This window comes from Dryobates pubescens, chromosome 4 (genome assembly GCF_014839835.1).
Source record: "Dryobates pubescens isolate bDryPub1 chromosome 4, bDryPub1.pri, whole genome shotgun sequence".
Lineage (NCBI taxonomy): Eukaryota > Metazoa > Chordata > Aves > Piciformes > Picidae > Dryobates > Dryobates pubescens.
This window is the reverse complement of record NC_071615.1, coordinates 7,521,519-7,592,538: the sequence shown is the minus strand read 5'-3', so window position 1 is coordinate 7,592,538 and position 71,020 is coordinate 7,521,519. Positions and strand designations below refer to the sequence as shown.

General features: G+C 39.6%; 4 protein-coding genes across 5 annotated transcripts in view; 3 read left to right on the top strand and 1 right to left on the bottom strand.

Moving 5' to 3' along the window:
* Positions 1–11,259, top strand: part of LOC104299610 (transmembrane protein 180) — a 13,601-nt gene extending 2,342 nt beyond the window's left edge. The window contains exons 3-7 of the mRNA XM_009899791.2: positions 1–607; positions 3,987–4,141; positions 5,573–5,656; positions 6,560–6,703; positions 10,888–11,259. The exon at positions 1–607 is cut by the window's left edge and continues 128 nt beyond it. Of these exons, the coding sequence (XP_009898093.1) occupies positions 1–607; positions 3,987–4,141; positions 5,573–5,656; positions 6,560–6,703; positions 10,888–11,017 (1,120 nt within the window). The 3' untranslated portion in view covers positions 11,018–11,259. The remainder of the gene's footprint in view (positions 608–3,986; positions 4,142–5,572; positions 5,657–6,559; positions 6,704–10,887) is intronic.
* A 5,320-nt stretch (positions 11,260–16,579) lies between these two features.
* METTL9 (methyltransferase like 9) lies at positions 16,580–34,585 on the top strand. Its single transcript, XM_054180402.1, has 5 exons — positions 16,580–17,090; positions 20,900–21,090; positions 22,876–23,085; positions 24,158–24,342; positions 33,868–34,585. Exons 1-5 carry the CDS (start codon positions 16,917–16,919, stop codon positions 34,071–34,073), a joined length of 966 nt encoding a protein of 321 aa, XP_054036377.1. The 5' UTR covers positions 16,580–16,916; the 3' UTR covers positions 34,074–34,585.
* Positions 27,166–33,384, bottom strand: IGSF6 (immunoglobulin superfamily member 6). Of its 2 annotated transcripts, XM_054180404.1 has the most exons (6): positions 33,185–33,384; positions 31,373–31,726; positions 30,405–30,517; positions 29,283–29,339; positions 28,602–28,685; positions 27,166–27,440 (listed from the first exon to the last, which is right to left on the bottom strand). In XM_054180404.1, the coding sequence occupies exons 1-6, from the start codon at positions 33,249–33,251 to the stop codon at positions 27,402–27,404; spliced, it is 714 nt and encodes a 237-aa protein (XP_054036379.1). In that variant the 5' UTR covers positions 33,252–33,384; the 3' UTR covers positions 27,166–27,401. The 2 variants fall into 2 exon arrangements, with proteins under 2 accessions (XP_054036379.1, XP_054036378.1); XM_054180403.1 differs by lacking the exon at positions 28,602–28,685.
* Positions 34,586–39,597: 5,012 nt separating the features above from the next.
* OTOA (otoancorin) lies at positions 39,598–70,628 on the top strand. The gene is given in 28 exon segments (XM_009899814.2): positions 39,598–39,676; positions 40,002–40,030; positions 40,122–40,152; positions 40,246–40,273; positions 41,180–41,267; positions 42,698–42,829; positions 44,133–44,368; positions 44,585–44,688; positions 47,463–47,569; positions 47,976–48,115; positions 50,564–50,687; positions 51,059–51,274; positions 51,810–51,977; positions 52,285–52,425; positions 52,992–53,047; positions 53,402–53,519; positions 53,818–53,891; positions 55,326–55,461; positions 56,273–56,463; positions 57,253–57,346; positions 58,488–58,617; positions 62,017–62,204; positions 65,220–65,375; positions 66,804–66,946; positions 67,324–67,460; positions 68,412–68,509; positions 70,334–70,531; positions 70,533–70,628. Coding segments are annotated over 28 exon segments (3,438 nt in total).
* Positions 70,629–71,020: the final 392 nt, after the last annotated feature.

Genomic DNA, 71,020 nt, shown 5'->3' with positions numbered 1-71,020 from the left:
CTTTTTGCTGCCTTGGTTTCCTTGGAAACATTACGAAGAAGGTGAGTGGCTAAGTGGCCTTCACCTCATTGTTGCCTTATGTGCTTTTGATGGTTTGCTTACGTTTGTGCTCCTGGCTCAGTGCGCGCTCTTCGCAGAAATCTCAACAAGGCATGACAGTAGACTTCAGCTTATTAGATATAACCAAGTAGCAACGTTAATTGGATCCACAAGCATTCTCTTTTGTGGTCTGATATCAGATAACATGGAAAACTTTGCCCGCTTTCAGGCTTTTGCTCTGTTGGTCGCAGCACTAGCAACAGCCTGTATGTGTTACACGGGCAAATACAGTACAAGTCAATATGAGCAGAGAGAAATTTGTACAGAGAAGAGTCAGCTGGAAAACGGTGCTGGAGCTCTTTCCTGGTCCTCAGTAATTTCATTAACCAAACAGATTATGACAGAGAAAAACTTCTTGTTTTTTGTAACGATGAACTTCTTCCAAGTCTTCCACCTAGCCTTCTGCAACAATTTCATGATGATCTTTGCGGATAATCTTATTCCTAAGGATGTCCTTTCTTCCTCAATAAGAAGTATCATGTATGGAGCAAGCTTTATTTGTCCTCAGGTAGGCAGTTACACTTTTTTATTTCAAAGCATGACAGCATGGGTTTCACTAGTTTTCATTAGTCGAAGGTGTCTATTTACATCATTTGGTGAAAGACTGCTGAATCCAGCATAAGCCATTGGCCATCCTGAGGAAGAAATGTGGCTCACCGTTGCCCTGAAAGAAGAAAGTACCTGGCTAACAAAATGAAAGGGTAGAGAGAACAGACAAGTAGGCAGGCTGTCAGAGTATCTGTTCACAAAAAAGGTGAGATGTGAGTCTGCAAGGAGTGAATGGGTTGTATCCTACAGGGTTTATAATACCTAACTATAAAGGAATGAAAAACATGGTCAAGATAAAAAGGTTTTAAATGTGAAATCTACAGAATTCTGAATTACTTTCTCTATGCTTTTGTTTTGTAATATGTGATTAAAGAATAATCTCTTCTTCAGGAAGTTTCTGAGATAAACTGCACAAAAAAACCCAGAAAAATCAGTAGCTATTAAAAGTGTTGTCAAAATATGTGGTATTTCAGTCATGGGAACCAAACAAAACTCTCAGTATCTGCTTTTAGAGAATAATACATTCCCATTTATTTTGTTGTTTGCTGTCTTGGTCAACCACATTTACTGGAGCAGGGAAGTCATTGTGCCCCTGTACTCTGCATTGGTTAGGCCACACCTTGAGTACTGTGTCCAGTTCTGGGCCCCTCAGTTTAAGAAGGACATCGAGACACTTGAACGTGTACAGACAAGGGCAGCGAGGCTGGTGAGAGGCCTTGAGCACAGCCCTATGAGGAGAGGCTGAGGGAGCTGGGACTGTTTAGCCTGGAGAAGAGGAGGCTCAGGGGTGACCTCATTGCCCTCTACAACTACCTGAAAGGTGGTTGTAGCCTGGAAGTGGTTGGTCTCTTCTCTCTAGCAACCAGCACCAGAACAAGAGGACACAGTCTCAAGCTGCACCAGGGGAGGTTTAGACTCGAGGTGAGGAGAAAGTTCTTCACCGAGCGAGTCGTTCGTCATTGGAATGGGCTGCCCAGGGAGGTGGTGGAGTCACCATCCCTGGAGGTGTGCAAGAGGAGATTGGATGTGGCACTTGGTGCCATGGTCTAGTCATGAGGTCTGTGGTGACAGGTTGGACTCAATGATCCTTGAGGTCTCTTCCAGCCTTAGTGATACTGTGATACTGGGTAGAGAGATAGACACTTTCAAGATCCCAGTCAGGAATGGGGGAGAAGTAATGAACTGAAAAAGAAGAGATCCCAAATGAGTAATGGGGGCTGGGGGGTGGGGAAGTGTCCCACAGAATATCAGTACAATTATTTACATGGAATAAAAATGTATCCTGTTCATTCCCTTTTAAGACTTTCTCTGCATTTACTTGTTGGATGATAAAATTCAGGATATTCTTAGTATTCTGACTTGCATCACAGGTGCTGATAGTGTTCAGAATTTCTGAAAATCAGGCTGTTACACTCATCAAGTTGTAATGGTTTTCAATAAGTAATATGTAAAACAAGATAAATGAAAGTGCAACTGGAATTCACAGCTCAATTTCAGTTCCGTTTTGGCCTTTGCATATATAATACACAAATCCCAAACATACCTTCTATGTCCCATAACTCCTAAATAGCTCTTATTTCAACTTTTATCCTTACCACAGGCTATATTTTTTCCCTGTAACTCAGTTAGCTGGTGAACTTGGGAAATAAATCCAGACACTAGAAAAGTTAGGAAAGCTTAAATAATTTTACACTCAACATATAGCAATCACTTGTGTTGATTCAAATCAGCGTGACAGTGTGAGATGAACAGTCTTTCAGAGACGCATCTTGCTCTGCTCCCCAGAGACTCTTTGTCTGGAAGGTCACTGAACCGTAGAGAGTTTGCTGTGACCTTATTTTTCTCAGGTTTTGTCCCTCTGAGCTCAAGATATAATAAGAGAATTCTCTGGTGGCAATGTCCTGAACTTCACTAACTGGGAAGGCACCCTACTCGTGTAAAATAAAGCCCCTTCTTACGAGCTGTGCTTGAGTAGCCTGTGCTAAACTAGATTCAGCTGCTGCCTTACATTCCTTTTAGTAGTGGGTATGAGGAATAAAAGCTGCTTACAAGGAAAATCTTGTTGCTGATACATAAGCAAACAAGCTTACATTCACTTCATTTATTTATTTATTTATTTAAATTAGAAATCAGTTTGAGAAACATGCAGGTAATAAGGAATTTTTGAAGTCATAACTACTCCTGAGACAGAGTTATTTCTCAATTATAGGGAGACAAGGTCATGTTTTTTTTACAATGGCAGACATTACATAATGCCTTGCCATTCCTAGTGGAAGCACTTAGCTCCAAAAGACCTGAAAATAGCCAAGGGAGGAGAATACTTACAATCAGATTTTTTCCTCTATCAACTTTCCACATTTGTTTTACTTCCCTGATCATTGGTTTAAGTAGAAAACTTGAGTTTGTTTAAAGGAGCAAGTCTTTGATGGTAGCATCCCAGTTTTACTTGTTATGTTAAAACATTTAAATGTGGGAACAAATGTACAAAGAGACTTCTTCATCTGAATATTACACTGCTCATCTCTGTAACGCACAAGAAAGGAGCAAATGTGTACGCAGAGTTTGTGAGTATTTTTTGAAGCCCACATACATGTAAATGGTGACTCAGGATCATGTAACAAAAAGAACATAATGCATTACAAAATGTCCTGTTGAAAGTGAAGTGAGGAACTATATAGAAGAGTTTACACCTTGCTTACACTAGAATCAGCACTTAATACCATTTTCATGAGTTTGCTTCTTGCATGGACTGCTGCTTGTTGAGATTGGTGGAATTAAAGTGCAGCCATACACATTGCCCACTGGCATCTGCCTTTCTCTACTTGCTGGTAATGTCTCTTCATTTGCTTAGATCAGCAGCCTTGGTGAGCTTGCTTTATCAGCTTAATAGTCATGCTTAATTTCTGTAAATGTCAGTGAAAAGAGTAATATTAATGAAAAACCAATTATTGAAAATATCTTTGATCAGCAGTTAAAATTCTAATGGCAAGACAGTTAAAATACTGCATAGTTAATTCTCTAAGGGATGTCAAACCTAAGATTGTGAACATGAAATAGTAGTCAGGCAATGTGGGAAAGTGTTCTCCTCAGGATGTAGTAGTTCTGAGCTGGCTGGGTTTGAGTGAAAGGATATAGTTCTTACCTGATAGGGGTTGTATGGAATGAGACAATAGATAGCTCTCTCTGTGCAAAGTCTGTGATTTTATTTGGGTTGAACTTTTTAGAAAGCATTAGTTGTTGTTTTTTTCTTTAATGGCTAGTTTGTCTGCTCTGTGCTTTATAGCTTTCCTAAGGTACTACATCTTTTCAATATATATGTGTGTTTGTTACCTTCCCAGTGCCTTGTTCTTCTCAGTCACTCTTCGTTGAAGAAGTTTGGTTATTACAGAATCATCTTGTTTTCATTTTACTTGGAAGGAGTAGCTGCTGCTGTCATGTTTGTTCTAGGGCCAGAACACTATTATCTGTTGGCATTTTATCTCACAACAAACATGTAAGTAAATACACTTCCCTATTCATAATTCTAACAGAATGGACACTTGTTTTTAATAGCATAAAGATTTTGCTACTACTTTTGTAGTTTTTTTTTCTTCTGATTGATTTGTTAGAGAAGTTGAAACTCAAGTTAACAGCTTCTTTCAGATTTGGTTTTATTCTCTTCAGTTTTTAATTTGTTTAAAAAACCAAACAAAACAACCCAAACATGCCAAAAGCCCCAAACCAGTAATTAAGGTTTGCAGCCACTTGCCCCCTGCTTTAACATGAGTTTCAAAAGAAGCAGAATCTCTTCTCATCCACACGAGATCTCAGTAGAGCAGCTCTTCAGAGACTGTTTGCTGGGAAAGCTCAGGCCTCATTTTGCGTTGCATGAACACTTGTGTGCTGGACTGCAAAACAAAATATCCCTAAGTCAGGATAACCAATACTGAATCACATTCTCAGGGGTCCTGGGTAAATAGGATGCCAAGAAGTAGTGTTTTTACAGAAGTAGTATATTAAGATACATGAAAAACCTCAATTTAAAATAAAGACCTGTTTGTATCAGAATATTCATACAGCAGTTCATTTTTATTTCTTCATTCTCTGTTTCATTGTTTCCTTTCTACATGTTCTTTACTACTGTTCTTTTCTTCATCTTCTTCTTTCTTCCCTATTTTCATTCTTATTTTCAGTATTTCAGTCATGGGCTACTGTAACACTGAATTGTGTGAACAATAAATTGAATTTCATTACCTGCATATATTAAATGATGAAGCTACATTTTGATTTCCCCAGGAAAAAATTCTAAGGTACCTAAAGACTGTGTGTTTAATGTGATAGCCTCTTGTAAGTAAAAGCTAATCATTCCCAAAACTTAATAGAACATAGAAATCATAATACTTACCATTTCACTTAGCAGTTCGTGAAGAGTCAGCTTTATGTGTGTCTATTTAAATGCATATATATGTATATATATAAAGTAAATACATATATAGGAATGCATATAAAGTCTTTTAGTATTCTAATTCTCCCATTTTGAAGACAGTCTTCTGTGTAGTCTTACCAGTACTGCTCATGTCCTTTTCAGATTCCAAGAGGAAATGTTCAGTTTCTTTTTCTTCTGAGGTGTTTCTTTTCTCCATGTCATTGTAAATGATATTTTCTGACAATCTCAAGCAAATATTTATGACCTTTTGCACCAGTGTCCAGGAAAAAAACCCACACCCATCTTTTAGGTTTGCATATCAATTTGTAATTATCAAATACGAACAGATCTGAAAATGCTGTTCAAACAGATACATCACCATCTTTAAAGAACATCTTAGCTTTGTGTGTTTGCAGACATATCACTGTTGGGATGTATTTATTAGAATGTCAGTTACCATTTCATTATGAAAGTGTATATAGGAACTATGAGCATCTAAAATATATTGTCTTTCTTTAGGGTAATTGTCCAAGCTTCATTTAGTTTGTTCAATTTGCCTTTGGCAGATATTGTTGATGCAGATTTGACAAAGCACAAGCGGAGGTACGTCAGTAACTTTTTCTTTAAAGATGCTGTTTGCCATGCTACTCTTTTGTGAGTTAGATTATGCCAAAGGAAAGACAATAAATGATCTTGGATCCTTGACACACAGTGCTTTTTTGTAAGAGCAATTCAGCATAAAATAAGAACTTGAATGAAGTTTTCCCCTCTTATGTCACTACAGTAATTAAAACAGATTATTAAGTAGTTTTAATTATGCTATAGTGGAAACCAAGGCCTTCAGTTTTCTGTAGTTTTATTTTTGTTAGCTTGAAATGAGTTTATTTTGTAGCCATATACATCCATCGTTATTTAGAGCATTTTCTGAATGTGGTCTTTGTAACACAGAAAAGGCAAAGAAAGGGTAGAAAGTTTTGCCTATGCTACTCAGAGTGCAAATTTCAAAGTCTAACCAGTTGCTTTTATCTCTCTGAAATAAAAATTGATAAAACCTGCTGTGACACAACATATTGGGGTTTTATCAAGGTGCAGATAAATTCCTTTCAGTTCTGTTGGTGTTTATGAAGTACAGATTGAGCCATTGCTTTCATGAAGAAAAAAAAATTACCTCCCTTTCTGGCCATATGCATGTAAAGTCTTAAGTTGTAATTAATTCTCCTTGCACTGTTCAGTGTAAATTCCCTTCAGTAGTTACTCAACGTGCACAAAGTTGAACTTGAATACAAGTTATTTCAGAGTTGGAGCCAAGCTGTGTGTCTACCCCAAAGATTTATTACCTTTTTTTTGCCCCCCAAGATATTTGAATGTCATTATGATAACTGTTACAATGTGTGAACTATAGAAAGCTATTGCATACTAACAGAATCTTTAACATCACTATTGCAATAATTTACTTACTAGTTTCTGGTTTGCATTCATTTTTATATCCCCCCCTAAATGTTTTAGATCACCCCTTTCCTCTATGGTTTTTGGTACCAATGCCTTATTTACCAAGCCTGCCCAGTCTTTGGCTCCAATGCTTGTGGTTACAATACTAAATCAATTTGGATATGAGAACTTGAAGAATAAAGTTGCTCAACCTGATCTGAGGTGAGTTCAAAAGGGGTACTTCAAATCATAGAAATAAACATGAAATAAATCCTGACACATAAAAGGCAAAATAATCTACAATTACTTTGCATCAACTGCATTTCCAAAATGAGGGCTTTAAGACTGTTTTCCAGTTGTTTTTTTATCTGTGTAGAAATATTTTAGAATAACAAGTTGCTTATTAAACAAAACACATAAGGATATCTACCCACTTACTGAAAACTAAGGATGCATTTCAGTAGCTGACCATCTCCTGTTCTACTGGGGAAAAAGTAAGTTTGAAGCTGCCTAATGCCACATATTAAGAGAAATTTTATCCTGGCATCTGTTTTATCTCATAAATGTACTTCCTTAAATATATAATTCTAACATGGTTGGATTTAAGATACAGTTTTGTTTGAGACAAAGCAGTATAATCACTGGAGGGAGGAAATTTGCATCAGGTAGGTGTCATTTTGCCTTCAAAACTGCTTACCATTCTGATGCCGATGATTTCATTGCAGGCCCTGGAGACCTTAGTACACAATGTGAAGTTGTGGTTGCTAGTTAGCACATGGGAAACATGTGGACTTACATAAAACCCAATTAACAGGGAGTCAGTGCACTGATAGGCCACTTATTTATAACCAACAGGAGGAAGTGGCAACATAAGGAATAACTGAAGTCAAGACTAAAAGACTAAATCCTGATTAGGATTTGAGAGAACATCAATATCCTGAGAATTACACAGATCACCTAAGTTTTGAGTAGAAACCTTACAAAATGCATAGAAGACAATAGTGTGTGAACTTTTGAGGTCTGTTGATGTGTCACCTAAGGCTAGGAGAATGTTTTGTGTTTGAGGAATTTCCTAAAATAAATGCATGAGGAAAAGAATGACATAAAAGGACAGTAGGTGCTCTTCAGAAGACCATCCTAGCACAAAGAAAGAAGGCTTAGTTTTGAAGCTGTGTGTGTTGACAGTTAATTTTACTGTAATGCATTCTGTAGATAGCCAGCCACTGAGAATGATGTGAAGAGGACATAAACATCATCATTCTGTCAAATAAGATGAGTGTGTTTTAGCAAAAGAGTGGTAGGTTGAATTGGATGTGGATATGAGAGGGCTGAATAGATTTATCTTGATGATTCAGAGAAATTCATATTTGAAACAAAAACTGCAGTTCTGATCCCTTTCAATCAGAGAAATGATCCCTTTGGGGATGGACTTTAAATCACAGTAGTTTTAAAATTCCACACCCCCCGTAGTAAGTAGCCTCTGGTCTATATCAATAAAAAATGTATTGTATACTGAACTGAAATACTTTGAATGCTCAATCTCTAAACCCTCTATTTCCACTTGAGTCATGAGGAAATTTGATTTGTTTTGCTAGGGCAAGGAACAGCACAAAGGTACAAAGCTGAGATCAGTTCATCAAAGAACATTTGCAATATACTATATATTTCTCTTGCCTATCCCTTCAAATACTTACTTCTGTCTCACTGTGATTTCTTTAGTCACAGTGATTGGTTCCTTAGGAGCAATCCACTGTCTCTTGCTTTTGCCTGTGGCATCATAACTCTGAAGCTTGACTTCTGCTATGAACAGGGTATCTCTCTTCCTGGAGTTGTCTTGCTTTTTGGGGTGACCTATTTCCCGTATGAGGTTAGCCTATGCACTGTACACAATTCCATATGTGTTACACATGACTATGTATACATTAGTAAACACATTATACCACATTGTTTGGGAATGTGGTCACTACAGATCAGTTAGGCATTTCATAGTGGAAGTTAGCTTAAGTATTTTTAAATACCCTTAAAATTTGAGCAATAGCTAGCAGAAAGGCTTGGTCCTGTTTTGTTGTTGGTTGGTTTTTTTTTCCCCCCCTCTTTTAGTCCATCATCTCAGCAAAGCATTACCTGTCTCATATAGCTCGGCTTGGGGTTTTGTGTGTGTGTGTGAGTCTGTGTTTTGGGCTGGTTTGGTTTTTGTTGGTTTTAGTTTGTTGGTGGCGGGTTGGGTTTTTTTTTTGCCATGATAAAGATACCCAGCTCAAAGCCTCCCTCTTCTGGAGAGCCACCGCAACTACAGCTGACTGACTTTGGAACGGCTTTTCAAGTTCGTTCTTCAGAATGAAGTTATTTGACAGCAACCCTTCATTATTTATTGAAGGCACTTTAATCAGTTAATGCTTTCGCTTTCATACTGAATTACTGCACTACATCAAATTCTATTCAGGACTCTGTTGGGGCTGTTCAGTGAAAGACTGCATGTTTTATTCCTGTGTGTGCAAAAAATGCAGGCATGGAAATTTCTGAAGTTCAGCTGTTATAATGATGACATCTGAGCTCTGCTCTTGATTTATCCCAGTCCCTTAATGAAACCTTTTGCCATTCCTTGTTCTGTGTACTGTAGGTATTTTTCATAATTCCTGCAGTAGCTCAAAGTTTTACAGCACACCAGGTAATACTGTTGTCTTAAACCAATATTGTTCCAGTGAAGCCAAATGAGGATTGTACCAGCATGAGTGATTTGTCATACATTCTTTCTTTTGTTGTCCTTCCTGAAGCCTATGTACAGACAAAATAATTTCAGCCCTGAAAACTGTGATACTCTTCAGTGTGCAGGACAGGCCAAGTACAAGCCCCAACATCCTGTTAACTGTATCTTAGTCTTGTTTTCATCCTTTGATAAGTAAGCAATTTGTCCGTGGCTTCCCTGCTGACACTGTTCATACAGTTAACTCTTGGCAGTTCTGATGGTGTGCATGATGTAGACCCTTGTTTACTTGTAGGTGAAGTGGAATTGAATACAGGCCAGTAAACAACATACCAATGGTAAAACATTGTTGCTGTCAATAAACATCAGCTGTGGTCCAGTGACCTGCTAGTGAACACTTCCCCTCTTAAGTGCAATTGCCCAAGTGATGAAGTAATTCACTTGGAAACCTGTGCTTTTTTATTTTCTGGTGCAGCATTAGCATGTACATGACTTGAGATAAACTGTGGTCATTGTGTGAGTCTGTGTACCTAATAAGGAATACATCTGGGCTATATTGGAGGTTGCAGGTATTTTTTCTGTTAAATGCAGTGAGACATGAGTTGATTCTCTTTTGATTCAGATAAAATCTTAGGTTTTATTCTAAAGCCTGCTCAAGTTAATGAGAGGGTTTTTTTCCCACAGATTCAGGGGGTTTGAATCATATCCATAGCTGTTTTGTGACTCTCCTATCTCATCCTTGAGTGCTAAAGGAAAAAATACAGAAAATAACATAAACTGCCTCATGGAGAGAAAGTTCAGCTTGAGTTGACTTTCCTGATATTTAGGTAATTAGAATCCAATAATTAACAGAATGCCAGTAGATAATGATTCCAGCTACTAGAGGAATGCATAAACGTATGCTTTGAGCTGTCAGAAACCATACTGTTCATAAAATGGAACTCATTTAACTCCTCTGTTTTCTTTTTTGAGTCATACTTGTTGATGCTTTTCTCTCTTACTCCTCGGGGAAGATTTAGATGAGGAAATACCACGCACCATTGTGATCGATGAGAATGAGCATTAATTTCACATGCATTCTTTTTATGGTTTATATTATCTTGTAATAATTTCTTTTCAACCAATATGAAATGAGGGCTTGATATATCACACAGCCCTTTGCACCATATCTGAATTTTGTGCAATAATGATGACTTCCATCTAGCACCCAGCAACTCCCAACAGCACACTAGTGGATAGCTAGTAGCAGATTTTTAGATTGATCAAAATAATTTCTCATGAGAATGTTTGCTTGTAGTTTCTGCTTTTGTTCCTCTTCCAGATTTTTCAGGCCTACTAAACCTTTTCAGATGCTCTGTTCTATAATTGAATTGTATTGCTTAAATTGATTTCTGCATTACATAATGCAGATGTGTACTAAAGTAGTGAACAGGATTTCTTAGATTGACTACAGTGTATTAACTTTGTAATTGGCTAATTTCCTCCCAGCTATTACAAAAGGAAAATACATATTTGTATGTGGAATTGGACAACAAAAATGAAGTACATTTGCTAGATGAGATATTTATATTTTTCTTTAGAATTGCTTGTGCACAGTAACATGTACATGTGTATATGAGTGCTTTTAAAAGATTGGTTGTGAGTTGACCATGAAAGTTAACCACCTTCATCATGAAAGCTGTGTTTTTATCTTCTTCACCAGTTTGTTTGTAGGTCTTCATGATGCCATGTTCTATTTGATCTGCCTGGTTCCACTTTGCATTGCAGTCATACAGATCCTGGCATGGACTCCCTTTTCAATCCAGAACAGTCATCTGACAGCTGTGCACTAAATATGTAACAGCTGGTGAGCAAACCTGCTGAACTGTACCACAGAACAGTTCCTATGTTTTAAAGTGAAAAAGCAGAACTGGACTGTTAGACCAAGCACAGTCTGAGCCATTTCAACGAAGCTGCGTTCTTCAGTCTCTGTAGACTATGACACAGATCACACTCAGCCTTAATGCTGAGCCTACACAGACTTCAGTTGTTTGCCTTGAACAGGCTTTATTCTTCATTACTAAATAAAATAATTTCTGGTATATACTGATTACTGCTATCTTCTTTGAAGAATGGATATGGGGGAATTCCAACCCAGCACCTGGCATTCAAAGGAACGGTGTTTTCTTCAGCTTACTGAAAGATGGTGGATTACTTTTGCCATTCTGATAAAACGGCAGATCTCTGAAGTTCATCTGGAAGAGCCTGCTGGACATCCCTCATGGATGGCAGGGAGATGAAGTGAAAAATTTAGTTGGTGTTTAGCTGAACAATATCAAGACATATCTGACAGCTACCACAGGAAGAGCCAGGAGTAATTAACTACCCTCTAAAAGTCTCTGTAAGGCTAAAGAAGAAAAATGTTTCAAAGCTGTTCAAAATAAAGTGTTGCTGGATATGGACAAAAGCTGCATGTGTCCTCACTGGCTTTCCAATGTCTCTAGTTGGTGGTAGGTAGATACAGTTTTCTGGCATTAAAAGGAAAAATTAGTTAGTACTTCATTGTGGTAAGACAAGTGTTTAGTTAGTTGGACAAATCTAAGCACACACTATTGAATCAAACTCTACCTTGCTTAGTAGGGTTGCATTGGTGAAGTCATTTGGTGTGCTGAGAGCTGAAGTTAGTTCCTGATTAATTCTTAGCAAAATCTTTTCACTCAAGCTTTTAAATGGATCCTATATTATTTTTTTTCCTGACAAAATAGCAGAAATATTAAATCTTTTATTTACATGCAACAAGTTGCAGTGATAAGCTATGTTAGCATGTTTACAGTACTCCCCTTTAACAAATACTCTTTTCCTCCAGTATATCCAGCATGTCATTATGTAATGATAGATCGCTGATGTGTAATATAATCACTGCATTTTTGTTCTTATAATCTTAGAAGCACCTTTCTTTCAGAGTGCCAGTCACTTGATAGTACAAGAAGATGGATCATAAGTATCTCCATTTTAACGTGGTGAGCAAGCTCATTTCTAAGGCTCTACATGTATGGGTAACCTGGGAAAGAAAGGAGTGTAAGAAGTTGCCCTGCATTTCGGTGGGCCCTAGCATAATTTAATGAAGAGGTCTGAGATTTGAAATACCAATGTTGAAAAAAATAGTCTTTTTGCCTCTGTCTTTTAAGTTAGCAGAGAAAAAATAACATTGTTCCTTTGCCTTTTTTGAAGGACAAAACGCTCTCAAAAGTGATGAGTGAAAGTGTTGGATAGAGTTGTTAAACGTCTAGAAATCCAAATGAACCCTTTGAGAGGAATATGAAGACTTATGTCAAAAGGTAAGAAGCCAGAAGTGTGATGAAGTTTTAAGTTGTGTTATCTGCTTTTTTATCTCTGTTTTGTCAGAGAGATCATTATTCATTTGCATTGTACATGCTAATAGCATTAAGTACACATAATAGTGTCACTTGTATTTACACATTTCTAAAGAGTATTTACACAAATAGCAGTGTGTTTAGATTCTGAATTTTAAAAGATTTACTGCATTGTGTGTATGAATTGTGTGCCTGAAAAGCAGAAGAGCAAAAGCTAAAGGGCAAAAAATCTAAAGGAATTTAAGTTAACATAATCTTTAATTCATTGCATGAAAGTTTTCTCCCTGACAGTTTCTTTTAAATGGTTACAAATAGCTTAAAATAGTTTTATTTTTTTCTTTACTGTGGCTGTATTTCCTAAATTTCATGTGTTCATCCTGTCCTCATAGATTAAATGAAAATGTTAGTACTTCACAAATCGGGTTTCTTATATGACTGAGTTTGTTACTTAATAATCTAATATTAGAACAGCTGGAAGATTACTGTGCTGGACAACAGGAAACCTAGTAGGTAGTTTTAAGAGTTAAAATTCTTTGAAATTATCAGAATTTTTTTTTTCTTCTGGAAAATGTTCAGTAAAAATACCATTTTATTTGCAAAATGAGAAGGCAGTAAGGAGTGATATGACTGCAGGCACAGTTTGAACAGCCTCTAGAAATGCTGCATCTTTAGAATTCAGAAAGGAAAAGTAAACAGTCAAAAGATGTCTAAGCAAGACAGCCTCAAGATATGAGAGGTTAACTGTGGAGAATAAATTAGTTTGGAAAACAAATCTGTGACATAAAATACAAAGCATTTAATATGTAAAATATTAATAGTGCTGCACATTTATTATTTATTATTTTCCCATTTGTCTGTTCCATTTCTCGTGCATAAGGGTGGGGGGAAAAGAGTCTCTCATCACACCAATAGTCAAAGCAAAAAGAGAGCTGGAAAACTGCTGTAAATTCAGGTGGTAATCTTAGTACAAGAATATTGTTGGCAGTCTGTGATGATTGACATTGCTTATTCTCCGTTTCTCTGTCACCTACTAAACTTTGTTATCCTCTGCTAAACCTACATGATTGGTTTTGGCCATGAATCGAGTAAAGGATGATCAAAGGCAAAAGTTCAGTGTCTTGCAACAGCTGGTTTGGCTGCTTTCTCTCCTTGTTAGCTAACAGTATCTGAGCCTGGAGTCCTGCTGCTGGAAAAATGCCCTCATTTAATCTTGATAATTTAAGAGTGGCTAAAATGGTCTCCTGACTGATAAAGAGGGTTTAAGTGTATATAATATAAAATATGAAATTATGTGATAACTTCAGAGTACAAGAAACCTGATGCTTGAATCCCATTCTTGGTCTCTATACATTCTGTGAATTTAGATCTTAATACACTGAATGAATTGTATTTATAGAAAATCAATAGGTAAAAAGTGTCTGCTAGATTTGAAAGGATGCTATCCAATAGACACTGAAGAATGTTAGTCTAATATAGCAGTAATATAATACAGGGTTAGTAATAGAGAGAAAGCATTGAATAAATGACAGCAAAGCATTTTAAGTAGAAAAACCGATTTACATCTTGCAGAGCTTACAGGCCTGCCTCTGTTCTCATCTTGTACAAAATTACCTCCCCAGTCTCCTGCTGTGCTGACTTTGGAACTGCTTAGTAATTTATGAAGGTACTATGTTGACGTGGCTAGTAGGATGTTTACATTTGAATACAGTTGTACAGCTTAATGGGTGCTGTCAGGAAAGGCAATCGGGAACGGGAAGAAACAGTTAAGATAAGTCACAAATACTTCTGAGCTCTTTCTTACCGAATTAAACCAGCTGAGGAAAAGGCTTGGTAGTACAGTAGTACGTACAGTCAAAAGAGAATTCTAGCTGGGTTTGTAAAGGAACATACAGCGGATACTGGAGGAGTTGTCTTAGAGAGCTGGACCAGCCCACAGCTGGGCTTCCTGGGTTACCTTTAGGGGAAAGGATTTTAGCTAGGTATCTATATTAATCTTAAAGACTTCTTTCTGGTAATCACCTTTTTACTACTGTTTAAATAATAAAAATGAAAGTTGTTTTATTGCTGTACTCGACTGGGGAAAGTCAGAATATGTGAGCCCTGCTCCAGAACCCCAGGCTGCTTGTGATCACCACAAAGCAAATATAGGCTGTTAAAATCCTCAGGTATGTTTTGGACCTTTTGGCCTCTAGATTTTCAATTGATTATAGAAATTTTCCATAAAGAGAAAGAAGAAATACTATCTAAATAGTTGAGGAGAAAGCAGGGGGAAAAGAGTTATATCCTCTTCCAGCACACAAATTCCTGAGAACAACGTATGCATACACTTACACAACAAATAGTTTTCTGAGATTGTCCAGAAATTGGTTACAATCCCACCAGCCTATATGCAAATTACAATACATCAAAATGACTACCTACATCTGCATGGATAGTGTGTTCTTTACAGCCTGTCAAGAGAAAAATCTGCTTAGTATACGACGACTACAGCAGAATATTAATGACAAATGCAATACTGGGCAGGAACTCTGAAAAACCTCATTAAAATGTCTCCAGGTTGTATACTAACAATGCAAAGACAAAAGCTGGCCTATTCATTATTTTATTTGGCATGCAATTCATTAGCTGTGTCTTACATGTGAGGAAAGCAAGACCTGTTTCCCTGTGAACAATGTGTAACTAACCTGAAGCAATTGGCTTACACGTTGTGAGCAGGTGTCTGTTTTAAAAGCAGCAAATTCACCTTTTGTCATTTTGGATTTTGATTATAATGTTGGTTTAGTCCTGGAGGGAGGAGGGTAGGGGGAAAGGGTAATGTATCTTTGCAAACCAGAACATGCATAGAAAGAAGAGTCCTAATCCCAAACCAAATAAAAATAGACTAAAAAGGCATCTTAGCCCATCTGAAAAAATCTTCATGTGGAAAACTGTCTAAAGCTCTTATGTCAAAAACTTTCCTCAAGGAGGTTAAACATCAGTGAGTATTAACTGAACAGAAAATTCCTCTGGCAATATTCTGTTGTTCCTCTGGTTTTGCTGATTTCCTAAGATAAGCAAGGTTGGATGTGATAAATGTATGATCAGAAGATCTTCCAGGTAGAAGCCAGGATCCTGTGGTGGTCTGACTTCTAGTGTCATCATTACTGAGAAATTAAGGGGTTAGACTCCAGCCTTTCAAATCTGATCAAAAGGAAAGGTTTTAGTTATTGGGGGGGTGGGGGGTGGGGTTGGGTTAGGTAATAGCACCACCTCCATGCTTACTGACCCCAGATGTCTGTGTACTTGAAAAACATAGCTAACTGGAACAGCACACAGCAGCTAAGCGCTACTTCCACCTTACAGCATTCAAGAGGAGGCTCAGAAGAGACCTTATTGCTGTCTACAACTACCTGAAGGGAAGTTGTAGCCAGGTGGGGGTTGGTCTCTTCTCCCAGGCAACCAGCATCAGAACAAGAGGACACAGTCTCAAGCTGTGCCAGGGGAGGTTTAGGCTGGATGTTAGGAAGAAGTTACTCTCAGAAGGAGTGATTCACCATTGGAATGGGCTGCCCAGGGAGGTGGTGGAGTCACCATCACTGTGTTTGAGACTGGATGAGGCACTTGATGCCATGGTTTAGTTGATTAGGTGGTGTTGGATGATGGGTTGGACTTGATGATCTTGAAGATCTTTTCCAGCCTGGTTAATTCTAATCTATTCATTCACAGTGCTAGCAGCCAAGAAAATAGTGAACTGGCGAACTCCTCACAACGTTTTGAACCATAACGACAGGTACAAATTCCTGGGAGGTTCTCTGAACTGATATTCATCTGAACCGCCAAGGCAGCGTACGAGGCATGGCACGAAGGACTACTGGCGCACAGAGGTGCGGTAGCCTTTCAGCCCCGCGGCCCCGAGTGTCTCCCGCCCAAAGCAGCCTGCGCACGCGCAGCCGGGGTGACAGGGCGGCGCCAAGCACGTGCGCGCCTGAGGGAGCCGGCGCGAGCCCCTGTGAGGGGGTCGCTGCCTGCCCGCCCGCTGCGGCCGCCGGTGACTGGAGCTGGAAGAACGGAGGGGTACGGAAGACCCGACGCGGCCAGCCTTTTCCGCTCAGATTTGAAAGCAGCGCCCGGCGGGGAGGCCCGTGCCGCGCCATGGCCCCGCCTGCCCTGTGATTGGCGAGAGAAAGGGAGGGAGCGGGTGCGCTCTAGGCCCCAGCGTGTCTCAGCGAAGCCGTCCGTCCGGCCCCTACTGCCGCGGCGCCGCGCGTTCCGCCCTGAGCGTGTGTGCGGGCCCCGGAGGGGAGCGGAGCCGAGCTGGGCGAGTTGCGTGCTGCCGGCGCCGCTGCTGCCATGGAGAGAAGAGGCAGCGGGAGGGGGTAACTCCGCGCCCCTTCCCCCGATGAGACTGTGGCTGTGCTGGCTGGGCTGCTACACCCTGTTCCTGTGGGTGCTAAGGAGGAGGATGTGGTCTGGCCCTGCCAGGTACCTGAGGAGCCCTTTATCCAGGTCCCTCTACGCGAATATGATGGGCAGCCACAGCCAGCCAGCCCCGGGCGCCAGAGAGAACCACCAGGTACAGCCCCAGAACCAGCCGCCCTTCCCGCCCCTCCCCCACCCCGCCTTCCTTCCCTGTGCCCGGCGGGGCCGGGCGGGGGGCTCCCCGGCGCCGGCAGGCACAGGGGCCCCCTCCTCCCCGGGAACAGTGGGTGGGTGGGTGTGTGTGGTGTGCTGTCCTCGTCCGCCGAGACGCACTGAGGTTACCGGGCGCCGCGGAGGAGAGGGGAGCGGAGATCCGTGGTTCGGGCTGAGGGGGGCACCGGGCCGGGCAGCGCCAGACAAAGAGAGGGAGCAGCTTGGTCCTCCCGGTGAGAAAGTTGACGTGTGCCCTCCGTGTGAAATACGCCCGGGAGCCTGCTGGGGACGTAAGGTGAGGTACAGGAGCTGAAGAGCTGCAGGGGAAATGTAGTCAGGACTGGATGCCGGCGAAGCGTGCTGTGGGCTTGGGTGCTCGCCGCGGGAGGGTCATTGGAGCGAGTCCCGCGGTAAGGGCGAGTTGGGGAGCCAGCGCGGTGTCCCGAGATGGGTGAGGCATCCGATTAGGTGTCGGAGCTTCTGAGAGATGGAGACCTTCGGATTGCGTTTTGCCTGGTGAGCTCTGTGAATACACTTAAGTTTGCAGGTGGTGTTGAATGGGGCAGGTCTGTAATCACAGAGGCGTTTTAAAGTAAGGTTGGTATGTGTAGCGGAAAATAAGAAAAAGTGAGCAACTGGGAAACTGAAGCTCACAGGCCTTGGAGCAGCAGTAGACGGAAAACTGGAAATGAGTTTGCAATGTGATATGACTGCAATAAAAGGTTAGTACTGTATTTGGGCAGTATAGGCACGTGGATGCCACTTTGTGGAGAAGTTAGGGATTATACCCATGCGATGCAATAGTTGTGTGATGTGTTTGCATTTGGAATTCGTTTAAGTCTGCTTTTTACCAAAATCTGACAGGGTTTCAGAAGGGTTAATAACAACTCTTACTGCTGGAGGAAGATACTCTACATAAAATACAGAGATCCAAGTTAATGAAGATGTAACATAAATACTTGAGTACTGCTGTACCAAAGAACGTAATTATCCATCATAATTTTTTCCCCTGATCCATTACTGGAGCTGTTTTAGTCCTCGGGGTGGACAGTGACACTGAGAATCTTGCTACTGAATGAATATGTTACTGGAGTGTAATGAATATCGTGGGCTCTTTGGATCATTCAGTACATAAGTACAAAGAGAAGCAGACTTTACGTTTACAAAAAGAAGTTCTGGGGAACAAAGGAAATCTGAAAGTCTCCTGTGTTGTTAAAAACTGTACTAGAAAAACAAGCTGACCAAGGAAGTGTGTTATGGAGATGATTATGCCATTCACAGGTAGATGGTCTGCAGTGAATGCTCTCCATTTCTAGTTCCTTTGATCTAGATTTTTAACCTTAAAGAATGGATGATTTATTAAGATTTATGTTTACTGAGTTTGTGGAGTTACTCTTAAATAAGGATTGTATATTGAGGCCCCTGGCACTTTCACTCTGCAGTTTTATTGTCTTCATTAGTTTTACACAAATTAAAAGAACATTTTCTTCCTTTCACTAGTATTAAACAAGAGTTATCAGTAATTATTTTTTTTACTAAAACAAAGGTATTTTCAGATTTTTGTGCTATAGTTATTTTCTGCTGTTGTGCTGTAAGAGATTGATATACTCTGTCATGAAAGTGAAAAGGGCACTTCACATATTGTATATGGAGGAAAACTACTTGCTCTGTTGTGAGCAAGTAGTTCTAGAATTAAGCTGATTTTTACCAGTTTTATCATTTTAAATACAGATTGGGGTTTTTTCCCTCTGTTGCTTGTTTGTTGTTTTGATGGGGTTTTTGTTTGGTTTGGTTTGTGTGGTTTGTTTTGCTTGTGTGGGTGATTCTTGTTTGGTGTTTTTTTTTTTTTGTTGGGGTGTTTAGGTGGTGGTGGGTGTGTGGTGTTTTTTGTTTTGGTTTGGTTTTTTATGTAGTTTGCTAGTGTGTCTGTTATTCACTAGTGTTGTATAGGTTGTTGCCAGTAGTCTTCCTGGAAGCAAGCTTCTCACAGTTGTCACCATCATTCTGCTAGTGTTTATGCCAATATTTGAAAGTCTTAAAGGCAAGACTTGTAGGACTGTTGGTTTCCATGGTCAAATCCTGAAACGATAGGTGACAGTTCAGTGCAGAACAAAGATATATACACCCAGGTACAGCATATGTGTGTAGTCATATTGCTTGTGGAACAAAACCTGTGCTTCCCAAAGCTTTGATGATGTATATATTTTCTTCTGTCAGATAATCTAAGCTATTCCAAACCTGTCCAGTGTAGTGAGGCAGCAGCCTCATGAATGAATTTGTCACTTATCCCAGCCTGTCCTGTCCTGTTACTATTTGTGTTACAGCAGTGACTGGAAGTCCCATTGTGCTGAATAGTGTGTAAACATCCATCCAGTGACTGTGATGAATGGGAAAGGATCAGGGTATGAGTACACATTTTGCTTAGTATGGCTATAGACTAAATCTTAGGTGTTAAACTGCTGGGGAGTTACCTCAGCTGACCATTTATTGTCCTTCTATGTGCATTTTTACAAGATTCTGTTAAAAACTCTCAGTTTTTTCTTTTAAGATACTTACAACTCCCCATGGAGCCAGATTAAGGAACATTATTGCAAGATTTAAGGGGGAGATAGGGAATGTTAGCTGTAGGAAATAATTCTTGATATTAGAAAACAGATACAATGGCATTAGGAGATTTAAAGGGCTGACATAAGTGTAAGAGTAAAAAATAATAACAATGATCTTAATTAAAATGACATCTGAAAGGTTTTTTTTAAGTTCTGTATATTGAGTGGCAGTTTTAGCTTGGCTCTACAACCCAGCAATGAGCAGCCTTTTGAATTTTAATGTCAGTGTTGACATTCCAGAATGCTGCAGCATTAGTGTGTTTAAAAAGGAGCTTAGATATGTCTTACATATGGATAATAAAGTATTAGGATATTGTATGGTTTGTTACTTTTCCTGGCTAGATTTGATATCAGAAAGTAGCTTTCATTTTCTTCATGATCAGTTGAAGAGTAGCTTTCATATCAGAGTTAGTTTAGTTTGTATAAGAGTGCTTGTTACCAGGGAACACAAGGTGGAAGGAGTCATTCACCTATTTTAGCTCAGGTGTTGGATTTTACAAATATAAAAGTGCAGAACTGCCTTTCTGCTGATACTGATGACTTTTAGATGTGAGAACCTGCTCCATTGTTTACTAAGAGATGCTGGGAGGCAGCTTCATAGGCATAACTGTTGCAGCAGACTTGTGGACCTGCTTGTTGGTATTGTTAAGTGGAGAAATATAGTCCAGCATTGCTGTGAAACAGACACTGTGGTCTAACGTATCAACTGGAATTTTTTGTTTCCTTTCCTGGAAAAATACTGCAAATGCACTTGCTGATTTTGAGTATGCCTTGGGAAACATTGAGAGTGAGTTGGAAAGTAGAAAACAGTGCTATCTCACGTCATACTATTTTATCAGTGTGATGCTGTTCCATAAAGGACCTGTGTTTGCTGTCCAGGGAATTTACTTTGTGGAATTCTGCAAAGTACAGGGTAGTGATGAAGAAAAAAAATTAAAAGCACTATTTCTTGGCAAGTAATTTGTCCTCACTTGGTTACAATTCAACTCTAAGTTAAATTAATCCTGAAGTTTGTGGAAAAGTCTGAGGAAAAACTGAGTGTTTGTATTTACAGAAACTGATAATAGCTCTCCATGTACTCAGTTTAACTACTGCTGATTTTATTTTCCTGAACTTTTTAATCATTCTTTATCTCTTTCTCTAGTGGTATTTCTGCAACACAGAACAGCTGTCTGAATCCCTTCAGCCTATTTTTGTCCAGAGTTACCTTGACCAAGGAACACAGATCTTCTTAAACAACAGTATTGAGAAATCAGGCTGGCTGTTTATCCAGCTCTATCACTCTTTTGTGTCCTCTATTTTCAGCCTTTTTATGTCTAGAACATCTATCAATGGGTAAGTGAAAAGTCAACCTAAATACAGTTTGGATTTAAAGTTTTCAAATGTTCAGCCCTACCTTTTCATTGTGAGCTTTTCGTAAATTTGTAGCTTTCCCTTTGGCAGTCTTAACAGATCTGAAATGCCCTACTGTGCTCCTCATAGTCAGCCTTCTTAATTGAAGAACACCATTTCCAGTGTGGGGGGGGACAGGTAATTGCACTTAATAAGAGACAGTTGGTGGACTCTAATTGTATTTTATAACCATTACTTGAATTAAATTCCCTCTAAATAAGAGAGTGTTCTCTTTGTGTTAGACAATGTATCCCTCTACCCTCTGCTTTCTTCCCCTGCCCTTGCATCTTGTTACATCTTCCCTGATTTGTTCACCACCCTCACCTCCACACATACTGTATACTTCTGCAGATTCTGATGTGAGGATAATAGCTGCCTAGTAAAGCTAGAAAAATAATTTTTTTCCCCCTTAGTTTCTAACCAGATGACTTTATGTGCTTCCCTGTGGTGTTCTTAGTTACTTTTAGCTTTATATAAAGGTCCCTTTGGTCTCCTCTTCTTCCTTTCTCTTCCATTTTTTTTCAAAGGCTCTCCAGTGCTTTGAATAACACCTCACAGTGCTGTTAGGAATAATGGATATGAGCCAATTATACAGTGTGGGCTGACACAAGTGTGCTGCAAGGGGGCTTTACTTAAATTGACTGTATTCTGTTTGCTTTTATACATTTAATATCCTGCTTTAGTGGGATTTTTTTTTCATCACTTATACTCTATCCTCCTTGTTTGTTTGGGTGGTTTTTAGTACAGTCAGTCCTTCCTAGACTGCTTTCTTCTCACGTTATTTTATTCTTTCCTTCTTTTTATCTTTGTTTACCCTTTTTTTGCCCTTGAACATAAAAGATTTCTGTTCATTGTCTTTCAATTTAACTTACTATCCAGCATCATTTTAAAGAACGGTATTTATCTGTCTTCAGTCTATTACTGACCAGTTCTTCTTCCTCTGCTTTTTCTCCTAATTCTTTCATCTTTGGAATTCTGCAATGACAGCTGAAATCTGTCACTATGTAGTCTTCAAACAGTTATGGGCGGGTATGTCACTGACTTGAGCCATGAGGAATCCAACTGTCACCTCTACCCAATTCCTTAATGAGTTGCCTATTTTCTATTCCACAGCTCTTCATGTTGAATGCAGGATAGCAACAAAAGCCATTGTAACATACAATTTAAAAAAAAAAAAAAAGAAGTCTTGTTTGCCACTCCAGCAGTGTTACCCTCATCCTTCCTTTTTTTTTTTTTTTTCAATCTGTTCCCTGGCTTCCCTCCTACTTCCACATCCTATTCCTCATTCATTGTGCAGATTTCTGTGTTTGCAGCCATTTTATTTCCTTTGATAATTCATCTTTTTTTTTTTATTAAGGTAGGTATCAGAGGTAAAAATCTGCAAATATGACAAAAAAGATTTGGCCTTTATCTTCCCCTCTTTCTCTCCTCCCCTGCTCCCTTTTTTTTTCTTTAATGCAGTCATTTTCTTGAGCTGCACCCCATGAGCTCTTCCTTACCTAATCAAATTCCTCCTGAAGTCCTAACCACTGTAACTGCATGTGGCTATGTGTTTTTGATCTCTGACAAGTGCAGGGCAAGTTGAACTGGATTTAAAATTTATCTGAGCAGTGACCTTGTTTGCTATTGTGTGTGACTGGTTGCTGCCAAAGCACATTCTAAATGACTTCATTTGCCTTCCTGTTAAAGTTTGTATAAAACTGATAATGTCTCCTTTTTACATTTCAGACTGCTGGGAAGGGGCTCAATGTTTGTGTTTTCCCCAGAACAATTTCAAAGACTGCTTAAAATTAATCCAGAATGGAAATCCCACAGACTTCTTGATTTAGGGGCTGGGGATGGAGAAGTCACTAAAGTCATGAGTCCTCACTTTGAAGAAATCTATGCCACTGAATTGTCTGAAACTATGATATGGCAGCTTCAGAAGAAGAAATACAGGTATTGTACTGAATACTTCCTACATCCTTTATATCAGACATTATAGCAAAGTAATCTGTGTGTAATATGTAATGAAACTGCAGTGTATTCAGTCAATTCCTCTGTTTTTTGGTCATTATGGAAAAAAGCAGGAAAACAAACACCTCTGATGATGTCTCTTACCAGTGCTATGCCCTGTTGTTACCAGTTAAGACAAGATAGGCAACAGCCTATTTGTCCAAGAAGTCTCAACAAAAGAAGTGTTTTTCTTCATAGTTTGCAGAAATTGCTTTGATGAAGGGAGTCAGGAAGATGAAATTCAGATGAGCGGTCTAACTGAACATTCCAAAATTGCATGAGGAAGACACAAGTACTGCAGAGAAAGCAAACTGAATCCTGGTAGCAGGGATACCACAACAGTCTGTGTCTATCTAATTCCACAGTATAGATGACTCTGTAAGGATTCTTCTGCTCTTGCTAGGCTTTGCTCCTGCTGTTAAGATCGAATAATATTCAATAACAAAATCCTCAGCACTTTCAGAACTTTGTTCTTGCTGTCACAATAGCTCCTGCATATTCTTAAAGGCAGCAGATCCAGTCTTGTTAAGTAATAGTGTTTTAGGCACTAGAGTTCAACCCAAAGGATGAAGTAACTGTGGATTTATTTTCTTCACCTGTCCTTGAGTGGAAACGTAACAGGTACTTTGCAATCTAGGCATGTATGCTGATAAATCAGAGTGGATAGAGTGCAGCAAGCCATTAATCATATTTCAGCTTTGTTCTTCCTTAAGAAGTATCTTCACTTTTGTTCTAGGATGACATGTTTCTTATAATACCTGGGGGTTTGTTTTTTGTCTCCTTCATATGGGGATTATAAGGCAGTGTAAGGGTTTGTATGGCTGGAAATACAGGCACAGCCATTGCTGATTTATTTTGCTTTTCTGAAAGACCAGAAGGACCATGTTTGTCTCTTCTCCTTGCATAGGTGGCTGACCTTACCCGTACTATCAACACATCCAGAGAGTTTTTGTCTTCAGTGGTTCTCTCTCAACTCAGCTTATGTTTAACAAACTGCATCTCTTTCCCTTTGTAGAGTGCTTGGAATAAATGAATGGCAAAACATAGGATTTCAGTATGATGTTATCAGCTGTTTGAATTTGCTGGATCGCTGTGATCAACCACTGACTGTATTAAAAGATATTAGAAGTGTACTGGAACCAACTAGAGGCAGAGTCATTCTAGCACTAGTTCTGCCATTTCATCCATATGTGGAAAATGGTAAGTACACAGATTAATAGCTATTTAGGCAGGTAAAAAATCATTTGTGGGTTATAGTATCCCAAATTAAATGCTTAATAAATTATTGGCATGCTTGTGTTTGATTTTTACAAATAACTTGCACAGTGTGTGTTCAGAAGTATAAAATCCTGGGTAAAGAGGCTATGTGATGTAAGCTGGTGTTCATCAGTCGTCGTTGGGACACTAGCTTTCCTTCAGTATCAGGACTTCTCTGTGGAAAGGCACGCGTTCCCAGAAAATGCACTAATAACCTCACTGTTCAGGCAATCACAAATCCATCAAATAGGATCGATTTTCCTCTGTATGCCAATGGTGTTTTGGTGGGAGAAGAGGCTGGGGAGGGGAAGTTTTAAGTATAAAAAATAGTGCCATCAGAAGAATTGCTTTAAAATACAGTGTAACTTTTAGAACTTTCCTGAAGAGTAGTGTGATGTAAATGGGACTTACATATCTGTAGAATATTTCAAACCTGTTTGGTTACAACTTACTGTTCCAATAACATGGAACACTCTGACTTCCTCTGACTTCTGTAACATTCCAAGTAACAGCAGTGTCTTTCTGAGTCTTTCATTGGCATATTAGAAGCAGAAATTGAGAAATCCTTTGTGTGGCTTTTTTGTTTGTGTACCTATGTCACTGAGTTTTGCAATAGGATAGCACCCACCATCTACTTTTCTCCATGTTGTTGGGTAACCACATCACAGATCACATGCACCTTTCTGGCTCAACAGGAGGTAGATAAATTAAGGAAGAAACTGCTCCACTTGTATCCTTTGTCATTAATCTACAGTATGCTGGGGGGAGAAGAGATTGTTACGTTTATGAATCTGGAGGGACTCAACCTGTTCTGTGATTGTTGAGCTCAGTCATTCCTACTTGTTGAAATTTGGTATCTGTTGCAAGATGACTTGTAAACCAAACATTTTGATTATGGTGGTGAGATGCAGATAAGTCACTTTGCTTAGGGCAGTTTTGTTTTCTTAATATGTTCTGAAACTTAATACATACTCAGTTTGTCTGTTTACTACTATCATGGATATGGGCCCAAAAGAAGAAAGCTATCCATCATGCCACTGAAACTTTGCCACTTAGGATCTGTTTAACTGTAGTCTAAAGAAATAGACTGTGAACTGCCAGGCTGTCCCTGTAATGTACAAGTGATGTTAGAATTTCAGTGTTTTCATTCAGCCGCTTACAAGCTGATGCACTTTCTGAAGTGTTAGATATGTACATATGCTTTATGTTTAACAAAAAATACATACTTGGAACATTCAAAGAGGAAAACATTTCATGACTCGGTTAACTCCTTGCAGTAGCTGATTAAAAATAGTTTTGACCTGCCTAGAGAAATTTTCAAGTTTTAGAGGGAAGAACAAATGGAAAAGAGGATAAGGGCAGGTAGGGTATTTGATCAGTGTACAGATCAGCTCCCAGAAATGGAGAAATTTTAATCAAAATGAGATACTCTGATGATTACACTAATGTAACAGGAGGGTAATTGTGGAAACTATGTCAACAACATTAAACTGGCTGTAAAGAGAGCAAACAAAGCTAGGTGGAGGAGAAGGTAAAATCCATTTATGTGCTTGCTGTTTCTGGTGCTACAGTGACACCCAGAGTCCAAAAAAGGTTAATCAGAAAATCATTCTAGGACTTCTCAGTTTTATCAACACACAGAACAAGTAATGCACTTACTGTACATGTCTAGATTTGGCAGGTAAGCCAGATGAATCATAGGTATTAGACTAGTCACATAAGGACATGTATTGTTACAACTTTGTGTTTACTAGATATCCCATAGGGTCATATAAAGATCTTTTGTATTTCCTAATGCAGACATCATATTTATGTAAAGACATCATTGGATAATACATGAATAGACTAACTGAAGTGTCTCTAAAATAAAAATGTCAGACACAGAAGTAGTAAACACTAGCAGCCTGGGATGGTGGCATTTTCTTGTTGCACTCATTAACGTTCCTGTGATTGATTGACAGAGATAAGAAGGCAAAGGTGTTTCCATCTTCCTGGAGTACTTGGTACTATGTTTAGCTGGAAACAGTAATGTGCTAGATGAGCCCTTGCTTTGTCTCAGTTGTCAATTCTCATCTTGCTGAAGTGAGAAATGCAGTTTCATTCTTTAAACAAAGCCCTGCTTTATTTAAATTATAATGAAAGATGCAACTGTTCTTTCAATATCTCTCAGTATCAATTGTACCTTTCAAAAACCCCTCAAACATGTCTATTAGCTCAACTACATAGTATACTTATGTATTCATGCTTGTATCTGTGTTGGCCAGGCACTTGAAGACAAAACTTGATGTTCCAGGTTGTCCTAACTTTGGGTGGTAGAACTGGAAGATGTGGGTTGTTTGTCATAGTGACAAAGTCACTCCTGCAGTATGACCACTGTCCTCTCCTGAATAGGCTAGGAAGACGCTCCCAGCCCAAATAGGCTTTGACATGATAGTTGTTGAATTACGTTGTCTGCTTTTCCTGTGTGCCTGTCTACAGAATACATGGGGTTTCCTTTCTTTAAGCTGTTGTTAAGGCTCACTAACTGTTGATCAGTGTATCTCTTACATTGGTACCTATCATGTTAACATGAGCAAAGCCAGAACTGCACCTATGAAACAGGTTTATTTTTAGTTGCTGTTAATTATCATACATCTTTCACAAATGCTCAGTTCATGTAAAAGCAATACCTGCAAATTTATGTTAAAAAAAGGCATAGAATTATCTAAAGTTGACTGGAAAAAAGAAAAACTCTGTGAAGCATTAGCAGTTATCTTACGAAAGATGGAGTCTTTCACCACAGTTCTTACTCCATTTTCCATTCTGCAATAATATATAACATAGATGTAATGTACATTGTGCTTGGGTTTGGTGATTTGTTCAGAAAATATTCTTGATGAACACTGTCTTGCAAGGTTTTTCCCTCACTTTTTAAGTCAAGAAAGTCTGTGAAGAAGCTTGACTTCTTCGTGTGCCCTTTGCTTGCATGAGAAATGTTGAACAAATCTGAACTATGCACACGCTCATCTGTTCTGGTAAACAGTGTCATCTTCCACTTCATCCTAGGAGAAAAGTGTAGAAGTATCTCATTACTGTGAGTTTTCATTTTCCTTTTTTTTTGAGGCAGAATTTCTCTTCTGAGGCAAACTCCATCTCTTTACTGTTTCGGTAAACTCCTTTCTCAGTAGTTACCCAGTTGCCTTTGTCCATGTGGACATTTACAGAATTCGAAACCTATTTCTTTTCCTCTTGGCTTTTCCTAATCTCCAGGGAGCACAGAGGCAGTAAAACATACCCCTCATTTTCATTGTGTTCATATCTGATGCTCAAACCATGGACCAGGTCATGTCAGCAGGGACTTTAAGTCTTCAAAGGGATAATTACAGAGGAAAACTATAGGGGCTGTATGGAAATAAAAGAAATAAAAATGTATAGAGGAGAAGTGTTTGACTTTGTTCTATGTTTCTTTGGGTTTCTCCTTTCATCTCTGAAGTGGTGCTGTCCGTGCTCAGAATAGGAAAGAATTTTTACTGCTCCTTAAGAAAATCAGCATTTTGGAAGCAGAATATTGAAGCCCTTTGCTTTGCTTGCAAATAGAAGTGACTTTTAAAAGTGGGATGGGTTTTTTGGGGGGGTGGAGTTTCTTTTGTTTCAGTTTGTTGTTTTTGTTGTAACTTATACAGCATATGCAAAATTAGTGTGCTGTGGTCATACAAGATATTGGCATGAATCTGGAATGGTGACATCAATTTCAGTCATGTTGAATATTTTGCTTCGATTCTAAGTTGAAGGAGGGAGAAGAATCAGAAAGAATGTCATAGAGCTCTTGCAGCAGTTTTGTTGTGCTCCTGTCACAAAGCTATCCTGGGCTAAGGGAGCATGAGGAACTATAATAGAAATGTTCTTTTAAAATGAACTGCTAATGGCTCTATGCATTTACTAACCAGTTCAGAACCACTTGTTGAGACCTAGACCTCTTCTTGGCAAAATACACATTTGTGCCTTATTTTTAAATGTACACACATACATTCTATAAGGTATGAACTCCCATATATATATATTAAAAATTGTGTATGTATGATCATTTAGAACACTTCGTAGTGTTAGAATGCTTTCTTTAGACCTTTAGCAACTTTTAAAAAGTATTTCCAGATTAAATATTCTTAGAAACTGTCAGATCCTCTTTTACCCATAAATTTCAGTACTAGTAGACAGATACTTACAGGCTGTTGCCAATGCTCAGCATACCTCTGCTTTTGAAGTTCTTGGGCAATTGCTTGAAAAATTTGTCGTCCACTCCTGATTTTCTGTCAATTATTTACAATGTTTGAAGTCAGTGCTACATACAAAGTTGGGGAAAGCATCTTTTCTACCTCTTACAATTCTATAGATTATTTTGCTTTTTTTCCCCTTGTTATATGTGTTTGGGAATGCTGCACAACAACACTTAACCCCTTCTGCCTGCCAAAACATATGTTCTTTTAAATTACATTAATTTTACATCTCTTAACATAAATACCTTACTTAATGTATATTTAAATGTATTGCTTCTGATTTTTATTCAAGGATACAAGATGACAGAGGTTCTTAACAGACTTATCTTAAACACATCAGATCTTACCTGAATGCACCATTTAAACAAACAAAAAATAATAGTAAAAGTTGTTCTTTTCAGAAGTTCCAGTGAAATTTACTTTAAAGCAAGCTGTACCATAGACAGGGTGTTTATTCTGTATCAAACTTGTTAAAAATAAAGTAACTTCAATAATTAATGAGTTTTGTACAAATGAAGCCTTCCTTAACAGCTCTGAATGTCTCTTTAACTGAATCATCAATTAGTCATAAAATCAATGCCCAAAATACTTAATGATGGGGGGAAAAAGGCAAGCAAAGTGATAACATACACAGTCCTCTGTTCTTGAATCTTCATTCCTGCTTTTCTTTAGCAGCTTTGGTTTTAACTGGAGGGAAGAATAATGAAATAAAAACATTATTAAAACAGGATTAGCAGCTAACTGCTGAGATTGCAAAAGGAAAACATTTTCAACTATTCTGCTATGTACAATAGTTTGTAGACAGAAGTCTTCCATTGAATCAGCTTATACCATTAGGCAAAACAGATTTGTAAGCATGTAAAGCCTTTTACAGCTTCTTGTAATTTATGTTGCAAGTATTTTTTTGCTTTGAGTACAGTGGGGCCTGCCTGAAGCGCTACCCAATGGCATCACAGAGAGAAGGTTTTCACCTGAAGAAGGCTTGATTAGTTTTTCCCACTATACTTGTTCACCCAGTTTAAAAAAAGGAAAAAAAATGTCCTGTGTTTATGCTTAGACAGTGATCACTACAGAGGAGAACTGTTTTACCATACCACTTAGGACAGTGAAGTCCTCGTTCTCATGTCAGTCTCATTACTATGTAAGGATTCCACTTCCAGCATTGGGTGTTTGGTTTTGACTAACCATGATTTTTTAATCTATATTTTTAAAACCCTAGTAGTTAGGTAATTTTCATCCAGGTGCATTCTGATGTGTGTGTTTCCTATAAGCCTAAAACTTCTGAAGCATTCTTCTGTACATGTACCATATATGAACAGAATTTCATTACACAAGTCAAGCCAGCCTGCAGTAACTTTACTGCAGCTCACAAATACTTTGACACTAAATTTAAATTACTTCCACTGGGAACTAATCCAAAAAGTTGATGTCTTACAATGGTAACTTCTGGTTTTGCTTTTTGAGTGTGCCTTCATAGATAATCTCCAACTTACTGATTAATGTCATTAGGATAATTTTAAGTTCAGAACATCTTTTCTGTTAGACACTTCACTGAAAAAAGGAAACTGCTTGCTATTGAGAGTACAGGTATGTGCCACGTGTGAGGTTGCAGGTGTGTGTCAGCCACCTCTTAAAACCTTAATCATAAAAGTTATGGAATTGAAGAATGTGGGTTTGTTCTCCTTATGGAGATAGTAAAAACTGCTTAGATGTACAACATGAACAAAATCAGAAAAATCACTTTGAGCCTACCTTGTAGACTACAAAGAATGTGAATACAGTAGTGCTGTATAGAAACAGTAAGGAGGAGATGATGATCATGAAGATGAAGACGAGTTTTCCATTGCTCTGCTGCTTCTCTGCTCCTTTATTGAAAGTGAGTGTTCATTAGAATATAGGACAGTTCTTCCAATTCATATCATTGCCTTAAGATTCTGAATTTCAGCTCCCTTCCTCTGGGGAATTAAGACTTGGCACCCATCAATATTTTCTGGTTCACTTTCAGCCTAAATTCCAGTTTTCTTGTTTCTCTGAACATTTTCAAGGGCAATGAAGATTTGTTATTTGTGACTGTGAACCCTTCCCTTAGGGGTAGACACAAAATAGGGTCCAGTTTTCTGCTCTTGGAAAGGAATATCTGAACAAAGCTTACAAGGAAGGAAGGAATATGGGGAAAGTAATAATCCAGCTAGGTTATGGGTTTTTTTGCTGGTTTAGGCATGTAAATCCAAAATGTAGCTAATGAAGTAGCATTGCTTTCTTAACTAGAAAGCAAATGTCAGAACAAAAACTTTAGTCACAAGTTGGCACACTGAATCCCCAGCTCTGAGGCCTGTACTCTGTTGCATGTATTTCCACTAAATGTCAGTCTCTCTACTCATTTTTCTGTTGATACTTCCTTTCTGATAGCCACTGAAGTCTTTATGTTAGAGGATGTAGAATATGGTTAGCTAACATGAGTACAAAAACTACTTCTTTTGTAGAATTCTAGAGTCATTTGCATCATAAGACAGACCACTCTAATTAGCAAACAAGATTAAGAAGCTTATTTGTAGAATCCTTCTGTTTTCACTATTAACATTTTAGTATAGTCATATTACTCTAATGGTTTTGTTGGTCTTTCCATCTTAAATGTCATTCTTGAAACTGTAAATAAAGGCAATAATTAGGAAATGTAATTTCTTTTAAGATGCCTTATTAAGAAGGAATGATGAACTGACCTGTTTTTGTTAGTACTGTTCCACTTCCTGTTTGTTTAGAATGGGGTGAACTTGAATCTGAATATGCTACTCCGCAGATATAAACACCGTTGTCATCTGCAGTCAGATCATTGATCTGAAGTGAAATGTTGTTTTGTGATGAAACATGTACTTTGTACTTCTGATGATCTGTGCACCCAGGAGTACACAAATCCTCATGTTTATTAGTCAGAAAGCGAAACCATAGAATTTGGGGTGAGGATGAGGGGCACCCAGAGGAGGAGAAAGCACATGTTAGGAACACTGTGTGCGTGGAGGAGTCAGCTTCCTGAGACCTGGGCTGTGTTACAGTGACTTGGCAGGTATCTGCAACACCTGTTGAGAATAAAGAATTGGTGATGTGAGGGACAGTTAAAAAGCAAGGCACTATCTAAAAAGAAAATAAGCTACTTCTGGTTTGTTTGAGAAAAGGTGGGCGGAAAGAAGGAAAACAATTCTTTCAGGCCTGAAATTTTTGTTTCCAGCAAACTTTTCTTTTAGATAATTTCTACAGCTTGCACAGGAGTTCATGTTTTACCTATGTGGTAATGTGCTTAGATGTCTGTTTTTCAAAAATTATAAAGGTTCACATATCTAAAATAATGTGAGTGTCTCCTAGACACTGGAGAAGTGTCTGATGGCAGGCAGTGGAAATGTCATAAATTGAGACATTTCTAAGTTAGCAATTTCATAACATTGATTAGAATGCATAATAGTTCCTAGACATTCTTCTGTCATTACACATATCGAATCTGGATTTCTAAGGGTAATAATATTCCTTGTTAGTTCTGACATTTAGAAATGTGTGCAGAGAAAACAGGAAGGTTAATCAGAGAAGAGAATTCTAATTAAGGAACTGAAATGTAAGATTCAGTATGACTGTACTGAGAGGGTCTTAAGTCCTTATTGAGATACATCATTTAAATACTGTTTTAGTGTATTTAGAATTATAGAATAATTAAGGTAGGAAAAGGCCTCCAAGACTGAGTCCAAACATTTAATTTTATTCAAATAAATTGCTCAATGATTTAAACAATGGAATTGAGACTATGGTAGTTTAAACAAAGGTGGTAGCTTAACAGTATCCTTTTCTACTTTCTACAAAATAACAGATGAAAAATAAACTGAGATCTCTTCACCTACTGCTGATACACAGTTTATATGCCTGTCCATGGAGGGCAGTTGGTGTTGTCCCTTCATCATTTTTCTCTGTTCTATGGAGTAAATCCAAGCAGATAGATACCCTACCTGCTCCTTCTACAGAAATAAAAGGCACTTCTGCTTCTGTGTCAGATTGACACCAGAACTGTTCCATAGCAGCTACAGCAGTCTGAAGGCTGTAGTAATACTGCTGTACATGCACCCTATGTGGTGGAAGACAGTAGCTTTTTTTTCTGCAGCTGATCTCCATCCTTTTCCATCTTACTCCAGGGCTCTGGGTGGCCCTGTAGAGCTGAGCAAGAGCTCCATGGCTTCAATTCATGTAGATACTGTCTGCTGAAATTCCTCTCAAACAAGCACAGCTGTGCTGAAACCGTGTTGCTGCTGTCAGAACATTCTTTGCAGTAGGATTTGACCCAGAAATCATTGATTACAGGAGTATTTCAGACTTTTGGAAGAAAAAGCATTTGCTAACATTTGTTTAATTTGGAAGTTGTATGAAGACAGCAGAAATTAGCTCAGCAAAACATTTTACTGCTCTTACTTTGTAACTGTCACAAATCATAACCACAACATTTTGTCTTAGCTGCTATTACATGAGAAAATGTAAGGAGCTTTAAAAAAAAGTCTTACCAGCACTGTACAGAATCCAGTCAAATGCCAGCATTAGAACGTTTTTTAAGTTGTTGAAAGCTGCCATTTCTTGTCTCTCTCTGGAAATGATTCTGCTCAAAGGAAGAGGAACTTAGGAAATCTCTGAAATTGCAGAATGCTCTGAGTCACAAGATTTAGAACTTCCTGTTTAGAGTGGTGTTTAATGTTGCATTTAGATTCTTTCATTGGATATAACAAACCACAACACATTTCCCACTCTACAAATGTTCAGCTTCTTAATTTTGTATGACCTTAAGCTGTCTTTTTACCATATCAGCCAGTGGGTGACTCCTGGAGGAACAAACATTCTGTAGCCACCCGGGTGGCGCTCTGCTGATGGAAGCTTCACATTGCTAACTTTCTGATTCTATTTACTTTACTACTTGAAGCCAGCTTTTGTCAGAGAGTTTTACAACGCTAGAAAAGCATTTTATAAAGCTAGAAAAGAGCTTCATGTCTGTTGAACACCAGCCTCACTAGTAGAAGTTACTTTTCAACTAGTCTTGGGACTGCTAGTTAAAAATTTAACAGAAGGTAACCTTAAGATGGAGCTGCTTCTGAACAGGAGTGGAACATGATCTGTGTAACATGCTTTCTGCAAGAAAATGCACCTCAATATACATTTTCTGTATAGTCTAAACAAAACTGTTTTGTTTTCTCAGTAGGTGGCAAGTGGGAAAAGCCCTCAGAAGTTTTGGAAATCAAAGGGCACACTTGGGAAGAACAGGTGAATAGCCTGCCAGAAGTTTTCAGTAAAGCTGGTTTTGCCATAGAGGCTTTCACCAGACTGCCATACCTATGTGAAGGTGATATGTATAATGACTACTATGTACTAGATGATGCTGTCTTCGTCCTCAAGCCAGTGTAAGTGTGTATGAAGTACATCTCCAGAATCTAACCCAAGAAGCAGCCTCTGAAAGAGGAGTTTGATTTATGGTTACTTAAAGGGAGGGAATTTGGGAGTTGCCGTGCTTACGTAAATACCAAGTAAGAAGTTTAAAGGCCAAAACACTAATGTATTTCTTTGTAGTGTGATTAGGGAAAAAAGGTTGTTTTTTAAATGGATTCTTCAGTTGAGAATTTCTTTTTTACCAGCTCTTAAACCAACAACAGATTCTCCAGTCCAGCAGTAATGGGGGATGGTTTTTTATGCTTACCTGCAACAGGGATCAGATGCAAACAAAAGCAATAGTCCTAATAATGATGAAACTGATACAGTGTGAACTGTTAAAGAAATCAAATGAAATCTGGCAATAAAGTTATCCATTCAGTTCAAGCCTGTTGAATATAAGCTGTTGAAATGGATATTCTTCCGTGCTAAATTACTTTCTTACTGTCATTCTTCACATGTTTTTAATCATGCTAATAAACTTTTTTTGAGATGACTTTTTGCATTAACTTTTGTGTTCATTTTTGTAACCATAGCCATGCTTGTCTGCAGCAGCAGCGCTCTTTGTATTGTAAATCAAACTCTTGGTAGCAGCCAACCTTGTATTTATTTAAGCAGCATTTAAGTATTGCTTAAAGTCCACAAAAATGTATTGCTTTTGGTTGGGTTTCCTTCACGTTTCTCTCAAAGCCTCATAAATCCTTACTGCTTTTGCATATGCCATTTTGCAGCTAAAGGAGTTGCAGCAGAGCTTGCCAAAACTGCACTTTAACTCATGGGTTTGATAACAAACTTTCTTAAGCATGCTGTTCCCAGAAGTTTTCTACTTAAAACACTTGGAGGCAGTTTCTTGCAAATGTTGGTGAGTCAAACTGCACCTGAGCATCAGGCTGTAGGGATCTGATTTTGAAGGGATATTTTGGGATAGCTTGGGATATTTTATTTTCTGCAGGAACACTAAATAAATGTTGTTTCTTTTAAGATGCTTTGTTTCAAAAACTGTGTAGTATCGATTGGCAGTTGGGATGTAGCCTCCCTTTAAAACAACAAATGGCATCTCAAGTACAGACCTGGCAGGTGTACGTCTTGCTGGTCAGCTGGTGTATCAGCCCCCATGTCATATCTCTTGCTTGATGGCCTGAGGTAGCATGGACCCACCAAGCTAGAAATAATTCACCTTTATATTGCCAGTCCAGACCTACCTGAGCCACTTTAATCTTTTTAGCTTGGTCTACCTGCTGGTTGTTATGATGTTCTTCAGTGACTCAACTCTTACATACACGGGCATCCACATGGCATACTCTGGCCACCAAGTTCTCTGCCCAAGAACCAAAAGCTTGCCCCAGTTCAGCTGCCCAGATGGGTTTACCTCTGTGCTGCCAGTTGTTTTCCTTCCATTACTATAGCCACACACAGAAAGCATTTGAACCATCCAGGAGTCTGTACAGAGACAGAGTATTGGCCATTTTTCTAGCTCAGCAATATCTAAAGAGAGTTGGATGTTTTCACCTCTGCAAGCTGACTCAATTTACCTTCTTCCTCAGCAGCATCTTCAACCTGTCATGTGGGACTTCACACAGTGGCCTTCCTCCTGCTCTTTGCCACAATGCAGCAGGACCCCTCAGTGAACACGGCAGATGTACTTTTCAGTATCTGGCAGTTTGTTGTATGGGGGAGCCTCCTCAACACATGTCACCTCTGCTTCCTCTGGTGCCATCCCCAAATCTCTGTCTTCTGGCCAGTTTGTGATGACTTGCAAGATTCCTGGGTGGTTGGGGCTCCCTTTTTGAGCCCATTGCATTATCTTTGTGATTCATTTCCTCCACCTGGCAGCAGCTGCATGATGGGTGAAGGAGCCTCTTACTTTGAACATCCAGCCCAGCACTGGGGGTGCAAGGAGGACCTGTGTTTTGGTACCAATCACCTCCAAGGTGTTCCACTAAACAGTCTTTGACTATAGGTCGTTATTGGAGCTCCCTCTCCAATCCCAAATTAACACTTGCCCTAAACCTAACATTAATGTACCCATAACAGCCCTATCCTAATGGCCCTAACCCAAATGCTAACCCTAACCACCCTAAATGAAACCCTAAGCCTAACCATACCCTCTGACTCTAAGCCTTAACCCCAAAACCTAACCCTAACCATAAGCCTAACCCTAATCCTTAAACTTAAACCTAACCGTTACCTAAACCCTAACCCCTAGCCCTAACCCATACGAGTGCATTTGTATGTAGTTAGTGTCTACTCGCACAGACCATGCAAAGAAACTTGAGTCCAGTAGTTGATTAAATGGCTTGAAATACTATTAAGATGTCATCCCAGGAGACAAGTGCAAGTTCAATGTCTAAGTTCATTAGTGTAGGGCTTGGGGAACCTGCCTTGTCCCTCTGCTGTCCCTGTTCTGTGGATGACACTGTGCAAGTTGCACCTTGGTGTTATTGATGTGCAGTACTTTGCCATGGAGAGTAATTAAACTATCTGTTCTGTCAAGGTGGCACTGGATGTATTGCATCACAGGAAAGAGAGATGCTGTTACAAGGGGATGATTTAGTTGGAAACTTTTCAACTCAAAGTTGGAGCAACATCTCACAGAAACCACAGCTCCATTTGCTGGGTATTGCAGGTACAGTCAGTTCCTATTCTGCTCCGAGGAGTCCAGGGCCACCTGACTGTGCTTGGGTGGGGAGATGGGGGAAGCAGGGTGCTGTGCAGCACCAGCCTGGTCCTCTGTGTTTCCCCAAGCAACTTGTTGAGCTGTCTTCACCTCTGGAGGAGAAGCATTCGATTCTGCCTGCTGTGGGCGTCCTTCACCTTCTGGGCCCCTCAGCAGAGGAGCCTTCCCTCCCCTCTGGCTGAAGGCTGGGTTTTGCTGGGCAGACACCTGAGGCTGTGAGGCGGTGCTGGCCTCAGTCCCTGCCCCTGCTCTGGGGTCCGTGGCTGGAGCCGCCCAGTGTATTGCACTGCAAGCACGGGGACGGAGGCACACACAGCAGAGGCAGGTAAAATGCTGTGGGATCCTGGCTGTTCCCAGGAACCCACCATCTCTTCTCTTCTGCCCACCCCTTACTTCCCTCTCTTTTTTTTTCAGCCTGAACACTCAGCCTGAGGGTTCCCTCACTGCATGTAGGGCTTTTGTTGAGAGGTGCTGAAAGCCCAGCTGCAAGGGGGAGGATAGGCACTAGCAGTGCAAGGGCTTATCAGCAAGACTTCTGATTATGGGGTTAGCTTTCTGGTTATCAAGCTTCAGATAAGGCAGCTGCTGTGTCAGGGTGAATGATAATTGTCTAGGATTTCTGTACATGGAAGAGTGGCTCTTTAGGGAGCAAGAGGAGAAGGCAATCTAGGAGTTCCTCATATCCAGCAAGTTCTGCAAAGGTGGCATATCAGAGATCTGATCACAACTATTCTGGTGCAAAGGACCAGGGATATGCTGGATGGGATCTGCAAGAAATCTCTGCAGGGCGATTTGGGATTGTCAAGCAGTCTAGCTCCACTTGCAAAACTAGCTAGTTCATCCTGCAGATTGCTTTATCAAGCAGGGCTGTTTCATGCAAGACTTTTTCTGCACCTGCTAATTGTCTACTGGAGATGGTCAGGGTGAAGCATTTAATCTCCTTATATATTAATTTAGAGTGCTGTAATTAAAATACACTCCTGATCAAAGTGAATGAGTTGGAATAAATAAATTAGGATTGACATTGGTAGCATGATTTAAACTATGCAGAGTAATCAAATCTTGCTGCAAAATTAAGGCTTCAAAAGGCAGAAACAAACACAAGAAAGCTCATTGTCTAGGAAATCAGATACATTTGAATGAGAGACTCCCAAAAGAGTAGCTGAAAAAGGTTTCAGTGTGTGCAAGAACAGGACAGAGGAGATAGATTCTTAAAGTCTAATGTTTAAATTTTTCATCATCTGTCAGTTTGAGTTACTTGTAGTACAAGACTGAAGTTAAGTGTTTGCAATAGACTCAAGTACTGCTAGGGGCTGTTGAAAGATGTTTTCATAAAAGAGTACCTTGCTGATCCATGAGATTAAACAATCTGAAAAAGGCATTTGCATTTATCAAATGTTCAGATCTGGAACTCAAGCCATGGCAGGGGACTTTAAAAAAAAAAGGCCAAACCAAAAAAGAGAATGTGGGTCCTAATTCAACAAGAGAGGAAAAAAACTAACTAGGTCAGCTCAGTGTCAGAGTGAGGTTGGCCAACAGGGCCCTCGGTGTCATTTCTTAAAATCAGGACTAATGCTAGTGTAAGAAGCTGTAATCTGTAGAGCAGGGCATCATCTAGTATCTCAGAGTAATGAATTGTTTCACCTGTGGGAATGGTGACTGTCACAGCTGGACTGAGGGCCAGACTGATAGCAGAGGAAGGAAATCTTCTCTGCAGTAAACTTGATGCAATGTCAGTGGAGGTAGCTTATGGTTGTCAGCACCGTGGGGACATGGCTGCAGAAACACCTCCCTGAGTAAGACCTGCTCAGTCTCTGCTTCCTTTCCATCCCATTGCACTATTGCAATGTGTATCCTTGTCCTTCAGGAACTAGACTGAAAGCGCCACATTGATTTCATGTAGGACAACTGTGAGAGTGTCAGTCTTTTCTGATGAGACGCAGTGACACCCTGGTGACAAGCTCCAAATACCCTGTTGCTGCCCTTCCTGCTCATTTGTCTTTCCGAGATCTTTATGCCACATAGCGCATGGCAGCCCAGGCAGCAAGAGCTGCTAACACATATTTCTATAGAAACTATGTCCTTGCTGGTGATACATTTCCCATGAGTACAAAGGCTAAAGCTTTGATCTGTCTAAATGAAGTGGCATGATCTTGCACTCTGTATCACAAATGTGTAACTTTCCTTCTGCTTCCAAAGGACACAAAGGCACTTTCCCCTTTTTTGCAGAGTGACAGCAGCAAGGGAGGGGAGCACAACTTTACCCTGCACTGCCAGAGAGCAAGCAAAAGGCCCAGGCCCTCTGACATTTTGAGTTCAGAGATGTGCAAATGGAAGGTCCCAAACCTATTCTGTGTTAATCCTGCAGGCAGTTTAATGAGCTAGAAAAAGCTTAGAGTTTATTTGAGTATCTTTACTGTTTCCTTTTTGACTTTTCTGGTTTAGCTGAGTTTAAAAGGATTTGTCTGTGTGCTTGCTTTTACAGAACTACACTTAAGTCATATTGAGGTGGAATGTGGCTTAGTAAATAACCAGTGTTCATAGGAAGAAAACCAAAAGAGCTACTTGGTAAAATGGAAATAAATCTGGCTGCATATGCACACTTGGCAGACTTGTATTTGTATTGTATATGTATCTCCTGGAAAAATATCTGAAAACTTGGGAGAAAGTGCTTCTAGATCATTCTGATCTCTATCTGTACTCTACAGCTTAGGTTGTTTCAGATTTATAGCTACAAAGTTTTGGGAGAATATTGCCTTTTGATTCTGTTCTTTTTATTCTCCTTTTCAATCTAATATCTGCTGGTCCTAGTGGACACTAGAAGAAATGTCCAGACTTTTGAAGATCTGTTTCTTATTGGTATCAGTGAATCATGCTCAGATTACACACAGTCAGAACTCTGAAGGTAAGACCAGAGCTTCTGTCTGTGGGATGTCTTTTGTGTGAATGGAAAAAGCTGCACTTAGTAAAATAGGTGTGGTACTGTTTAGTAACTAGGACCATACTCGCTGCTCTCTTAATATTATGGAGCTATGCCAGCCAATAATTTAGCCAGGATTGCTTGTTATTTAATAACCTTTTATTTTCATTGTTTTTCCATAAATACATTTAATCAAAACTGCATCAAATGTGTATATAGTTTTGGTCACTGCATACAGTACATATTTGTGCATAACACAGTTGAATGGTGAAAGTTAAATCACTTTTAGTAATGGGATAATCTCTTACAGATTTGCCTCCGTTATTGCACAAAGCTGTGGTCAGTATTTTTATTTGATCTCTCTACTAACATTTTATATTATGATCTAATAATAATAATTGATTACATACATGTGTACTTTTTTCTTTAGGAGGAAGTAATAACTGGGAAATATCTCAATGGTAATGTACAAAATTGTTCTCACTTGTGCTTCTAAAAGGAACTTAAACTCACTACCACACCATAACTTTTTATGTTCCATTTTTCATGTGCAGCACTGCTTGATATACTTCATTTTCAAAGGTAATGTGTTACTCTCACCATCTTGATTTTTCAGCAGTATCTTGCACTTCAGGTATTATCTGCTTCACTTCCACAGAAATGGGTTCATTATGGATAGAATGAAATTGGCACACATGATTACTTTGATTTAGATCTCCTGTGAGGACTATTTCCTCTTAACAGGGAAAAAGCAAAAGCATGCACAGAATGAGGCTCAGAATAAATAACCTGATGCAGTTTAATTTTATTTTTTTGTTTATAATTAGCTTTGTTCCTATGTTTCAGAATGGTTTTTTTAAGGAAACTAGGTGCAGTTCCAGCTTTCTGTCCATCTCCCTCTTTCAGTCATGCTCTATCCTACCTCTGTACTGGTTGCTCCAGCTTCTGGCAACTTTTAAACCATTTACTAATTTTGTTTAAATTTGACAGAGCAGTTATAAGCCTCAAAGATAATTCCACTCCTACATATTTTGAGAAAATCAATGACTGTGTAAAGAAGACACACTGAGGTTAATGGCTCTGCTGAGGGAAAGGCAGCAGACATTAGTCACTGTGCTTTCTTTCTACAAGCAGATCAGAACAGGCATAATGGGATGCCAGGAGGCACACCTATGGCTCTGGACTATCCACAGCACAGCTTGTCTCTTGCCTGCAGATGGTACTAATGGCAATACATTGGAAAAGTGAGATTATTTTGGGTAGTTGTGGAGTTTGATGAAAAAAGCACCCCACACATGACCAATTCAATCCATTCCTCACTGAAGCGTGTATTTTCAGTGCATTAAATAGGTCAGCTATTCATCTGCCTAGGCCAGAAAGCTGAATACTTGTGTCATGGTGTTAACAGCAGTATTTGTTTCTCTTATGCTTGTTATTTTACCTGTTATATTATTTTACTGGCAGTTTTGGTCCTGTTTTCTCTTACAGTTCTAATGTCTGGACAGCAGATATGCTTACAAAAGTCATGGCCTATTTTCATGCTCAGGAAGGTACAGTTACTCTTAGCAGCCTGCAGGTTTGTGCCATTTAAAATGCATGAAAATGTTTATTTTTGAAGGCATTAAAAAGCAACCTAACTCTGCAGCCAAACTACATTGTCAATAATAGAGATGACTAATAGATCTACAGTGTAGCAGGGAAGTAGGAATAGGTCTGTGGTTGTCTTTTTCCTCTAAGATTGCAGGAGTATACAAGGCAGAAATAATAATAAAGAAGACCTTTCTGCTTTTCCTCTTATAGAAAGCAGGAATTAGAGTTTTCAGTGATAGTTTTTGAACTGAGTGTATACATGTGCTGTCATGCCATGTCTCCAGAAAATGGCAGGATTCTCCCATATTTTGATTGTGGTTGTAGTTTGCACTGCTCCTGAGCATCCTACAAAACATATCCAATATATCCAGTCTCTATACTCTGTTTTAGTAAATTATCAATGTGAAAGTGATACTCAAAGAAGTTGTTGTTCTTTATGCCTGGTCATTGTGATTAGTTATGGGTTGGTTTAAGTGGAGATGTAGCCTGCTAATGAAAACCTGGCCCCTCTCCCTCCTCCCTACCCACACACACACACACACATTGAAAAAGGAAAGTGTCAATCTCAGCCCCAGGCATTCCCAAAAGCCCATGGTCATGTACCTCCACAGCACTTGAACATTTCCCAATCTCCATTTCACTGTCACAGCACATCCCAGCCCATAGGACACTGACTCTGCCTCATGCCATTTGGTTAGATTCATTAACAGGCCTAGGCCTGGGCTGCAGACAAGGACCCATGTTAACATTTGTTGATGTCAATTCAAGCAAAGCAAAGGCAACAAAGAACAGTTTCAATTTAGACTCCAAACCAATTCTGAAACAATTCTGTCAGGAATTAAACAGGATTTTACTCCAGTCTGGTGCTAATGAGCTTTGTAGTGCTTTCTGTTCCGCTGGTGTAATTCCCTTTTGGTTTTCAAAGCAGGCACGATGAGATTGTTAACTGGTAATGCAGTCTGGTGGGAGAGAGAATATTTTTGCCATACAACCTGATACAAAATTTTCCTCCCATCTAATTGCACATTTCCTTCCCTTTTAAAAGTAATGATATGCACATGATACCTGTTTTTTGCGCTCTTTCAAAGTTCAATTTTCACAGCTGTGCTGTGTGAAGCAGAAAAATGTTATTGCTCTTGTTTTATGAATTGAGAAACTGAGGCACTGGATGATTCACCGAAGAGGACCTACTCATGAAGCCAAGAACAGGATCTAAAAATTTCTGTCTTTCAGAATTACATTAAGATTACTTTTGTTTACAGTTTGTGCTGAGTGTAGTTATTCTAGTCATCAAAACAGACAGTACAGGAGCTAGGCTCTTCTCTCTCCATCAGCAGAGATTTTCAGGGAGTGAAAGATGCCTCTGGTACAACAGTACAAGTTTTTTGTACATTATACATATTTTTCTGTACTTAGATGTCCATAAAAAGTTACCTGAAGAACCTTTTGTACCAGCCTAGGCAGCTGTTAACTGAATTTCAACAGCTTGATCAGCAGCAGTTCCAAACTGCAATGAAGTATCTCTTCAACAGCAGAAAGGATCATCTTGTAAGTAACTTTGCACTTGTGAAAAAGAAAAGTTGCTGTCAATGATTTAGATGAATGGGAAAGGTCTCTCTGTAGTCTGCAATGAAGTATCTCTTCAACAACAGAAAGGATCATCTTGTAAGTAACTTTACAGTTGTGAAAAAGTTGCTATCAATGGTTTAGATAAATGGGAAAGGTCTCTCTGTAATCAGTGAGAGAAATGCATCTCCAGAGAATGATTCAACTTCCTATGCAAGCATCTAAGGTAGGTAGGACCGGTTGTTCTCAGGGAGTATCTGCTTCTCTTCAGTGGCTAGAAGAGAGCCAAGATGGCTAAACAAGGTGAAATTAGTCGGCCTGTGGTATGTTCCCTATGTGACCCATCATAAAAGTCTTGCTCAAAGTCAATGAGTCTCACTTGGAGAGGACTACCTGATCCTGCAGAGAGGATCTCCACTGCAGGGGTGGGATCATAGTCTGATGTATGAGCCCACTTGCCATCTTTCCTGTTGAGAGGGCCTCCAGCATGGGTATTGCTGAGTGGGTGGAGATTAATCTGGGAGAAAGAGAGAGTGTTTCCCCAGAGACATGAGGTGACTGCCCAGAACAAACAGTGTATAATCCACTGTTCAAACAATGGAGGTGCAGCTCCTGCTGCCAAAGCACACAGGATAGGTGTGCAGCATGCAGGGGGAGCCAGAGCAGGAGAGCATAAGGCCTTTCAATAAACTCTAGATTCCATCTTCTCCAACAGCATACCCAGTTCTTGTAGGGCTGCATGAACAAATTACCAAACCTGGGACTACCAGCTCAGAACAGCCTGCCCTAGACATGTTGGCTTGTGAGACAGAGCAACCTAATAATCCTTCCCCAACTAGGGCGACTTTATTCCCTGGGGTTGGCTCTTTCATTTTGACCCATCCTCTGAAGGGGATTTTGTAGTAATGACTGCAAGAAATACTGCATGGGGAAATGTCTATTCTAGAGATATCTACTTATTAAAATAGATATGAAATAATACCCCTTCAGTTCTGAGATAATTTAATTTTCCAAGTAATTAATTCTTTTGTGAGAGCACACGCTATAACTTCAGCTATTTGGATTACTTTTCTGGTTTTTGCTTTGATACTTGTCAAAAGATTCAGGCTGGTCTTTGGCCAATGCCAGAAAGGAATTATCTGAAATAATGCAACCAAGCACTATTTTGCAGCTATTTTTCCTGAGAACAAAATCATATTTTTTTGTAGAGTGCTTTCTGTTAGACTTGGAAAGGAGCAATATATTGAATTAACGAGATATTCTTTTAACCTTTTGTTGCTTGCAGGAAATTGGAAATATTATTCTTGACTGGGACAAGACTAGAGAGAAAATTTTTCAAAGCCCAGGAGTAAACAGGACCTTGTTCCTTGTGACACTGGACAAATGCTTTGTGGCTATGAATGCTCTGGACTGTGTGGATATCCTCAGCCAGGTTTTGCATGTGTCAGCAGCAAGCTATCTCCAACCTGATATCATTGGGAGCCTCCCCAGCTTTCTTCTGGAGGATGCTTTCAAAAACTTGTAAGCCATTTCTTTGCCAGACATAAGGAATACTATGTAATATTTGCTGACTGTATAGATTTTTAAAAAGAGGTTACTGCATGGTCTGAGTCTGTTTTCCAGATACAGCTTTCTGCTTGCATTGCTGTTTCTAAAGACATTTATCCATGTGCAGGATTTAAAGCAAACAGTGAATTCGTTAGTGAACGTACATTAACGTGCCCTTGTTTCACTCAGATCAGCGGTGTTCAAGGACCTCTATGACCAAACCTCAGCAAACACACAGAGGGCTCTGTATGGCTGGATGAAGCAGATTCTACAAAAATCCCATAACATGAGTGGTACATTAGGTACAAAGGATTTCTTTCTTGCTTATTTTAAGATTAAAAAAAAGATCAGCTAAAGGCCTATGCATTGTATTGAATGGTTTCCCAAATTTAACACAGGGCCATGTAAGAGTAGATGTCTTGAATACCTTTGCTTCAGAATACAGAAAACATAATAGGTTTGGTTTCACAGCAAGTAGTTCTCCAAGGACACTTGCTTTTCATCTCTTCTGCACAGAGCTGTGCTCAAATCCTTTTTTCTAAGACTTAAATAGGATACAGTTGTGAGGTACTCTGCACAGGCATGTTGTTCACTTCTGCACTCCTATCCAGACTAGAAAGAGAGCTCTCAGAACTTGTGTCTCAGAAGATACTAGCCAATGCACTGTTTAAAAATGCAAAACAAATGCAGGATGTTGTGAAAGTTTTACTGCCCATGGCACTGACTCGCTCAGAAAAGGGACAAAATAAAAAGTGAATTAATTCTGGGTTTTATGCATTTTGCCCACATCTGTTTGCTTTGTTAATGATTCTTAAACAGATGTGCCACAGCTGGGACAGTGCAGGACGGGCTCCACGAGGGGGCTGTAAAGCGGCAACAGCATCAGAGCCAATGCTTGGGTTTCACTGAGCATCCTGGCAGCGCTGTCAGGGGAGCATTTTACTTGTAGATGTATCTGTTCTTCCCCTTCACAGGAAATCAAAACCAAAATGTCCCCTTGCCCCAGTCGAGCTAAATTTGGTTTCTGGGACTGCTGCTGGTTCAAAATAGAATAACCCATTAAGTGGCAGAGAGGAAGCTGATGATAGTGCTGTGAGGTGGTACTACTGCCAGTGCCTTACTGGGGAAGCAAAGATGCAAAACTTGCCTAATGATACTTGGTAGTCCTTGGAAAATCTCAGAGCATCAGACATCGTGGGCTGTGTCTGAAACATCAGTGAACCCACAGTTTCTAAAAGGTCACTCAGCTCAGGAGAAACTGAGAATTACCATGTCTTACCTCCTGGTTGCTGCTTCAGGTGCAAAGCATTGCAGATACAGTGAATCCACCCCAGAAAGCATTGGGTGTGGACTGATTACCAGCTGCTCCTGGTTACATGAGCTGCAGAACCCATCAGCCCTGAGCGGGAACAGTTGGACTGCTACCAATATCCAGGTTGGCAAGTCTAAAGCTCACTCAAGTGAGCTGCACACCACGTGCCACAGCACAGAGCATGGGACAACAGAAGAGTCCTGCAGTGGTCTGATTTAATCACTTTAACTTTGTATGTGCCTGGCACTGGGCTCACCTGAGATGGGGATCAGCCCACCACAGCTCACTGAAACTCAGCAGAACAAAAACCAGCTTGAAAGAAGCCTCAAATTCATGGTGCTTATGGGGTCACCTTGAAGAATTTTTGCTAATACTGGTGACAGCTTGTCACTGTGTCTCTGTTGTGCCTGCAGAAATGCAGGGGTCTTCTCCATCATCCTGCATTTCCCTGCTATGTCAGGAAGCCCCTGCAGCTGAATCACTTGGTGAGCAGGAGATGACACATGGCTTCTATGTCTTAGAGTCAAGCCTTTTAAGAAATGTCTTTATCACTCACCCAATCACGTTTCTTATATTATAAATGTTGAATTATTCACAAATTAAGCATCTTGGTAGCCCTTGCAAAAAGAGGAGGCTGTAACTTGAATTTCTTTACCTTACTTTAAAAGAACAGAAGAGGTTTTGGGGATCATGGTTACCATGGTTAGTAACTGCAAGGCTTTTTTCTTCTTAATCCCACAGTCAACATCCTTAAATTGTGCTAGTTTTTGTTTAACTCTTCTATCATAGCTTTGAACTCTGTTAATACTCCTGGTAATGGAATATCACTGTCAAAAATGGAGGCCTGACAGGTCTGCTGGGAGCATCGTTGTGTCTCAGCTAAGGAGCTTAGATCTGTGCTTTCAAAAGAAATCACTTAGTGAATGGAGTTCTTCAGCTTCTGATACTTAGAGGCTGTTTCTTTTCAGATGCTGAAAACTTCAAAGTGCACTGGCAATTTTAACAGAGTTGTGAATATCAGCACTGCTAAGATGTATGTTCAGAGGTATCACAGGTTGAGCCATCCAAATTGTCACACCTGGGCAAAACCACTGTCTTCGTGGCTCAGAGTATGCACCTAGTCCAGAAGTAGTGTTTTTTCCTCAGGGGTATTTGGATCTTGATTTCATTTTCAGTCCTTGGCAGAATGTTACTCAGTGAATGCCATTTTTAAACTGTCAGACAGTGTTTTGTATTTTTTTAGCCAATCAGTTTCCATGAAGGTACATGAAGGATTTTTCATTTTTCTCCATTATTGCTTTTGCATATTGCTGAAATAAGTGGTATCATCAACAATGATATATGAGGTGTATAAAGGGCTACAAACTATCATGTCTTCCTGGTGTTCTTAAATAATATAGTTGATTAGGAAAACTGAATATAAAAAAATGCTGCTCTGTTGGTTTAATTTTTCCTGTCCCATACTTCATGTGTTTTCTGTTTTGCCAACAGAAAGCATTAACCATTTGCATTTGCAACCATTTGAGACATTTGAAACACTATTTCATCTTCATTAAAAAAATGTATGGGCTCACAAAAATGTAGTGCTGAAATCTAGCAAATGGAGGGGACCTGACTCTCTCTGCTAAAGATTTTTTTCTGATTTGCAGACCCATTTTCTTTTATTAGTTGCCAATAACCATATACTGGGTACAATAGATTTGAAAACAATCATTGCTTTCTTTAATACTGTAGTATTTGTTATGTACAAAACAGAGTTCAATGAATCCACTTCCTGGGTGAGTGCAGAAAGTTTATGGATTTTGGGAAGATTCATGGTCCACCTCCCTTTAGAAGAAATTCTGAAAATTAATCTCAATGAAGTAAGTAACAAAATGTGGTTGGATAGATCATTGTTAAGTGGTGTCAACTACAAAGAGTATGAACACAAATGCAAACTTAAGCATGAAAAAGAAGTTTTCACATTTTAGTTACTTAAATATAAAATGACTCCAAATCCATTGCCAACCAAATATTCCTCTGGTTTTGGAGTCTGAAAGTGCCTATCGTTAATCTGCAATTATTTGTGTCTTCTGTGACTTTTGCTGAAAGACAGGGACCAATGATAGAAGACCTTCAATTTTTTTGACAGAGAATTGCTCACTCACCTTTTCCTTCAAAAATGCTGTATTATTTCAATCTACTTCCTCTCTCTGTAAGTCAATTAATCTAGTGTAAAACACATTTTACTGACTGTATTTAATGCATGATTTTGTTTGTGCTGGTCAGATAAGACTATTCATTAGCTATGACAATGCGACAAAGCAGTTGGACACAGTGTATGATATCACCCCAGAGCTTGCACAAGCTTTCCTGGAAAGAATAAACTCATCAGGATTTGATATGAGAAACACTTCCACTATCTACAGGCAAGACTGCTTTTCTTTTTCTTTTATGGTAGTATATGGAGAGAATGAATAAGTAAGGAGGAAAGAGAGGAGCACTAAGTAGCTGCTGATATTGTTGATGTGGCATATCTTTTTCCTTCCAGCAGAAAAATGTAGGCTGAAATCCAACCCTGTTTAGCAACAACAAAGAATTGCTATTTCATGAATTTTTGGAGGTGTGCCTAATAAGCTAATGCTTTGTCTCCTGCTCCACAGCAAAGAGTTGTCTGTAGTATTAGTAGGAGGACTACAGCAGTATCTGGGGGACCCAGTCAAGGCTCCATCACATTGTGCAGTACAGCAATAAAATAAATTGAGATAGCTGGACATGAGCTGCCTTGGCTGTTTGAATCACAGAAGATGGAGGTGTTTTGTGGAAATCATGTTACAGTTAGGACTGAAGGAAGAAATCTTAGCTCATGCCAGGCAGGACTACAAGAGTATTTTAATTGGCATGAGTATCAACAAAGAGGCCACAAAGTAAAGAGGTATAAAGCCCATCATGCTCTTTAGGTTCTGCAAGGTTTAAATGCATGTGACTGTTCTGTGTGTACGCAGGGAACTGCCTTTTCAGGGCTGTCACACTGACACTGGACTTACTTTCATAATGATAAAAACACAACCAGAAGAAACTGCTCTTACTCATAAATACGCAGTGAGCTACCTGCGAGAGTGCTGTACTGCACATTCACATGTACACACTCATGTAAATGGATGTATTTAGTCCCAAGACACCACTGGCTGAACTTATTTGTAGTCTCCTTGGGGGATACCTTGGAGTTTTAAACTAATGGAGGGTATGTTTTATGGCTTCAGAGCTCCTGTCATTGTTGCAGTGTAACTCCCTGACTCCCAGGCAGTACTGCTGATTGTCAGAGATGCAAGCGAGAGAGGAATTGTGCCCACACTCTACATTTCAGTGTCAGAAATCTCAAAAATTATTCTACCACTCATGAGAGGTGCCACATTCTCACAGATGAGCAAAATGTCATGCTCCATAATCCTTAATATATTCCATTTTTACAACACACTTACTTTATACGACTCACTTTAAACATACTGATGATTTAAATACACTTTTAAGAACTAGCAGTATTCATTGCTGCTGATCCCGAAGGAGATGAAGAGCTCTTGGTGGCTGTGCAATAATGCATCAGAGGGTAATTATTTGTTATAAAAATGCAGTTACAGATGTTTCTCTGATTTGTGTGTCGGCTGGATGATGTCCCATGAATTCAGATGGGCTGCTGAAGCAGTATCTTCTTGTATTGCTAAGCAAGTTGTTATTGAGGGACTAGAGGAACTAAATGCTAAGCCTTTCTGCACTGCAGAATTTCACTGAGTTTGTGGTAGTGCTGCAGCACTGCCTGATGTTGATTTAGTCCACATCTGGACTTTATTGCCCAGACTCTGTCCATACCTCCATCACCGACTTGATAAAAACCAGAGAGGAAAGCTGGGCTTTTTAGGTTCTTGTCCTGTGTAAATGATAAAAGCCAAGACTAGTTGTTTATAGGGACAGGGGATTGTTACAGGCTTTCTGCAAACAGATTCACCACCATCATGATGAAGTTTGAAGTCCAGAGAGAGGGATGTGCAATCAGACCTTCTGTGCCAGGCTGCAGGTAATGGCAGCAAATAGGCAAAGGGCCTAAAGCTGAAGGCTGCATACAGCAGGTGCTTACCTGTAACAGAGTGACTGCTTCTCTCCACCTGCTGTGGTGTGGTTGCACTTTACAGAGGTTAATGGAAATGCTGACTTCAATATTACAGCATGGGTACTGTGAAGAAAAATGAGCTCTGCATCTGGTTCACAACACTGCCTTGCAAACTGCTGTGCTGGCACAACTGAGACCGGGAGCCTCAAGGTGTTTTCTCCTAGCCAGTGTTGAACTGGACACATCTCCATCCATCAGCCATCAGTGTTTGATGTGAAATACAGCAGTTGTTATTTAAACCTGTAACAATACAGAAACTGACTGCTGCTCTCACATGTGAATGAGATCTGTTGCATGTGAAATCCAAGCAGGGGTTAGAGCTCAAAACACCAATCCAGATAAGAACTCAGCAAGCCACTTCTAGAGACTGATTTAGCCTTCTTTTTCCAAGGAGAGATTACACTGAAAATTCTGCTGAGGGGAATAGAGTTGTTATCTGGAAAAATCCAGCCATGGAGAAATGGAATAAGGAAAGTGAACTTTTTGACAGTACAAGCAATCTGGTAGAGTTCAGCTGAATACAGAGAACAATGTGTGTGTCTTATAGCCCAGTTTCAGGCCATGTGGAGTTTTAAAGCCTACAGTTTAAGGCAGTAGCCACAGAAATTATTCAGTTTTGGTGCACAGGTAGGATATGCCACACACTATTTCAGTTTCCTGAGAATGATATCTTCTATGTCAAAAGTTAGTTAATGTATTTTCATCTATACAGGCTAGGTTTATTGGTTTGCTTTTATGGTGACACGGAACAGATGGATGCTGCTGTGTCCCGGGCTTTACTTCATCAAATGATTAAATGCAATCAATTGAGAAGCTTCCAGGCTGAGGTTCAGAAGGTGAGTACAATACACATTCTTCTTGGCTATCCTAGTCCTGAAAACAGAGGAGGAAGAACATTCTTTTTGCATTTGGAAAGAAAAGAATGAAAAGTTACTGGGATCTAAGAAAGAAGTGGAAATAATTTTTGATCATTTAATGCAAAGAATGAAAGACATTTTGGGTGTTTTTACTGTGGTTGTTCTTTTCTCTCTGTTTCCTCCTGTTCCATATTCTTTTGATAACAGTATTTTTGATTTTTTAAGAAGTGTATGGTCACTAAATGGTTGTCATTGCCTATTGCAGAAACTCTAGTCAAAGTTTTGAGTGATAATGAAACCTGGTTCTTGTCAGACTTCTGTTTCCCATCTGATTTTATTATTTACTTTAGCTCAAATCTCAACTCCTGAACATTGCCATGCAAAACCAGACGTTGAATGATATCCTTGGATCTCTGTCAGATGCTGTGGTTGGAATAACTTCAAGTCAGCTGGAATCTTTGTCACCTGAAGCAGTACATAATGCTATTGCAACATTAAACCAAGTCTCTGGGTGGGCAAAAAGCCAAGTTATGATTTTATCCAGTAAATATCTCTCTTATGAAAAGGTACCTCTGCTAATAGCTTTCTTACCTTCTGTTTTTAAAAGTGAAATGGCTTTCTCTAAACAACAGCTCCAGATTTTGGAAAGTTTAGTAGAAGACTTCTGAAAATGTTGCTTTAATCAACTAAAAACATCCAATACTGCACCTCCCAAATTAAGTCTCTAGTAATGGAGAGAACAACTCTTTGAATTTGGTGCTTGTATATATTGTTTTGTCTGTATCATTGCCCTAAGCAGAATTTGCATGATCAGAAATCCCAGGTTATAGATTCAAACATACTGCAATGGAAGGAATCAGGATCCTCTCTCAAATTAAAAGAAACCCAAAACCAACAAAAATAACAACCTTCAGAGAAAATTGTGGATTTATTCCCTGGACAATCTTGTCAGAGTTGAACGATGTCTGAGGGAAGTGCATCCCCAGGCAAGAAATGTTACTAAGTATGCAACAATAATAGTTTTGATTTATTTATTACCTTTTGCTTCTAAATAGACCTGCTGCCAGAAAACTTTGTTTGTTTGTGCTGTTGTCTCTGCAGGTTTTATCATCCTACAACATTAGTCAAATGGGCACATTGGTAACCGGTATTAGCACCCAGTCATTCTACAGCATGAACCCAAAGGAGCTTTCTCAGATTATTCGGGGCACAACATCCCAGTACTTATCTGATTTATCACCTGCACAGCAGCAAGGGATCCTCAGGAAGGTGATTATGAACTTGAGCATGTAGCAGGTTCTCTCTGTGCAAGAGCACAATAGCCAGAGCATGATTTAAAATGTTGTCACAGAGATGTCTATTCTAGCTCCATGGTTAATGTTTCCAGTGGGTTTTGTGAACACCAAGTATATTTTGAAGGTTCTCTACTGCTTAGTCCTGTGACATTTTTTAATACTGTCAGGTTTTTACTTTATCCTCTTAAGAGAAATATTACACAGAATAGAAAGAAGGGCAAATCCTGTAAATCTAAGCATCAGTTCTGAAATGCCATGTATTTATCTTTTCCTCTTTTTAGATAACTGCATCTAGAGATTTTTCTTCCTCAGTCAAAGATATACAAGGAGCTTTCTTTAAAGAAATATCTCTTTCTGATTTATGGAAGCAGACTGGATATAATTCTTCAATGATGAAAGTAAAAGAACTAAGAAGTAGCCAGGTAAAATAAATTATACAGTTCCCACTCTCCTACAATTTAGTATGATTGGAGAATAGGAAGAGCATTGTAATACCCGTGTTCAAGGAGCATAGGTGAAAGAATTAACTGCTACAGATATCTTGATATAAACAACTAGAGGTCACTTAGAGCCTAGGCAGTATTGTGAGACAATGTTACGGAAAAAAAAGCATTAATATGCAGCATTTAGAAGCCTTCAAGATTCTGCACATAGATGTTCTCCTTCCAGTACTTTATAGGAGACATTTGCATGTACAATCAGCCCTTTGGCTCTGTCCAGAGAGATGCAAGGCTGGACCAGATGATCTCCAGAGATCATTTCAAACCTAAATGATTCTGTATGGACATGCTCAACGTCATCCCATAGTGCCAGTCAGTGATGTCCTATGAAAAAGAAATTCAGCATTGGATATCAAACTTCTTGTTTGGCCAGGCTGGACTTTAGAGTACATAAGAGAAGTTAAGCATACAAAAACCTTACAGTAATTATTGCACCTTGTAATTGAATTACCTAAGCTTAACCTTAAATATGGTGGGTTTTATTCCAGGCTTTGTATCTGTATGAGTTACTGTCCAAGGAAAACTATCCTGTTGAGCTTCTCAGGTATGGATAACAGTCTCCAGTCTCTCTGTAAATGGGGTTTGGGTCTAGTTTTGTGAGTGACTGACGTAAACTTAAGATAGCACAAAATAGCCACATAGTGCTTATGTTTATTCAGTCCTTGATACCAGAGGGTAATTCTCCTTCCTCATTAATAGGTGTCTTTAAAATCTACAAATTTTAAGGCATAGTCAGTAGCTTTTAATTCGATTACATTTTTACTTCCATTAGCTTCTCAACTACAAGAAACAGGAAAGAGAGGTAGTTAAGAAACTGTATCTTAGGACATGGTTGTGGGGAGTAAGGACTAGATCCTGCTTAAGTATTCAAAAGATTGAACTTTGCTTTTCTTACCAGCACAGGACAGCTTGTGAAAGGAGTAACTTGTCAGCTCATTGAAAGTATGGGCACAGACATGTTTTTAAGCAGTTTTAAATTCTTTGAGAACAATCTTCATCTGCTTTCTCCACATCAGGTACAATCAAAATAAGATCTTGTGTGCATAAACATACCACTCCGTACCCAAACTGTACACAAATTAATAATTGGTGAACTCTGTTTTCATTTTTTCAAAATCTTGGATGCCTGAACTTCTCTGTTGACATATCTCATGCAGATCTTTTGTGTGTGAATTTGTCTGTTATAATTCAATCTAACCATTTGTCACTTAACAATGGCATGAAATTTCTGCAGAGTTTTGTATATTCTGATTTATAACCATGGTTTCATTCTTCTTCAAAATGTCTAAGATCTTAAATTTTTGTTGCTTTTAGGTTAATTGTTTGGCTTGGAAATGTTGGAAAGTCTTCAATGCATCTATTCCTCCCTTCCTCTTATTGGTGCTCCCGTAAGTTACATCTCACTACACCTTAGGTTACTGCATTTGTAGCAGTACACTCAGAGTAATCCCTCTGAGCACTTTTTAATAGCCTAAGTCCTAAGAAGTCTGATGATCCCTACAAATGGTAATTTATAGATTGCAGCCAAAATCTGTGTTGAGTGAAAGCTGGTAACACCTGATGCCTTTCAGCATCAGCTCATTTTTATCACAGTTGTGGATTCCTTTGATCCTTGAAATCAGTCCCTCTTGAAGTGCTCTGGGTGCAAACTGCATGATGATGCAGTGGTGTGCCAGCAATGACAAAGATTGTGATGTTGCTGCTTTGTAGTAGTGCTGATGTCAGCTAAAAGAGAGGAGTTCATTGGGCTTTCTTGAGCATTTGGAATCACAAACCTAACTTAAATGCAATTTATGCTGGATGTTTTTAATTTGCTTCCCACCCTGCCCACTCTAGGCTGTGAGACTTGGTTTGACTGTCTCTTTGGGGTTTTTTTGGAGAGTGGACATGTAAGACAAAGCCATTGGGTACTGTCCCAGTACATTGCTCTGTGTTGTTAAAAACATTTCAGTGTATTTGAAGATGTTTTTGTAAGACAGCAAAACTTTGCATTGTGTCTATAGCCAAGTAATATTCTGTGATAGCTTCTTTCCTCAGAGAGAAAATAATGATTGGAACTCTGAATTGTACAACTTGCTAATTCCCCTTTTTACTTTATTTCTTTCTTCCAGCATGCTTAAAGGGATAAAAGGGAATAAAAATTGTTCTTTTTATGGAATATTTGTAGTTGAAAAAAACCACCAACAACTAAAAAGATAAAAGGATTCTGTCTGGAAAAAGCATTGCTCTGCTTAAAATCAACAAGAAATAATAGACTTTAATATAGAGTTTTCTCCAGAATGCATCATCATGTTATTTGGTCAACAACTGCATGTTGATTGTTCGTGGCCATCAGGAGTTGCTGGTGCTCATGCCAACAAACCCTGATAAGGCTGGGCTTGTGGTTTTGTTTGCCACTCTGGGTGGAGAGGAATGTCACTTTGTTTAATTTGGCAGGCTTTCTTGACTTTGATGAAAAGGAAGCCTACTCTAAAATTATTTCTTGTCCTTAACCTGCCCACCACAACTTCTTTCACCAGAAATTTTTTCCTATTGAAAAGGAGAAAGGGGAAAAGTTTCATGCAGTCTTGTTTCATGTGGTATTAAAGCATCTCCAAGCACTTTTGTCTACTTGCAGCTTAACCATAACCCTTAGCCATTGAAAAACTAGAAGGTGTAAATTAAAGTAAGGTGTGGATTAATTGCACTTCTCTGGCTTGGCTGGTTTATAATTTTTCAAGGCTTGTCTCTGCATTTTTCTGTCACCACAGATGTTATGGGTGTGATTGTGGGTGTACAAAGGTCAGGTTTATGTTCTGACACCATTTAAATTCTTTCTGCAGGGCTGAGTACCTAGAGTACGTTTCGGACCCTTTGTGTGTCCCTTTCATTGAAAGTCTGGGGAAGACTGAGATGGACCTTTTGAATCCAGGCCTTCACAAAAAGAACACTGTCCTGCAAAAAGTGCAGGAGTGCTTGGTAGGTATGGCTAGGAGGGGTCAGCAGTGGAAGGGGAGCTGCTAAAAAGTAATCTGTAATTAGCTACTGACAATCTGAACTAAGTGATAGTGGTCGATTACTTTTCTCTTTATTGCCTTGTGGTGGATCACAAAGTTACCTTGCCTCCTTGTGCTCTCATTCTGCATGCACATGCTCATGGTCTCTTCTATACAGACAGCAACCTGAGAGATAGTCTGTCCTGCTCTGTGTGTGCGGTGAAGCCACAGCTGGTGGGTTCTGGAAGCCCCAAAGCCAATAACTCAGCATGCTAATTTCTTCCTCATCACAAGCAAGAGTGGCTTAGACTCATCTAGCTCAGACAAATTCTTAGTGCCAAGGTCCCAGGTCCGTTTCTCATTTAGAAATGAGAAAGCCTGAGAGTGGAACCTTCTGAGAACAAGACTATGTGATCCCTTTGCCACAAGGTCCTTGTGAGGGTTCTGCAGCCAGGCAGAACTGCACCACCTCTGCAGGTGTTGGGTGGTCACTGGATATAGAGATTGAGGCAGGAGATGGAGTTTTAAGTATTTGTTACGTGTGCTTTACTGTGGAATGAGGAATACACTGAAAGCCCTGAGGAGGGCTCATTAAATACCACCAGTTGCACTGGTAAAAGCCAAAAGTGTAAAGCAGTCTCTGCAAAAATTAGAGATTAAGTTGCTAGTGAAAACTGTTGTGTCTTTGTTCCTTAAAGGGTCACAGAGCTTAAAAGGGTTGTGATGCAGTTGAGTGATAACAGGGCAAGAGCCAGCATTAGCTCTGCCAACAAGGTAAATGCTTCTTGTTTCAGAATGGCTCCATCGCTGACGAATACGACATTGACCTACTTGGAAATCTAATCTGCCACTTACCTCCAGCCTTTCTACATGGCAGAATGTCCCTGAGGGCAATGGCAACAGCCCTTCATCAATTCAAACTCTGCCAACACCTCAGCCATGAGCAGAACGCTGAAATTAAATACAAACTCCTCGAGTTATATGGGTAAGGCATTAGATATACCTCCTTGTTTATGGTGATGGTTAAGCCATGCAAATACCAACTGTTTGCTTTGCCCAGATACAACTGCAATGAGAAAACAAAAAGCAACTTCTGTCACTGGCTGAGCTTGGAATCTTTGTCCACTGGAATGACATTTCTGTTCTTGTGTGTAACGTGATGACTGGAACTAAATGCCTGCATGACTTAAGTGCCAGAGGAAAAGGAGAAAATGTCTAATGTTTAAGGAACGGCAGGCCAACAGACTCTGACGTGGCAAGAGAGAGGATGTTACAGGCTGAGAATGGTGCAGGAATGCAAAGAATGGGAAAATGGTAGTGGGGTGGTTAGTGTGCTGGTATGAGCAGAGAAATAAAGACTGCAAGCACCTGTGGCAGTGAGAGAGAGCTAGAGGGAAAAGCACAGTCTAGGTAAGATGGCCCAGCACCCTTTCTTGAAGGTCTCTTCCAACCTGGTCTATTCTATTCTATTCTATTCTATTCTATTCTATTCTATTCTATTCTATTCTATTCTATTCTATTCTATTTATTCCAGCTGAGTCTGAGAAGTTCCAATGCTAGGGACTCCTCCACTTCCCTGTAGCAGATGCTCCAATAGCTGACTGTCCTTGTGAAAATTTGTCCTCTTGTGTCTAATCAGAATCTCCCCAGGAGAAACTTGTGCCCATTATACCTTTTCTAGGTGACTGTTCACAGTAAGGGGGTCTCCATCTTCTTTCTTTACATCCACAGTAGAATTTTGCTTGCAAACTAATTTTCAAAAATATGTCTTTAGCTCTCCAAGCAACTGGACAGCTGAAACAACATTAGATGTTGGACCATTCATATCTCTGCTGTCAAAAGGGGAGCTAAATGTCCTTGCTGAAAAGGTATGTTTTTGTTATGATTTTTATATGTTAAGCATGTAATGTTGGCATTTGGCTTTGTGGCTGTTGTGAGGCAGTGCAAATTATGTGACTTGAATGCTAAACTAGGTAGATAATTCTCTTGGCAAGAAACCATGTGTTAATGTTTCACACACTCCTGACTCCATCAGCATTTCTGAAAGTAATGGTAGTATAGACAATTATTTGCACATACACAGTGAAAATTGTACATTGTCATGTAGAAAATATATTAAAAGGTTCATCTAGAGTGGCACAGGCTCAGACAATTTTCAGTACTTTACACCTTGCAGTGTTGTTTCCTCTGTTACCCTGCCTTACAACCATGAAAATTATGTTTCTTTTCCTGTTAATAATGGGGTCATGCTAATCAAATTAGCATTTACTCATATAGCCCTTTGCCCTAGGGCCAGTATTGCTCACATCCATAATAACTGATAGCCTCAGCATTGCACTTTGTAGCTTCTTTATTCTCTTTTGTTCTTACAGTCTTAAAATTTTTGCATGTGGAAGTAAACTATGCTGGCATGAGGAGTTCATTGCTCAGCAGAAATATGCAAGCACAATCAACAACTTTTCCTCAGGAGATAATCTTTATAATTGACCAAATAGACCAGGACTCTTTAACTGAAAGGAAGGTGTTTAGCAGGGTGGAGAAGAGAGGTCAAAAGAAGCCTAAAATAATGAACAAATTGAAGTTATGTCACATAATTCTAATTGGGTCCCTATGCTCAATTCTTATATTAATCTGGCAAATTTAAGACACAATAAAGTACTTTCCCTACTGCACACACTAAAATGGTGGAACTCATTGCTACAGGATGGTCTAACCACAGACTCCTACAGGCAGTGCTAGGGTGTCACCAGAAGCTGAGAGGGTATACAAGAGGGAGTATCACTCAGAATTTGCTTTGTTTCTGATTTTTTCCCCTTCTCAAATATATGCAGTTGACCTTTCAGTAGCAGCCAGTTTACTCTCCTCCTCTGAAACATCTGCAAAAATAGAAAGGGAGCTGAGTTGTTACTAGCCCCTACTTTGCTGAGGTCTGCACAAGTCTTTCTCTGCAAATTGATTTATTTTAAAAGGGAGAAAGAAATCTTATTTATTCTTTCTTTCCTTTGGAAGTTCCCAGATACCATTTTGCAAATAGCAAAGACACCTGGACCAATTTCTCCAGCTGAAGAGCTTCTATCAACCGTATTTGAATCCATCTCCAATGCCACTGCCAGCACTGGCTCATCTCTCACCAGACCTGGTCAGTATTTCACCTGGTATCTGTGCAGAGCTCCAGATTTACTGTGGTGCCATTTGAGGCTGGGAACTTGCAGTTCAAAAAGGCTTTTTTTTCCTCCTTGGCCATCAAACACAGATAACAAAAAAGCAAAACACCAAGTACCTTAGAGGTGCAGACTTTGGCACAAAACAGCGAGAGTCTTCATTCTGTCGCCCATAGTTGTCTGATGCATTGAACAACCGCTGAAACAATTTCATTACAGGATTGCATGGTTAAGCACCTCCTGGAATGTTCCTGAATGCACAAAGGGAAACAAATTTATTAATGATTTGAATTGGAGAGTTTTGTTTATTTTTACTTTTTTTTGTTGTTTATTTTTGTTTTCCTTTGCAATCTAAGTGAAAATCCTTGCATTAAAAGTCTGTGAAGGTGACAAGTTACTGCTGTGCCAAAAGATTGCACATAGTAAATCCTTTGCCAGACAGGAGCATATGTTGACTCAACTGCTTTTCAAATCTGACATTGGTGGCACTGTGTTCTGTCTGTCTAAATGGACCAAAGTTTTATAATCTAAAAGATATTTTAATTAGCAACCAAATTAATTATTAGAATTTCTGATGAAAAATGGATCGTTTTCTTTGTGTAAGGTATGTTGAGTATATTCTATTATTGTAATGACTTTCTCTTACTTGAAATTCACCCAAGCAGACTTTTTAAGCTATACCATCCTGTGCCATGGGAAAAAAAAAACCTTGCTATGGGAGAGGCCTTTGAAAAGTGCTGATGGGAACTGATACCCCAACAATTTTAAGGAGTTTGATAGTCTGCTTTTATGTCTTTGAAAATCTCTCCAACAAAATACAGGTCCAAGCTCTCAACAAGCCCTGAGCCACCATGGAAATCCATCTGCAGCTCTAAATGATGACTGTATGTATCTGGGAATTAATTTGCTCATTCATACACAGAGAGATGCAGAGGGTGTTCTGCAGAGTTGTATTTTTGCATAGCCTGAAAAAACCCATGACCTCTGTTGATCAGAGCAGTCATTACACATTATCATGCTCTAAAAGAGCAGAATCGAACTGGTGGAATAGCAGACCGTTAGTCCATCTGTATGCATTCCTTGATCAAAGAGACTGTCAGATCATAAATCATATTTCCTTAGACATGGGCTACAGGACCAAATGTTCAGCACAAGGTATTTCAGTATGCTTGTGTTTCACGTGTGCTTTTTTAGGCCTGGATCACAACAACATAAATCACAAAGACCTCTTTAATCAGACTAACTCACATTCGATGCAGTTGCAGAGCTGTCTCATCTGCATTGCAAGACCAGTATCAATCTGCCAGTGAAGCTAATGATCTTTGTCAAAGGGTAACTTGGCTCCCAGGCTATGGAGACTTCATTCTTCACTTCAGGTGCACAAACTCAGCCTGGGGGAGTCCGTGAGGTGAAAAATTGAAGAATTGTTTGTGCTTGTCCAGGTGTGGTATTGAGGTTCTGTTACTAAACAAAATCTTTCCAACTCCACAATAAGGAGGTTTCAATAAGGAATGAAGTTTTATGGCTGACTTGGTGGTCATTAGAAGGCTGGATGTTATGAAAATGACTCTAGAATACACTAGTGCTCTTCCTGCTACCAACCTCCGATTTTACATTTCCTACAGTCCAGTTGTGAGCTAATATTAATAACAGAAGCAGTTACCAGTTACAGAGTTCTTACATTTGTGTCTATGTTGAACAAAGGTGGTGATTAAGGCAAGGTGGAATACAGAAGGCAAAACTCAGGAGTCATGTGTCTGAAGTGCTACCAGAATGTAGCAGCAGCGCTCGAAAAAGAATTCAAGCTGCTGACTTAAAGCACTGAGATGTTACAGTATATTACACATAAAATATGTGCTTCTTCAAACTACATGTGGTGATTCAACAAAATGAAGAGTGAAATAGCCTCAGATACAGGAAGCAAAGTCATAAATCTAGTTAGTATTTCCCTCTCTGTAATGGTGCCAGTGTATCTGGTGTGTTACAAATACCAATGTTTTTTCCAAGGAGACAAGATGTTGGATTTTCACGACTTGGGGAAGGGCACTGCACTGTGTCTGGACGGGTAGTATTTACATGATAAAAGCTGACCTTTTACGACAGGGGAAAGTGAAACAATGCAGCTTCACAAGAGGGCGGTGAAAAGGGAGCGCAGAACATCAGCTGGTACAGTGGAAGCTGAACAACATTTTCGTTTGCTCAACAGATTCAATCTTTTCAGTGTTCTACCCACTACTGCAGCTTCCTTTGATGCAAATAAATCCCTCCTCTGCTCCTTTCAAAGTACAAATCTACTTTGTACCTTCTCCCTTTATTTATCGGGGGGAGCTCAGGCATGGCATCTGTGCAATTCTTGCTTTTTCCTCTAATGACTGTATCTGAAGAGATGCAGGGATTATTTGGTGTAGATAATTATTTAATAAGGTTTCCCTAAATTGGTGACGAGGGAGAGAGCAGTAAGCAGCCATGTTAGCATTCTAATTTCAGTGTTGCATCAATATTAGAGGTACATTATGCCAACAAAGACCAGCATTTGTTAAAACAGTGAAAACTGTCTCATTTGATTATGCACAGGGCCAGAATGTGAGCATAAATAAGGTTTTTAAATGGAGTTAGTCTGTCCAAACAGTTCTGTTGTAAGTGAACAGCTCACTCTAGATCCTGACATTTTAACAACACGCTTGACATGAAGAACAAGCACTCTGCTTCTCTGACACATCCAGCTTCTGTCTTCACCTTGTTTAAATGTCAGGCAAGTCTTAGAAGACATACATCTTTGTCAGGCTGTTTCAGAGTAAAAGAACCTCTCATGTTTGTTACTTTCCAGTTGAGTTGGGTTCACATGTGCTGCTTGAAAGTGAAGTTTATTCAGCTGTAACCTTTTTTGGGGGGGAACAATGACATAGCTATATGGAGACTTCCACCAAGGTCATCCCAAAGATTCTTACTTGAGCAAGGCTTCCAGTAAATGATGGCTTTACCTCAAAATAAGCCCTTGCCTGAATTTTGATGCCTCTAGGGAAAAAGACTTGAGGGAAACTTGCAGGATATTGGTTACTTTTATTGTACACATCCAGATTTTAGTTTTACTGTGGCATCCTGTATGTCTGCTCCTATTTTCTTTTCCAGCATGCACTGTCTTTGGAGGACAAAGAATGTAACATTTCTTGCAAGTTAGACAGATTCTAGTTTTATATCCAGGGTATTATTGAAAATATTTAAATAAATTATTTGATTGCAAGGTAATGTAATTTATCAATATCACTTCAGCTGCAGTTAATCACCATCTGTCACTCAAATCTCTGTATTGCTTTGATTTATTTTTCTCAGTCTCCTTGAAGAAAACTCTTGCTATTTGAGGTTTTTTTTTTTTCCAGATTGCCTGGGAACCAGAGTGCCTTCATCAGAAGAAATTATTAAATTAGAAGCAGCAAACATGTTTTGGTCAGTTCAGGAACTGAAGTGCATGGACACAGGCACTTTTGACAAAAATGTGGATCTTCTTGGGACTGTCTCAGGTTTTAATAGCTCCCAGCTTATTGCCTTGAAGGAAAGAGCCAAGCAGGTAACTATCCTCTCTGTGAAGGAAAATTAAATCTGTAACTTGATTTTCTTTTATTGAACTATGCAGTTCTAAAATAACTGTGCTACAGCAGTGTCACTACTGCTGCAAGAACATCTATTTATGTATTGGAAAAATAATGTGGGATAGTGATAGAAGACTATTGCCCTTGCTTTAGAATCAACAGGAAAGTTGCTCTAAGCTATTGGCAGATGAAAAACTTAAGTGCTTTTATTTTTGGATTGCTTTTCTGTTGCTGGCTTCTTACTTTTCTTTCATAAAAGAAAAATCATCAAGCACTACTGTAGGCTGTTGATTGGCCTGCTGAGAATTAAACTCAGAGTGTTAAACTGTCTACACCAACATTAAATATAGCTTATAGATTACAGTGGTGTAAAACCAGACTGACTGAAAAAGACTGTTATTAGTTGAATAAAGCTTCTTCTCCCACCTTCTTGTCACAGGCAGAGACAAACCCATCAGTAGGAAGTTTTAGAGAAGGAAAATAAACACGTGCATTTAGTCTGCTTTTACCAGGATGGCACTGGTGAATACACGTTACAGAAACACAGCAGACAGAAGGCCTCTATCTTTTCCAGGCTGTGGATTCATGGAGAGGAACAGAGCTGCAGCCTCAGCTCTCTTCACCACTCCTGCAGCATCTCTTTCTTTTAGAGTGGAGAAATGCAGCTCCACTTGAGATCCTCAGAGGGGTCTCTGCCCTACACTCAGCCCATATGTGATGCTTATGCTTCTGCAGCAGCAGTGCAGGAAGCCAGAAGTAAAACTTCTCCCCATCCTGCACTGCAGTACAGGATCTGTGACAAAGTACTCAGGGCAGAGTGTTGTGCTGGGTCCAGTTCAGCATTCTCTTTCTGGGGTGGAGCATCAGCAAGGTGTCTGGTCTCTGAGTGGTGCTACCTTGGCCACCTGTGGGCTAGGAGAGAAGTCAGACCTTGCTCCATCCCTGTTGTTGTGTTGCTACTCTTCCCTGGGAATGACCTCTTGCTGCTTGATGGTTGCCTGCACTGCCAGGGGACAGGTAGTGTCCTAAATATACTGTTGTTTCAGCAAGGAAAAGCCTTAGGGTACAGTAAGGCAAGTTGTTTTGGTTGCAGAAAACCCAGAGGTAAAGAGGTTTCCATCTCCAACCTTATCTTTGGGCTTCATGTCACCAGCATCTGCTGGAGGTTATCTGCTCTCTGCTTCCATCTCTGCATGGCTAGCTACTCTGTAATCTCGTTCTGTCAAAGTGATCCAATGTTTTAAAAGTCCTTTTTAGGCTCTATCAGATCATTCTGACAGAATGGGGTTAGGAAGCATCTATAATTGCAGTTGGCTGCAAGTAGTACAAGCACAGATGCTTGGAGATGAGGACTGTGACCCCTGGAGGAAAGCAGGAGCAGTGGAAAAGGTGGGCCTGGACAGCATCTCCTCAGAGCAGCAGCTGCAGCCAAAGGAGTTGATCTGACCATGACTTTTGGGTAGATAAGGCAAACAGTGCAGTTTTTAGCAGTGAGGCTCAGCTTTTAAAACTCCTGAACTGCAGGTGCTCAAAGTCAAGTGGCACTAACCACAATTCTGAAAGCAGATGGTGACTCTCTGCAATCCTGTCTCTACAGTCTTATTGCAGTAGGACAACAGTCCACTGCATCAACAGCTTCCCTCTGCCAGCTCAAAGACCTGTGGTTAGGAAAAGGGAAAAAAAAACCCCAATCCTAGAAGAAAATACAACCAGTGCTCATCTGAGGTGGTGAGAACTGAGGCATTTTGCAGCAGTGCGACATAATGACACACTTACAAAGTAAATACACTCATGTCCCAGCTATATTCACTGCAAAGATACACAGATCTGTGGTGCAGTGAATGAAAGTGTATTCTCTGTGTGTCTGAGTGTTTGTAAGACAGATTGCTGCTAGACAAAGACAGGCTTTCTGTATATTAATTTGGAAAATGCAACATGGTGTTACACTGAACAAGAAGCCTGAGGAATCAGCCAGTGCAGGCAAAGCCCTTTGAAATGATGTGCATAACATGCTGTTATGTTATTAACTAAAGGGCATCTTTAATTAAAGGTCTGATTAAGCCAGCTTTAATTTCTCCTAAATTGATTGATTTCCCCTAAAAGAAACCATGTACTATCATGGGCCCAAACTAATTCAAAAAGTCTAGTTATCAGATTGTGTCTTAATGAAAGTAAGAAGCTTAGCTCACTTGTAAGTGGAAGGTCTCCAAGCTCTGCAATGGTAACAGATGTATGGATCTGTAGTCTCTAGGTGAATGAGGACAAAGGAGTGTTCCAGCATCATGTGTTGTGTTATTTATATCGTAACGTCTGAGATTTCATCCAGCACTGGCAGATAATACTATTTATGAAGTACTTCACATTCTGTAGTTTATGACCTAGATCAGGAAATAGACACACAACATTTTTAACTGCCTGTGTTTCCCATGTCTCTTAAGCTAGAGAATTAAATGCTTTAAAACCGGGCTAATGCTTTTTACTATCATTTTTCTTTGGAAAGGACGGAAATTTCCCAGGCTTAGGTGCTTTTTCTGTGTCTTTATGACATTGTAAAACCAACATAAAAGATCCAGTGGAAACTCAGTGTGGAGGCACAAGACCAGCAAAGCATCTTTTAAACAAATCCTTAGCCTGAGGGTCATAGTTGAGAGGACAGCCCAGCAGTCCTGAGGCTGCTTGGTGTTGGACAGACTGCAGCTCTGTGTAAGGAGTGTCTCATTCCAGAGGTCTGGCCTTTTTTTTCTTGTTTTATGCTGGTTGCACAGCTTCATGTGTATCTGAAGCTAAAACACTTTTAGTAGGCAACTGCAGAGATGCTCCTTCAGCTTTGACCTTTCTAATTTTCTAGACAAAAGTTAAATTGTAGAAATCCTTTTGTGTGCAAAGAGGCATATTTTGGGTATTGGGGCTTTTAAAACCAAGGAGTTTGGGAATACTGTGTACAGAGAAACATTCATAATGGTCTAACAGACATTAATGAACCTCTTCTAAAGGTCTGGGGATCACTGCCACAATGGAAAAGTTATCATATTGTTTCCCTGGGCCGCATTGCCCTGGCACTCACGGAACGTGAAATCGAAGAGCTGGATTTGCATTCTATTGACACCATTTCTGTACTTAGTCAGCAAACAGAATGGACTCTTACCCAGGTGAGTATGTTCTGGAATGTACTCCTGGTAAAAGACACAGGATTCACACCCTTTGGGACTGAAGTCCTGGAATTGCCTAGGAAACAGATGCAGCAATCCACACTACTTCCTCAAGCTTTTCAGTGGCTCTGAGCCCAGGGGAAGTAGGTAGGTAGGTAGGTCAGCACTGATGTCTGCCCTGCTGCTGGCTTCCCTGGTGAGATGGCCAAGATGACATCAATCACTGTTAACTGTGGTGGTGGTGAGTGTGTTCTGTGTTCTTTAGAACTCACCCACAAAGTTGTAGAAAGTATTTCGACGCTCCTCTCACACTGGCCTCAGAGTAGACACTACTGCTAGGAAATACTAGCCCTCTCTGACTAAGAGCAATCACTGAAGGGGGAATGTGCCTCCCAATGTCAGCACCCATTGCCCTAGAGGCCTAACTTACTAGCAAAATACTCCATTCATCTTCACTTCCTTGCCTTGAATAACTTCTAGTTGTGTCAATGGAACTTCTATTTGTATGTGCAGTGGCAGTACAAATGTATATATATTTCTGACTCCATGACCTATAGTATTAGAGCTTCTGCTTGCACAGATGCCATCATGGTGGCAGCCAGCTTTGGCAGAATATCCCAAATCTGTTCAACAGATTCTTGTTATGAAGATCACTGTCAGAAGGAAGCACTTGGGAGGATTTTATACAATACTACTTGGCTTGTGTGGTTTCCTGCTGTCAGTAATAGCTAGTTAAAAGTGATTCATCCTGCCTGATTGCAGTTGTCTGAAATTCAGATAGCTAGTTTAAACTAGCTCAACTAGGTAGGCTCAACTTTGTGGATAGATTAGGAAGTCTTGGAAGATGCTTGTTTCTGTTACTGAGTTTGGAGGATGCCTTCATGGCAAGCTTAAGCTGGACAAAGAGTTTTTAAATGGTTAGTTTAGGCTGAGTACCATCCTAAATGGCTTAGGCTTGCAAAAACATTTTGGTATCTATATCCCATTCATATGTGAAAATTAATCTTAAACACAGGTCAGCACCTATGTAAGACATTTAAATAAGACAGGACAACCTAAAAAATTCATATTGATCCCCTTGAGTAGTTTCTGTTTCTTCTGGCAATGTCATTGAATTGGGCAGTTCCGCTGGGTGATTCAACACCTATGTCTTCTGGCAAAGTGTTTCCTTGTGACCCAGCAGAAGAGGTACAGAGTGCTTTCAAATCATTGCACTTGCAAAGTGGTTGTGTAACAGTGCCCTGTTTAAGTGTCACGTATAGGTGGTGACAGTGCTCCTCTCAAAGGCCATGGCAAAACTTCCATTCATTACACTGGGGAGGCTCAGGATAATACATTGCCCATAGCTTCTGGTAAGATTTTGATCTAGTAACAAAACCTTCAATAATGTTTACTCTGTTCATGCATAACATCTCACTGCTTTTGTAGGCAAGATCTATTTTGCAAGGTTTTCTAGAAGACTCTGGCCAGACGATCAGTACACTGAAAAGCTTTGATTTAGTTGGCCTAGGAGCTATTCTCTGTGCTTTGAACTCTACAGAAATCATGTCCATAAGGACTGCTGAATTCAGGTACTGTGTTTAATACTCAATGAAATATTTATCAGTATCTCTATTGATAAAATGTATTGTTTGCTTTCAATATTTCTGGAGCCTAGAGGATACATTTTAACGTCCTAAATGCTTTTAGAAAGGCAGTAACTGTTATGGAAGGTGTACACTAGTTGCTTAAAATCTATTCTATTTTAGGTTTCCTCTGCCATTTATAGCCCACCATTTAAGTATTGTATTGAGAAACCCAGGGTTTTGCTCAAACCATTATACACTTGTATGCATTTAAAATGTAAAATAGATTTACAGTCTTCTCACAGCAGACTAAATATATTCCAGGCATATTTAGCATTGCATGTGATTGCAGCATGTGTTGTTAACCTTGTTGCCTTTTGCAGTGCTGCTGTTGCAAGAATTGGACTGTTGTTTTGTAGCAGCCCTGTTCTCAGGCAGTTTAAGAAGATGACAGAGTCTGTGTTTGGTACTACTACCGGTTGGAATGGCTCTATCTTACAGGAAATTGGTACTATAGCAGGTAACAAAATTCAGACTCCGGATGATGATGGCTCTAAAGCATTGCTATTAAGCATTAAGAGCCAGGTTTGCATTGCAGTACCTTTTGCTAGACTGGCAAAAGACAATTAGTTTAAAGAAGAATCACGTGCAGGGATGAACATCCAGATATTTCATTACCACTAAGGAAAAGCTGTGGTATGCTCCATCAGGTTCTTTGAATCTGCTCAAACCAGCATAGGGGAGCCCACCTAAGTTATTTGGGTCCTGCAAGTTTGAAAGGATAAATCAAGAAGGGCAAAACCAACCAGGATTTCAGACCTACTCAGTATTTGTGACCCATGCTTCTACAAGGGTAGCTGTATTTGGTTGGAGCAGTGCTCTCACTGACCAAAGCATCCTGCCTAACAGTGTAAAGAATGGGCTGGTCAAGGAAGAGTGAAAGAGCAGGATTAGCCTGGAGTGATACTTCTCCAGAGTGCTTTCATATCCTCAGAGACTTCCTGAGCCAGAGGCCACACACAGTTTTGTTCATGATTTTTTTTTCCCTGTGAACATTTCACTTCACATTGAACTCTCATAAATTATTGCATCCCTGATGCCTGGAGCAATGATTCTGTAAGTACCTAATGGGTGAAGAAGTAGCTCCCACTGCATGCTTGTGCTCCCTAATCTTTCATTAGAGCAGACTGTGAAAAATCATTCCCTAATAACACTGCTTATGATTTTATTGATTTTTATCATTGTCTCTTTTCCAAGATAAAGTGACTTAGGTAGAGTACATTCTGTAGCAATGGCTCAGGTCAGATGATTTGTAATGCTGGAATATCATTTAAGAAACAAACCAGAAAAAGAAGCAGTATCTGTCTCCATTATTCACAGGAGTAAATGCTTTAAAAGTGTAATTTATTTTAAAAAATAACAGTAACAGAGTTTTGTTCCTGATGTTTTGTTTGCTTGTTTGTTTTTTTAGGTGGTTTGACTGAGGAGGAATTAAAAGCTTTTGATAAAAACTTGATGCCATATTTCCAGCCAAGAGCAATAAGACTTATACCTCCTGAAATTTTCCAAGTAAGAGCTCGATTGCTGAAGAAGTAACTATACTACAAATAAACAGTTCATTGATCCATATTTTGATTTTCAACAAGAATTTTTCTGTGTTTTGTTAAGTGAGAAGCAGTCAAGGATCAGAAACATTAAATTCCAGCTTTGGTGTTTATTTGTGATGTCCATAAAATATGCTAGAGAACCTTTATATATTCTTCAGAATGCATCCCAAGGGAAAAACAAAGAAGGAAGCAGGGAATGGACTCTCTTCTTCCAACACTATGTTCAGATCTGAGTTTTCTTCTCTGTTTATTATCATTTGCAAGGATGCTATCATAGCTATGAATTTCTTTGCTGACTATGTGGGGGTTTGTTGGGTTTTTTTATTACCCTAAAATCTGGCAACATTCTCCCGAGTGAGCTCTGGAAACAGATTGTTCAGGCAGATACAGATCGGAAAGGAATTACATCTAATTACAGCAGTTCTGAATGTGGACCAGGAGGTGAAATGTGAATCTTGAGATCGTTGCCACAGACTTTATTTGACTTAGTGACATGATTAATATTCTGCCTAGGCTGGTCTCTTTCAAATGCTCAGGCAAGAAATGTACTTACAGACAGATAAGCTAAACAGATAGTTAACTGTGTCAGCTCCCATAAAAGAGAAACACTCCTTGAACACTAACTGCTCTTCACGGTACCACTGACAGTTTAGATAAGCCTGAAATGGCCTTAGTGAAACTATTTATTTGCAAAACAGGCAAAACTGAAGATCTATATAGCATCTTGTAGAATTTCTTTCAAATAGCAAATGGTTTTGTTAGTAAGAATAGCAATGATACTACAAAATATGCTTAACAAATAACAGGACACCTTCTTGGAAGAGTTTTCTGCATTTGAAAGATTCAAAGCAGATTTGGGGTTTACATGGGGTTTGTATAGCTTCACTTTACAGTTGTAATACATTGTTCCAATTCTGATTTGTGAAAAAATTACCTTGTCATTGAGTTAAGAAGAGGCTCATTTGAAAATTTCTAGACCTGTAGGCATTAACATGAGTACTCGTTTTAAAAGAGCACAGCATCTGATAGACAGTGAAAGATTTGGAAGGCTTTGCTCCATTGTCTGACCTACTTGGAAGAGGATTTGAGTCTTTCTAAAGCAGAACCTGGATGCAGAATTGTTGCAGCAAAAAGATTTGTTGTGTAGGAGGCTAAAATTCTTGTGACTGCAGAATGTTAGCTAGAACCAAAGTCATCCAGCATGCCCAACAGTGCAAGCTGGTTGTTATGTGATACAAGATAAACAATGTAAGATTATGACTGTCAAGTTTTATTTTTAAGCATAAGTTTTAATATGATCACACTTGGAAGATTTTCACTCTAAAAGAGAAACTGAGTAATAATATTAAAGCACAGGGGTTTGTCATCTCATTGTTCTACTGCTAACTATAATCAAAGGTCAAACATGAGTTCAAGTGAGGTTGCTCAGGAGCAGATAAAAGAGGAAATACATGAAAACACAACAGGGTGTACAATGTCATCAGCCTTTGAACGAATCAGAAAAGAAATGGCTGGAAAATTAAAGTCCAGTGATGTATTGAAGAAGTGTCCGATAGAAAGCTTCTCAAGATGTCAGATTCCAGCAGCAAAGAGTGAAAGATAGGTGAATGGTCAGAGAAGAAAATGAATACAGAGGATTTTAAGCTCTATTGAGCTCTTTTATAGCAACTCTGTTGAAGGCTACTTCTCTTCATTCTAAATGCAAGACAGTGCTGCCTTTGGATACCTCACCTGCCTTATATAATTGACAGTCTAAACCAATTTCTCTGGCTTTTATTCCTCCTAGGCATTGTCTCCAGAACAAATAGCAAACCTGGGCCCTGAAAATGCCGCCATGGTTACCAGATTGCAGTGTGAGCTTCTGAATGCATCACAGCTCCAAAGCCTTCAGATGGCACTGGATGGAGCCAGGACAAGCACCCCAGAAATACCAAATGGAGCAAGCACTACCCAGGAGGTGCAAACCCCAGCTCCAAGCAGTGAGTCGAGTCACTCCCTTCTCCTGCTGAGAGGGGAAGAACACAGCCACCAGCAGGGCATGCAGTCTCACAACATCCACCAGGATCAGACCTGTATTTTGAAGGTGGATTACAGTGAATCAGCTTTTTAGCTCATGCCTCAGATGACAGGCCTGACCAAGACAAACAGCAAGGATAATGGAAGATTGTGAGACAGCATTAGCAGCTATATGCTGCTAGTAGCATTACACTATGCTTGTGTAAAATGTAGTCTGAAACAATGAGCTTTTCTCTCTCTCTTTCCCATGCTCTTAGCCTGTATTTAAGACAGGGCAGTCCATCTCTAGACCTTCAAATCACAACCTTTTTCTGCAGCAGAACCTTGTTTGCAGAGCAGCACTTGGGAAAGGAAGTAGCACTGGGGTGGATCTTTATTCAGACTGTAGGAACCATTGAATATTTTTTCCTTCTGTTCTCATCCTATTTGGAATCAAAGCCTATTGATATCTATGCTT

Excerpts from the sequence above, each read along its gene's own strand:
- IGSF6 (XM_054180404.1), bottom strand. The coding sequence starts at position 33,251 with ATGGCAGCTTTCAACAACTTAAAAAACGTTCTAATGCTGGCATTTGAC. Across the intron at positions 31,727-33,184 it reads CTGGATTCTGTACAGTGCTG|GTGTTGCAGATACCTGCCAA; the intron begins GTAAGACTTTTT and ends TATTCTCAACAG. Across the intron at positions 29,340-30,404 it reads CATTCTTTGTAGTCTACAAG|TTAAAACCAAAGCTGCTAAA; the intron begins GTAGGCTCAAAG and ends TCTTCCCTCCAG.
- METTL9 (XM_054180402.1), top strand. The coding sequence starts at position 16,917 with ATGAGACTGTGGCTGTGCTGGCTGGGCTGCTACACCCTGTTCCTGTGG. Across the intron at positions 23,086-24,157 it reads CTTCAGAAGAAGAAATACAG|AGTGCTTGGAATAAATGAAT; the intron begins GTATTGTACTGA and ends TTCCCTTTGTAG. Across the intron at positions 24,343-33,867 it reads TCATCCATATGTGGAAAATG|TAGGTGGCAAGTGGGAAAAG; the intron begins GTAAGTACACAG and ends TTGTTTTCTCAG.